Below are 72,089 nucleotides of genomic sequence, written 5' to 3' on the forward strand. Positions count from 1 at the left end.
TGGCGGCGTTGGGGAGAGGCGTAGCGGCCTGGCGACGGCAATCGGGAAGGTCCACTGCGCTCCTGCCAGATAGTCGGCGATGTCACGCGGTCGTTCACCCTGCTGTGGACGCGGCGCGTCGATGGCGAACCCGCGCAGACCCATCCGTCGATACTGGCAGCGGCGGTAGGTGTGGCCGGCTTCTCCGCAGTGGTAGCAGAGTGGACGATGGTCGGGGGCGCGCCAAACGTCGGTCTTCCTCGGCGTGTATCGCTGGCCGGTTGGCGGGCGGTATGGCGTCGGTGGTGGCGGCGGTGGTGCCTGGCGGCGGAACTGCTGGGGCGGCGCGGCGTCTTGACGCGGGCGAGGAGGGGGGGCGTTGCGTCGGGCTGCAGCAGCATAACTCATTGCTTGAAGCTGCGGCGGTGCCGGCTGAGGAACACCCAGTGACTCTTTGATTTCCTCGCGGACAATGTCGGCGATCGAATCTACTTGAGGCTGCGGCGAAAGTAACACCTTGCGCAACTCCTCCCGCACGATCGCTCGGATGGTTTCGCGCAAGTCGTCGGTGGCTAGTGAGTGCACTTCAGAATAGGTTGCAGACAGCGGCGAGCGGTTGTACTGTTTCGTCCGCATGTCCAGTGTCTTTTCAATAGTCGTAGCCTCGGTGAGGAATTCGGCGACCGTCGTGGGCGGGTTGCGGACAAGTCCCGCGAAAACTTCTTGTTTCACACCCCGCATGAGCAGGCGAACTTTTTTGTCTTCCGCCATCGCAGCGTCGGCCTGACGGAAAAGTCGAGTCATCTCTTCCGTGAAGATGGTGACGTTTTCGTTTGGCAGTTGCACCCGGGTCTCCAGCAAAGAAGCGGCTCTTTCCCTGCGGACGACGCTTGTGAACGTGTGCAGGAATGCGCTGCGGAAAAGATCCCAGGTCTGCAGTGAGGACTCCCGATTCTCGAACCAAGTTCTGGCCGTGTCTTCGAGGTAGAAGTACACGTGACGCAGCTTGTCTTCATTGGTCCAGTTGTTAAAGATGGCGACACGGTCGTATGTTTCAAGCCAGGTTTCCGGGTCTTCAAACGACGATCCGCGGAAGGTTGGCGGCTCCTTGGGATGCCGAAGAAGGATCGGCGCAGGCTGCACGGGGTCGGTCATTGTCGCTGCGGTCGATGTTGGGATCTGCGGCTGTCTGTCTTTTTCGGGAAGGAGCCCGTGCTCTGGCGGCAGTCCCTTCTGCCTGCGGCTTGTTCGACGATCCGGGTTCTCCTTGCCGTCGTCCTCGTCGCGGCTTGGGCTTGGGTCAGCACTTCGCGGGGGCGTCCGGATCATGGAAGAAGCAGCACCTCCACCAGATGTCACGTGGTCGTGACGTCGACGAAGGCAGCAGTCAGCAAGTCGAGATGAAACTCTTTATTAGGCCGAACTTGTGGCCGAGAAACTGAAAGCTACAGCAATACACTGATAGCGGCGGACAGAGCGTCGACCGTCGATCAACTGACAAGCGGTCAAGCGCGTCGGCTTTTATACAGGCGCTATGGAACTTTCCAGCAATATTGCTGGTGGCGGCGTTATCTCTCGACAAAGCTGGAACATTCGCGCGCGGCACGCAATCTTAACATAACGATCTACTAAAATCGTGAAGCTTCTCGAACACTGCTTCACGGCCAGCGTCGAGCGTTGATAACCGTCCTTGCTGGTCAAACTCGAACACATCAAAATAAAAGAAGAAGCGGGCGTGGCAATATGTATGTATGCGTAAAGCGTATAAGAAAAGCTTGGAAGCGTTTTTTTGTCTTTGAGCAGGAAAACGACAATCCGAACCTGAGGACTCGCCAGCCACCGTGTTTGAACAGCAAAGTAGCCCGCATCATTTTTTAGATGCGAAGTATCTTAAGGTCGAGCTCAATCCGACGGTGGTGGTGGTGGTAGTGTGCGGCGTGACCACCCTTACTGCGCATGCGCATACCCTCTCCCCTTCCCCTCTCCACTTTCCCTCTCCCCTTCGCCTCCCCACTTCCCCTCCCCACTTTCTCTCTCCCCTTTACCTCCCCACTTTCCCTCTCCCCTTTACCTCCCCACTTTCCCTCTCCCCTCACCCTTTCCACTCTTCATCTGAAACGCGGGCTAGACATGCCGAAATTCTCTCCTGCGCAACGCCGCGATGAGCTCGAGCGCATGCGCGTCCCCTCCCCTTCTCTCTCCTCTCCTACGCTGCCCCCCTCTCGCCCGCCTGTCGACCGCGTTCGCCGCTCGCCCTGTGAGAATTAACGGCCAGGCTAGATGGAAGATATGACGCGCGTAGCGTCCCTCTTCGCGTTCCACGACGCGAGGTCGGTAGCATGCCCAACGAACGCCAACGGAACGCGATCGTGCAAGTGCTCCGGCTTCGCATCGCCTCATGGTCCCCTTTAGCGGGAGATGGTGTAATTTTTCACTTCCATGCTGTCTTCACGAAGCTGTTTTGTCTGTCGGCTTCGTCGAAATGTGAACAAGGCTTAAGATGGCCGTCGTCTGCTTAGCTACCTATGTAGGCGTCTACGGCTAGTATTCGAACATAGCCACAGACCTTTAGTGGCACGTGACACATTTGTTTCTATTCCAAGCACTTCCGGTTCTCTGAAAACGTCTTGTAAAAATAAAACTGCTACGAAATGGATGGTCCTGGTCCAAGCTAAAAGTTATACTGGATATATACATATCATATCGGAGCACAAGTTCAGTTAAAATAAGGGCCAATTATCTGTCAGGATAAGTAATGAAGATTAACTGAATGAGTTCTTTTAAAAAGGAAACGCTTTTCTTGTGAGAAACTGGGATCGTTGCGGCAGCTGACGGAGCAGATGTCAACTGCAAGCTGCTTTCTACGTGACCCCTGAGATCCGCTTCGACAGCGCGACGAAACACGAAGTTGACCCAAGGAGTACACCACAGCATATGAACGACAACGTGCGGGCGCCCCTACCACACACCTATGTCGAAGATTAAGGTCGCCTCCAAATTTGTTTTTTGATTGTGCACGTTTCGTTTAGAGTTAAAGCTTCGTAACTATCAGCACAGCGTGTCGCATACGTTGACGCAATCCAATATGAGCATTACCATAAAGAAAGACACTGGCGCTCATAAAATTTATATAAAAATCATATACAAATAGTTAGTTATTTGAAACTTTCTTCTATTGAGAGCCTTCATTTCACGTAACTTTTATATTTCGAGTTTGGATGCTGTAATGCTTTACCCTTATTTCACTGATGTGGGCATACGTAAACAATTCAAGCCATATTTTGCGGTTTGATAGAAAAGGTGTCTCACTATTTTTATTTCTTGCCAGGAGTGACAGGAACATCTGAATTGATATAAACGCAAGCTAGAGTGAATGTTAGTTACATCTGTCGCTGTTCAGGGGAGTTCAACCTAAACCCTTCATTATTCGAATAGCTTAAGAGACTTGGGAAGGCGAGCAACGAGCCTATATCGTCCGCATTGTTTTCACTCGAATTCTTGTTTTCGAAGTTGTCTAGTTGCAAAAGGTGGGATGTGCAGAAAGTTTCTTTCGAAACCACATCGTTGCTATTATCTGCCTCATATGTAATCGCTGAGACCGATGTTTCATACACTAATATAGCGTGCAGCGCTGTGGAAGCCGCGCATCAAGTTGGTGAGCAATATGTATAACGCCGCGACTTTGGTGGTCAGTTTTCGTGGTTGCAAGTGCTCGTGCGAGCCGAGCAGGGGACCGGGCGTGAGGCGCCGTGACGGGCTGCCAATGAAACAGGCAAAGGAGGAAAACAGTGAAAGGCAAAGTGTTCAAAAACAACGCACTAACCACTGCATAACGTAGTCGCGTTCCTTTTGAGGTAGTAAACTGTCTTCACGTATCGCTCATCCTAAAGAACCATTTCCTGTATTATCTGTGGATAACACCGAAGTATTTCTTGTTGTGGAACGCATCTGCTGCAAGCAGTCTCGCCATCCTCTACATCGATGTAGGCTATGCTTGAAACAGGGTATATATGAGTCGATCGGCCCTGGTTTTTGCATAGTCCCGCGAGATTGCATCAAATATGCAGCACAATGTCGCACATGGCAGAGCTCCTGCAGCACAGAAGGCTATAGAATAAGGATAATGCACGCCAGTCAGCTTGGCACGACCACTCTCCGAACTAGCAAAGTTTCAGAAGTGAACCTGACAGCAAGAAGTTGCTTACGTGTGTGTGTGTGTGTGCGTGTGCGTGTGCGTGTGCGTGTGCGTGTGCGTGTGCGTGCGTGTGCGTGTGTGTGTGTGTGTGTGTGTGTGTGTGTGTGTGTGTGTGTGTGTGTGTGTGTGTGTGCGTGCGTGCGTGCGTTCGTGCGTGCGTGCGTTCGTGTGTGTGTGTGTGTGTGTGTGTGTGTGTGTGTGTGTGTGTGTGTGTGTGTGTGTGTGTGTGTGTGTGTGTGTGTGTGTGTGTGTGTGTGTGTGTGTGTGTGTGTGTGTGTGTGTGTGTGTGTGTGTGTGTGTGTGTGTGTGTGTGTGTGTGTGTGTGTGTGTGTGTGTGTGTGTGTGTGTGTGTGTGTGTGTGTGTGTGTGTGTGTGTGTGTGTGTGTGTGTGTGTGTGTGTGTGTGTGTGTGTGTGTGTGTGTGTGTGTGTTTGTGTGTGTGTGTGTGTGTGGGAGGAACGCTACTGCGAAACAAATTTGTGCTGATAATTGATAATAATTCATGATAATTGTGTGCTGTAGTTGATTTATGTGTGCAAGATAAGTACGGCACCTCGTCGAAAAGGCGTAGGTAAAATGACTGCGAATAAATGTAAAATGACGCTTTAGTAATATCTAAGCAGAAACAATACCCACATTACATGCGCCATTCCATGACGCAAATTTGCGTCCTATGGCAGTTGGCATCAGTCCTACTAACTAAGGTACACCTAAGTGGTGCGGTTTCGCCGTGATAACGGATGGCCGTGCCACGGGTCGCCATTGACCGGAAGAGCGAACCCCATCGACTGCTCGTGCCCGGTTTCTTTCAGCCTTCTCGACAGCGAGTGACAGGCTGTGGGTATTGATCGGAATTGCCAGCCGCACAAGCTGAGTCGAGGCATCAGTGACGTCAATGGACAGGAGGCGCGAACTTTGCTGCTCTAATAATGAACTCGAGGAGCAGCGCGCCATGGACAGGGGTCCTTTGTTCGGCGTACTGGCTTTATTCCTTCGTGATTGCATTTTAACTGAATTAAAACGGCAAGCTGGGTGAGTTGGTAATTGCATTTTGACATCTCATTTCTACTCGCCGGTCAAATTCAATTCAGCTTAATGATGTTACTTGTATACCAGAGCGTACTGACTCTTACCGTATATGCAATATTCGTATTTATGTATCAATAATGACACCGCGAATTACATAAGCAGAAATCAGAATCGAATTGTATTCCGGAAGTTAAATAAGTCTATCGATATACAATCTGAAAACAGCCCCGGTGGTCTAGTGGTTAAGGTGCTTGACTGCTGACCCGCAGGTCGCGGGATCGACTCCCGGCCGCGGCGGTCGCATTTTCGATGGAGGTGAAAATGCTAGAGGCCCGTGTACTTAGATTTAGGTGCTCGTTAAAGAACCCCAGGTGTTCCAAATTTCCGAAGCCCGCGACTACGGCGTGTTTCATAATCATATGGTTGTTTTGGGACGTTAAACCACAACAATTATTATTACAATCTGAAAACACTTGTTGCCTTTCAAGCGACTTTCTCTCGTACAACAGTAATCGTGATCCGGTTTGCTAGCGTTTCTTTTCTTGGAGTCTCGGCGCTCGTTACTTCATTTCTCATCAACAGAGTTATAATATGTTTGGCTTCTGGTCGAAAGCAACGCGTACCGGTAAACAAACGTATAACCATAGATATAACGGGATTTCCTATCAATAATGCTATGTTAGACTGACAGTGCGCACGCAGTTTCTGATCTTAAAGCACCGGGCGCACTTCGCTAAGGCAAAGAAAGGCACGCAGGCCAGATTTAAAATGCTGCGTGACATAAAGATGTGAAAGGTCCCAGATGACGCAGTTGTATTTGGAGTGTAAACGATACCTAACTACATGAGCACTATCTACTACCACAGTCCATCTAGCAAGGTTATCTACTATACGTAGATTCATATGTGCTCAGCTATTTTCATTCTTCGATTACTTTTTAGGTGCTTAGCTTAACTCTCACCCGACATCATTACCTCGGGGATGGCGTTATCGCATTAGACGGAGGCGACCGCATTTTACGCGGCAAAAGAGCAGAATGGACGAGTCCGGAGGCAATGGTTAAATTGTGAAGCTGAAGCCATCGACAGGCAGCTGGTCAGCGACAAATTGAGCCTCGTTTACTACAGCTGTTGTCAACTTAGAAAACAGCAACAGCTCCCTTCCATTCTCTCAACGAACTGCGCGACCGTTGAAGCAGTTCAATCCGCTCATCATTAAATTATCTTTATCCCGTATGTAAACACTGCAGTGACATTTGCATCCGCTTGACATCAGCTAGAAGTTTTTGCGTTACTCTGCGGCGTAACTTGCATGACATAGGAAGTGGTACGCGCGCGCTCTTGGCTATATAATTATTGAGTAGTAGCGGTGCGGAACTTTTCGATAAGAGCGAAATTCTAAAGGCTGGTGTTCTTGAAGTTAGTTGCACACAAACTAGTCAAGCTTATTTAAAATTAGCCCCAAGCCCTAACCCCCACGCCCTTCTATACGGTGGTCCTCCTGGAAGTAACCCACTCTGCACTTTCGTGCTGTTAAATCCTACAATTTAAACTAACCGACAGGATTCACCGTCCCAAAGTTTCACTCTACATCACTCTGAAAGACCTGCTAATAGAATTCTCTGCAGTTCTGTCGACCACTGCGACGGCCTTAAATCGGCATTTATTAATGAAGCTTAAGCTTTGACGAAGTCCATCTGGTCGGAATGAGACATGGTGACAGGTAGAAAAACCCGGGCACTAAGCCGATCAAAGGTATATATTTAGTAAAAAAAAAAAAAGACGTTTTGGCACCCACACGGGAGCCGAAACACCAGCGTTTATTAATCTACAATCTTTCTTCCTTCATTGTTTTTTTTCGGTGGAATCCAATCGTTATTACTAGTAATCAAGTCTGTTACCTTTTTTCCTTAGCATCAAAAGGCCATATGTGTACTAAGAGAGCGCAGCCAGTCAACAACACAGCGCGCTTGCGATAATTGATGACTATGCCGACGATCATCTCTCTCTCTGTTTTTTTTTTTTTTCCGGCCATTACTGCATTCTGTTGTCGCAGCCCGTTGCGCACTGTGCAACGACCATGATATCTTGCTCCAAAGTTCAGTCACGCGAAGTCTATTTTATCTGCACTTCTACCGATACGCCAGAATGAGTTCTTCGGCGTACACTTCCCTAATAAAAAACAAACATCCTGGAATTAGTGGATTTCATCACTATATACTCTTCTAAAGCTCATTGCAGGACGAACGCCTCCTCTGGCAACCTCCGGTTATTGTTCCCTTCAGTTACGTGCTGTACATGGGGCTGAGAATCCCGACGCCGCGTTATAGATGATTTTACGTTAGGCACATGGGCGCCGCCCCCTTGGACTTCTAAACGAATGTTTTCTTACATTTGTATATCGCGACGTAAATTGATAAGGTCACGAAACGTCGTATGTACCAACCCAACCGTTTTCATGTATATGCGTGCACCGTTGCGCAGTTCGTTCAGTTGTTCGAGATACAAAACGGCAAGGTTCAATGTAAAGTAAAATAGTCTATACTAACAAATTATCTGTATCCACTTGACTGAGGCATTTAATTTGCCACGCTAGATTGCCCTTTTTTTAAGCCACTAGCTACGTGATCAACTAATTTCAGTCCGCCCTATAAATTTCAACGATGTAAACTCTACTGTGTTTTTAAATTTATCCATACGTATACACAGAGTTAGGCTGAACTGAATCTGGCGCACCGGGTATCAATCTACATAGCAATTATCCGTAAGCGAGGGGTAAACATCGTCAAACTGCATTCCCTGATCGGCTTTCCCTGTCGCACGGTGCGACGATACTCCGTGTTTCGGGCACGTCGGTACACCCTTACTGATTAACGATTAGCTCGTGCATTTTAACATCTTTTTTACCGCGGTTGTTGCCTTGCAAACTCCCAACACACGAGAAACTCTATACGAAAATATATACCGTTAAACATTCGCCATTCTCAGAAAAGCGTTTCGTTATTGAAATATGACGCATTGCGCACTGAGGTTGCAGTAGAAGAGCGCAATGCGCTTTGCGTGTTGTCAGGTCTCCTTATCGGATATCTTATCAGATTGTCATGTGTCATAAATACCCGCCGAACCTGTAGATTAGCATACATGGTCATTCCTTCACTGATTTCTTTTTTCTTTTCTTTTTTCTTCTTTTTTCGGGGGGGGGGGGGGGGGGTCTACTGCTGAGTGCTAACTTGTTTGTACTTAGGATGCACCGTCACGAAACAGAAGAGACCTTTAGAGCTCTGGAATTGTTCAAGCTTCGTGGACAGTAGTGGCAATGAAAAGGACATTTGTCAGGTGAAATTTATACATTTTCCCTCATTGAATTTAATAACGCGCATACCTCTTAGAATGTATATTCAGTATAGATAACAGAGATAACTAAACAGATACACCATTGTTTTTTAACAGAAAATAATCTGGAAAAAAAAAGAGAGTAACGACCTCTGCCGTTCAGCTTCTGTATCCAGTGCGGATCTGTATTCCGATCAAGAAAACTTGTCTAGGGTTACTATAGCCGATGAACTGGACCTGTATACACAGAAACCCTATTGCACTAGAAACGTTCGTAAGAGAAAATACTTGCTAATTCCGGTGCTGGACGTCAAAATGCAATTCTGATGATCGCGAAGGTTACGTTTGTACACTTTTGTAGACTTTTGTAAACTGATGGCAAAGAACACTTAGCGATGAAAAGCCTTCTGAACTCGACCTCTCAACCTGTTTTATTTGTTTGTAGCCACCGCAGTGTCTTTTACCTCAGGCATGCATACGAATGCTGAAACACTGCGTCTAGTGCAGTTAGTCTCTATTACAACAAGGTCAGCCCCGCCACGGTGGTCTAGTGGTTATGGCGCTCGACTGCTGACCCGAAGGTCGCGGGATCGAATCCCGGCCGCGGCGGCTGCATTTTCGATGGAGGCGAAAATGTCTGAGGCCCGTGTACTTAAATTTAGGTGCACGTTAAAGAACCCCACGTGGTCAAAATTTCAGGAGCCCTCCACTACGGCGTCTCTCATAATCATATGGTGGTTTTGGGACGTTAAACCCCAGATATTATTATTACAACAAGGTCAGTGAGCTCTCGCTCCGCAATATTAACTACACTATCACCAAACGCATATTGATGTCTAAAGTCGACTATTTTATGCTTTCTTCTGCAGAATTCTTAGAAACCCTGATCCTCTCAGCGTCAGGGCATCAAGATGAAAAGTTGCAGTCGGAAAAGAAATGTTTTTTATTGTGAAACAACTTTGGTTCTTAAGCCCTAAAGCACACGCCGACTTCATATGAGCCGAATATGTCCCACAGCCTAATGGCAAGGCTGTGTACCGAAAAAGGAAAGCGGATTTATGGCCGAGGGAAAAGATAACAATGCCGCGGACCCTGCCACGACGGTCATCGTCAGTCACACAATCTCGGATGACTGTCGGCCGCACGTTTCGTACTGTAGCGCCTGAAACACAAACATAGCGAGAAAAAAAAACAACACCATAGCCATGCAGCCAGCCTCAATCAATGGACGGCGTCACCCCCCCACCTGCGCCAGAAAAGGCATACGGTCTTTACAGGGCTTCATCTATGAAGCTGGTATGGCTGTGCAACTCCAGAGTGTCCTAAGGTTTTCTTCCACACAATACCAATCCATATTTATGCACATAAAACAAAAGACCCCACTAGTGAAAAAAAAAGTTTAGCAGCATGCTACACACTCTATAACACTTCAATGCATTAATTTATACAATCGGGGACCAGACTTCGTGCACGACATAACGAGACGCAGTGTGAGAGGTACGCACTATGTTACCCCGACGTTCTTAGTCGATTGCACTGTTCCTACCTCCCTGATGCCTTCTGCACCACACGTGGTTTTGCAATACCTCCAGGATCGGCCCACCTTTGACCCGAGCGACAATGTCAAGTGATGACGTCATCATACGACGGCATCATACGGCGCCGTGATGACGCCACGAATTTCGACGACCTGTGACTGCATGATTATGATCCATGATGCGTCGCATGATGAGGCTACAGCATGACGTCATTGATGACGTAGGCCATGTGGGTTCTTGTACAACTTTTTTCTCCTGCCATGTTTCGCTCGGTGTCATCGTGCAACGAGCCACTTAAGGTTTTCGCCTTAATAGCGTCTACGTGTTCATCTGTTTCCTGAAGTCCTGAAGGAACGTAAAAAGCTGAGTCAAAATGTCCCCAAATTTAAAACTCTGAGAATCAAATTGTATGTCCTTTGTCTTGAGCTTATGACATACCGATCTTGAAGCCACCAGCGTACAGACAAAACCTTGTAGAAAAGAAGATAGGACAGGGTTTCACTCACAAGCTATTTTTTTTTTGTTAATCACGAAGACTATGTAACTGTTTTCGATGGAGGCGAAAATGTTTGAGGCCCGTGTACTTAGATTTAGGTGCACGTTAAAGAACCCCAGGTGGTCGAAATTTCCGGAGCCCTCCACTACGGCGTCTCTCATAATCATATAGTGGTTCTGGGACGTTAAACCCCAGATATTTATATTAAGACTATGTAACTGGTAAGACAATTTCTCAAAGCATAGGCACTGGTTAAATCAACAAAACAAGCCGTAACCGAAAGTGACTTACAAAGCAGACGAAAAAACGCACTGAAGCGCTACTTATCTATGTAAGCGGACTCAGTGTGCAAGGCGATTGTGTTTTGACTGACTTGATCACGCTTCTCCCATTTCTTCGACATGGTGAGATTTTGCGAGACTACAAATCAGTTTATCACGATGTCCGAAAATAAGCTAAACGAATGTGACAGTGTGCTATCAGATCACATCAACGTTAACTTAGCGTAACCATCAGCACTCGCCATACTGTTGCTTCTGTTGAGATCCGATAGTGCCCACCGGCGCGAAAGGCGTCTATGGTTGACTAGATTAAACCACTGCTAATACTGCTAATATTTGCCGAGCTTCCGCGCCCAAATTGGACTGCGCGAATAAAGAAAATTGGAAAGCCCAAGAGTCATGACACGCGAGAAAGAAAGGAGTGAAGAAAATGCCCATCGAAAGAAAAGGTAATGCCCATCGTACACCTACAAATACCTTTCCTACACCTGGCAGGCTACGAAAACCTACAGTACTCGGATTACACTCTCCAATAACGGTGGGTGTGGCCTCAGCCATGTTAGGTTGGCCACCAAAAGCGTTCGAGAGCTTAGGCCTATTTCGTGCTGTCTCGACGGGGAAACGCTGAACGTCGTGTAACGAAGGCAGCTGAGCTGCAGAGCACAGTTGTGCACTTAGGTGCATTAGCCACACCGATGCGGAAGAAGAAAGCGCTTATACGGGTCGCTCCCAATAACAGGAGTGACGGGAACAAAGAAAGCCAGAAACAGAGAAGATTAAGGAAGATGAACAGAGGAGCGCCGGTGTTATGCGCTTAGCGTTAGAATGTGCTAGCAGGAGAAGGACAGAAAGAGAAAAGGAAAAAGCGAACACGTTTCCGTAACTGCAACGGCTAGCAGCATGACTTACATGTAAGGACGGTCCCTCAGCACTAATGCACGGGAGCGTGGCCCACAACGCGACGCGTATATGGGGGTTACTATCTGACGGGAGGAACCGTGGCGGAAGACTTAGGATGAAACATCGACAGTTGTTCAAGGAGTTGAATGTCTTTTGGGCCCGCCTGATACGGAACATTTGACAAGAGGCGTAACATACTTTTCGTTGCACTATACTTGCGACTTAAATTTGTCTAAATATGGCAATATGAACGAGAAGAAGGTGAAACGAGGAGCTTGATTTCTTTTATTCGCAATCGTAATGAAACCAACAGACAATTAGGGCAATGGTGAGCATAATGGCAAGCTGCTCAATCTTTGTTAAATAGAGACGTGTTAAAGGCAAGGAGTGAAAGTGGCCGAAGTCTCTGTTTTGTCGCTTGCCATCAGGGGCGTAGCCAGAAATTTTTTTCGGGGGGGGGGGGGGGTTCAACCATACATTATGTGTGTTCGTGCGTGCGTTTGTATGTGTGTGTGTATATATACGCAAGCAAAACTGAAAAATTTCGGGGGGGGGGGTTTGAACCCCCAACCCCCCCCCCCCCTTGGCTACGCCCCTGCTTGCCATTATGTGTCACAGCTTTTGCTGGTTGCTGTGCGTATTGCACTGCGCCGTCTGGAATTAGCTGCCCTTGTGTGTGTAAAATCTAATCATAAATATTATAATCGCTATGGTTAGTCATCTTGTGGCTATTGTTACCTTATGCGCAACTCAAAGTTCAGCAAAGCTTTAATACGGGGTCTAGCGCCTCCAAAAATCATGTTGCGCGAAGCGAATGCGGAATTATGCATAGGAGGTTGACACTAATCTCATGAAGGTAGAGAGGTGAACGAGTTCGAAACGATGCATACTTGGAAAAATCAGCTCGAACTCGACGGAGACACAAGACGAGAAGGACGCTGTGCGAGCACTGTGTCCGTCTCGCTTTGCGTCTCCCTCGTGTTCGCGCTGATTTTTCCAAGTATAATCTCATGAAAGCCGCCGATACAAACATCTAGATCTTTTTTCTCTCGCTCTCTTTCTCCCTCTCTATCGCTCTCTTTAACCATTTAAGACAGTCTTCCTAGGCTTCCATCACCCTCAATACTTAACGGGATGCGATGTCCTTCTGGCAAAATATGCATGCTGGCCGAAAAGGCAGTGCAGCCTAACAAAGCGCCTCACTAAGTCACGTGAACTACCGACCGCGTTTACTAAGATGCTACCAGCACTTTTTATCACAGGCTAATGTTGGCTATAGTGTCGGCTAAATATGGCTAAATGACCACTTACGTTGTTCATCTGCTGTTATAAGACCAACAATTTTTCATTCAATTTCAGCCTGATCAACGAGTTTTCTAATTTTTTGTTTCCTTTTGTTTTCTTTAGCGCGAGACAGTGCGCTCCCCTTTCGGCTTGGCCTACATCGACACCAAGCGACGGCAGCGCCAACAGCGCAATCTTCTGCTCAAGACTTCGGTGGCACGCCAGGACGACGACTGGTTTTCAGTGCCACTGGTGAACGCCGTGTTTCTGCCGTACTACCACATCGTCTTCATACCGACCTCCATGATGATGCCACCTTTTCTGGTGAGCGAGTGGTCGCAACCGAATTCAGCGGTTCGGTTATAACGAGAATTATGGTAATCTTGCCAAAACGAGCGCTACAAGAATGCGACGCGGTTAGGAATCGAAATAAATTAAACGTAAACATTCGAACATGCATTGAAAGTTAAAGCAGAGGGCTCTGGACGACAGTAATTCGGAAATTAAAGAACTCGAGAGGGCATTATCAGTAATCGGAGAAGAAAATGAAAAGACAAAGAACAAAATGAACCAGGAGAATTGAAAGAAAACAGTAAACAACCTCTGTTGGTCAGTTCGCACGCCTTCTCAAGCATGCAGCTGAACTTTGAAGCCGGTCATAGTAACCACCGGGAAGCGGAAGCCACTGAAATAAAGTAATATTCCCGGATTGAAACCGGGCATGGAATACTTATGGGCACGTGCATTTGTTTCTTGTCGTGCTTGAAAAATAAGTTTGACTTTAAAATCCATCGATATCCGTTCTATATTTTGAATAGCCGCAGCATACCTGGGAAATCGCCCTATATTGGACGATGAACCATCCGGTCCCGTATTTCCAAAAACGACTAAAGCTAAAAGTGCCCGTAAGGAAAAAAAGATCATCAATTTCAGACACATAACTTCGCAGCTGCGAGGGGACTTGTGTATGATTGGCGAAAAGTTTAGAGGGTCTGATCGGTAGTGCACGCAAATATGAGGGCAGGTAATAAGCCGATACCACGCTCTAAATGGCGCCTGCTCCGTAGCCAGTTCCGATACATCTGATACCTTCTCCCGGACTGTGAATCCTCAGGCGCTGGTATGAGCCGCCTCGTTTCCGGCAATGCCCGTACGCGCGGGAGTTCATATCCATGCATATAATTTGACTGGCGAACGGGCCAGTAATATTTAGAAATACTGTACATGCATATAATTTGACTGGCGAACGGGCCAGTAATATTTAGAAATACTGTACATGCATGTCTGGGTACTGTTTTGCGTAGGTACAACTCTAATAAGTGTTGGGGTTTTACGTTCCGAAACTACGACATGATTATGATGGACGCCGTAGTGACCGGAAATGTTGACTATCTCGTGATGTTTAACGTGCATCTAAATCTGGGTACACGGGCCTCGAGCATTTCGCCTCCATCGAAATGTGGCAGCCGCGGCCGGGATTCGAACGTGCGACCATCGGGTCAGCAGTCGAGCACCATAAATACTAGACTACCATGGCGGAGAGGTACAACTTTAAACTAAGAATGCATGTAAGCGAAACTTTCTATGAAAATCAATCGTGCATAAACTATCCAAGAAGACCGGTTAGCTTGAACTAACAGCCGAATGGGTTTAGAAAAGTATTCGTCTTATTCAAAGAATGATGTGCATGCTTGAACGGTGTGCGAACATTGCAGTCAGCGTAATTAGGATGTGTTTGCTCGCTCATTGCGTTCCTATGTAGAAAACAGAGCAATTAATCAGCATACATGTAATGGTAGTAAGACGCGTCTGAGAGTGCTGAACCGTTTACATTTGGTAGCAAATGAGCCCCACAACGTCCATTGTGTCAGCTGTAAAAGCTGCAAAATCCCAACCTCAAGCAACAAACCCAACGGCCGCGGAAGCGGTCGGATGAGCCATGGAAAAGTGTTCGCTTTAAAACAGCAATCCTACAACGTACATTCGACGCACTTACTTGCTCCGTGAACCCTGTCGCAAGAATATCACCGGCGGCACGTGAAACTCCATTCTTTGGTAGCGTAGCTCTTACAAATTTTCTCATCTTGCGGGTTAAGCCGCCTGGAAACTAAACTCATATTGCGGTTCGCGTATCCGAAACGAATTCGAGAAAAGATTCTCAGAAATACCGCTTTGTTCGCAGCGAGTTTTATTTTCTTTCTTTGTTTGTTTGATCGTTTGATTGCTTTTTGGTGTTCTTTCCGTGAGCCCTATGCCGACGCAGGCAAGTATGATGAACAGTAACGGCGTCCTATCGTCATTCGAATGTCATTCGAATTCACATAGTGAGCATCGGTTTAGGACGCGCCTAACCTTTTGCCAGCAGGAAAAGCGGGCATAGTGGTGGACGTCCACTGTGTATAGACTGAGTAAACACCGGGACTGCAACATTCCTTCTAAAGTCATTCAGCACAGCAGAAGCACATCATGGTGGCTATATCATACCACGCTTACTAGCCCTTTTTGAGTTCCTTTAATGTAAATTATTTTATCTAAGATTATGTAAATTGAATATGGAACCGGGCGGGTAACCTTTTTTATCGCCAAACACGAGAAAGGAAGACGTCATCTGATTATGACTTGTAAGAAGAAAATAAAACTCATAACTCGCTATTTGCTGTCCGCACTATTTGATGACGGCTCTCTTTTAAAGAAGAGAACAGCGCCTGTCATGCCTAGCAGGCATCAATGCTTAAAAAAATAACATTCTTTATTCGTGGCTGCAATATGAAGGAATGTTTTTCTGGCTACCAAGGAAGCATTTGCGCTGGGGTAACCCGTATCCATAGAACGGTTTACTGGCATGATAGGTTCACTGGAAGATACGTAAGAAACATTCATCTTTCACCAGCAAAACAGCAGAGCAAATTTATCAAACAGGAACGAACAAGGTCACTCACAACGCAGGCACTGAACTTCAACTAAATTTTTATCATTGTGCGAGGCGTGTTCATAAGTGATGCTTATGACAAGCCATGCATGCGCGGAAAACAGGGTTAGGTAAGGAACATAAGGGGAACCGTACGAATAATCATGTAATCACATGATAAGGCCAACAAGGACAACTACACCAGGCTAAGCATAGAGAAGACATAAGCTAAAAAAGTCCATGCAAACCGTTTCACGGATGACGCATTAAGAGCCATTGACCTTCGGACTATAAGATACGTAAAAATTGTCTCTATGTCTCAAAAAGCAAGTGAAGCGCAACTCACGCACGCATTTCGTTTGCTTATTTGTTTGTTTGTTTGTTTGTTTGTTTGTTTGTTTGTTTGTTTGTTTGTTTGTTTGTTTGTTTGTTTGTTTGTTTGTTTGTTTGTTTGTTTGTTTGTTTGTGGGTAAATTGCGATCGCTTCCATTATTTATCGAGTTATTTACGTTTATCACTGCACACCACCTTGGTTTTGTGTAGTTCGGGTGAGCAGCTGCAGTTCTTGCAGTGGAGCGCCAGATGACCAGAATCTATTTTTTTTAACGCGAGAGTGCTTTATGCCGGTGTCCACCACAGCTCCGTTGACGTATTTCCGTCACGGATATGACGTTGTAAAATATAAAGACCAACAATTGGCAAAGAAAAAAAACTAGAAGAAAAAGTTCCGTCACCGGGAGTCGAACTTACGACCCTTCGCTCCACAGCGCGCGGCGCGAAACGATTAGGCCACAGACGGCACGTTCTTCGCTATGCTAACGGCGAGTTATTTATATACACCATTTGCCTGCGGCGGTACTCAAAGATCGGTGGTACATCTGCGTGTTTTCGTTATCACTAGCGAGATGGCGCGAAGGGCTCGAAGAACGCGCTTTAAAGATCGACGCCTAACGCGTCGCGATGAGCGCGTGCCTCTACAGGGCGTGGTCGCTCGAGTAGATGCCGTCAAAATATATGACGTGACGGTGACTGGTGCGGGAAATCCAAGGTGACGTCACCATCCGCATTTCCTTTTATTGCGATAGCAATTATATGGACAGTCTCGGCTGAATTTTGCCGTCGCCGTCATGCACCGTATATGTATAAGTATTTATATATATATAAAAGCCCGAAAGAAAAATAATTAAGAAAAATGCTTCCGAAGAGCGGAATCGAACCAGGGACCTCTTGCTCCGCAGCGAGTGGCGCTAACCGCTACGCCACGAAACGCAGATCCTCCGCGTAGCTAACGGCGAGCGTTATATACACACCCTTTACCGCTGGGCGGACTCAGAGACGGCCGGCGCTTATAAGCGTTTCTTCATTACCAGCGAGATGGCGCTAGGAGCACGACGGGCGCATTTAAAAGTCGTCGGCGAGCTCGCTCGCTTCTTCTTATATTTGCGCAAGGAGAACCTTGCCCTTCCGCTGTCTGCTCGCGCGGTTTTCTGGTGGTGAGAGGAAGAGGGTTGTTTCAAAGTTTCACCGTGGTGTCCGCGCTCATGTTACGGAGCGTACGAAAGTCACTCGAGCAAGGGACGCCGCTAAACGAACAAACAGACGATGAGCGCGAACTATCAAGTGTCACAGCTCGACACTTGAAGCACGCTAGTTTCGTTCGCTGCTTCGGCCGCCTTTGCAACAGGAGCGCTGTTCAAACTGAGAGTATCCATTGGCGAGCCTCACTTCGTATAGCATTAGTTTCTTGCTATCGCATTCATTGCTTCGCCCTTGCGGCGAAACTGTGACTTTTTTTTTGCACCTCTTCTCGCTTACCACGCATCTTCTCGCAGCAATCGTGGTGTTTTCGGTATCCGGGAAGAGTAATTTTCAAATACGAGAACAATCGTTTCGCTCTTTAGTGTCACTTTAGGGCAACTTTCTGTTTCTTCTACGTGTATACGTTCTGGGAGAGCAGCGGTATAGAATAGACCAACCGTTCGGCGCATTTAGTCATGACAAATTTGTATATACGTCGGTGCCATTTGTTATACGGGACGCAGACGTCGCAGTACCCTGCGGCGTCATACGGAGGCCTGGGTCACGTGCTCGCCCACGAAGAGAGCCACGCGTTCGACGTTGAAGGGGCGCCAGCGGACGCGGACGGCCTCTACCGCTCCTGGTACTCGGCTCCCACGCAGAGCCGCCTGGAGGACCGCAAGCGGTGCCTGCGCTCCGTGTACCATGTGCCGACCGGAGGCCCCTGGCCCACCGAAGGCGAGGACTACGCCGACTCACTTGGATTGATGGTGAGTGACAACTTGGTTCAGTTGACCTGACATGATCCTTACGCACACTATAGACCAGAATTTTCATCGCTGGTAAGTAGCGGCCATCATTGGCTAAAGGCTGCAGGCTAGGTAGAACAATGACCACGCACGATAGCTTCCAACCTGTCATTTAGCGTGTTTACTGCCAGGGTTCATTCGCTGTCAGCTGTGACGTAACCAAACCCGCAGCCTCTGTGTTGGCCGCGGCGATTGAGGACAATAACTGGGGTCAAGATTATCTATTCTCACTCTAAACGTGGGTGCTAGTGTACAAAAAAGTGCCATATACAAACACGCACGAGTACGCGTCTGCGTACGTACGGGAAGCGTACGTGCGAGTATATCCACACGCTTCTAGGAAAGGTGTGCCGTCCTTTTACCTACATGCTCTCATGTGTGTGCGTCGGTGCCTATATGAGTTGACACGCGTACGCGTGCATGCTGCACGTTTGGGTGTTTATTGCGATAGCAATTATATAGACATGCTTGGCGGGTTTTTGCCGTCGCCGTCATGTTCCGTATGAAGTCCAAATCGATACCATCAGCCTGCGCATGGTATGTTCTACGCGCGAGCAGAAGCATGCAAGAGCTGGGGGCAAACGTGGCTCAAGTAGAGATGAGACGAGCCGGCCATATCCGTCGCACGAAGGGTGCATGCGATGGCTCCTCAAGCAGAAAGTAAACGCCCCGGCTGTCTTTCGTAGGGCGAAGGAGTGCCGGCGGAAGGCGCGTGGGGCGGGGGTGGGGGGGGGGGGGTTGCTGCGTCGCTCGAGCAGCACCTGCGAACTTTGCTCATAAGGCGCGGCCGTGAGCGCTCGCGCGCGCCCTATCTCGACAGACATCAGGAGACGGCCCGTAAACTTGCTGTGCTCTCAACGCTTCGCGTTTAGAGGACTGACAGCACGAAAACCGCTTCGGTATCTGGAGCGGCCGTATTCCCTTAAATTGGCGTTTTGTTGAGTTACACGTGATCAGAACCATAAGAGTTAGCTGCTAGCCTTCATATAGCATTCCAATTTGTTGTTATCGCAATAATTGCTTCGCCCTTGCGGCGGAACTGAATTTTCTGAATACCCGTAAACAATACGTATTTGGACTATTCGTGTGCGCTCATTTTCTCTGTATTGATGTACGGTTTATTTATTTAATACAGCACCGCTTCCATGTATTTCCGTTTATTAGACTTCCGTGTCTTTTTCCTGTATGTAAAAAAAAAACTCCAAGAAAAATTAATAAAACAAAAAAATTTCCTTGCGGGGCTGAATTAGAGCCCGGACCCCCACGCACCAAAGGCGAATGTCCTAACCACTGGTATACAGACTCTCTTTGCTTCCTTTATTGGCGCTGCACACTCATGCTTGCAGAAAGTGAATATATTTTCTACTAGTGAATATACATATATCCTGCGTCGATTTTTGAGTGTGTTTTAGTAGCGTGCTGCAACTTTCAACTATAGTACAACCGGCTAGCCCCCACCCTGGCTCTTCGAGCAAGCTGGCTATGACAGCTTTTAAGTTAGCCACGTCCGAGAACGTGTGCACGTTTTAGTTTTCACTGAATAAGTACAAATTAGTCAATGTATAGCGGAATGTCACATCCACTTTTCCTGGACGCTTTCTTTTCCTGGAGAAAAAAGATGTTCTTAGAAGAAGTTTCTCGACCAAGGAGCTCATTTTAGCTTCGAGGCTTTTTCATCGACGAAGGCGTGGATGCCGTCATTGCCTAATAAAATCCGCAGCTCCACTCGGGGCCCCGTCAACGCAAATGCTGCCCCGTTCTCCGAGTGAATCTCGAACGGCGAATGGACGTGAACAAAGCGCTCGCACGAGCGGAATCCGTTTATCTCAAACGCACCCTAAGGGCTCACTACTTTTTTGCAGACTGGATATCTTGCAGACTATAGTCTCTCTAAGTAAATGTGAACTTAGTGTCTTGTATGCAGAGCCAGTTGCAATAGATCTAAGTTCATGAGAGCTGCCGTCGCTGGAAAGAACGCTTCACTCTTCCCTCTACTTTCTGTCAGTGTATGAAGCCGGTAGTAAACACTCAAGCCGGCTGTTTTATTGACCTTCATACCAACTGACCTCACGTGCGTTGAAAAGAAAAAATAATATACGTATATAGCGTCCACTTCTCCTCAAATAGTTCTGAAAAGAAAAATATTCGGCAGATGCCACGCATTGTGGGAATCGGTTTCATGCGAAGCAGTCAGCGAGTACTTCTATGCTATATTTTATGGCTTTGAGCCAAGTGTTACGAGGTGGATCGACTTGTTTTTGTAAGTGTAGCAGCTATGTGCACATCGTGGGCTTACCAGGCACGTCGATAACACTGACGTTTAAAGGGTAACTTATGGTGCGACGTAATGTCAGCCGTCATTTAGAGCACATACGTCAGTATTCGTGGTGCAATCATGTGAATATCATTGTAACTTTGTTAATGTATTTCTCCGGGGTCGAGCAATGCTTCAATATGGCTTGCGGAATCATAGGAATACAAATGTAATGTTTATTAGACTGCTATAAAAGCGGAGTCAACACTGGAAGCACAGACGTTAATCTGATATGATGTCTGTATCGTAGAAACATATGTTGTGTTTATTGCTTTCTTGTAAAATTGGATAGCCAGCACCAGAACACAATTCACATTGCACCGACGTTACGTCTGCATAGGCTGTTTTTTCTAACCAGTTTATAGACCTGGCGTGGCTCTGTGGTAGAATCCCTGATTTCCACGCAGAATACTTAAGTTCGATTCCTGCTGGGATCCTGATTGTTATCATTTCCAATCGTCCGGTCGACGCTGCCGATGTCGGTTTTTCTTAACGCTCTCGCATTTAAATTACCAATGCCTGTTCTCGCCGCTCCTGGGTAGATATAAACTGTAAATCATCTGTGGCGCACACCGCGGCCCGTTGTAAATGGTTATGTGCCACATGTGTCTGGAGGAAAGGATTTGACGACGTACGCGACAGGATTTTCACGTTATTCATGTCATGACCCGACAGTCCTATTCGTCAAATCCTCATACCCTCCGATGCCAATTTTGGTCTAGACCAAATTAAGCAGGCGATCATGATAGCACCCAGACGTAGGCGGCTAGATAGATACGTAGATAGAAACGCTCAAAGTGCCAAAGGTTCGCGAAGAAATGCTTCGCATTAAAAAAAAAACAGGCCACACTATTATGCGAAACTTAATATTGGCGCTTCCAGTGTCACTCTATTCATCTTTGTTCATAAATATGAGAATATTGGGCAACCTTCACGTCATGCTAAAGCACCGGCCTGAGGAAATCGATGCCTTCGATTTTTATTATTCTCAAAATCGTCTACATGAAAAGCGTTCTCTTCATGCCTTCAAGTTATTGCTATAAGCTTGGTTTCTACGCCTATGGACTTCTTGCTTTTATTCTTGTTTACGTTGAAACGTTCTGGCTTCTCGAAAATGTTCATGAACAAATTCTCGCAAGCAGGCAAAACTGACGAGGCCCTGGAAGCTAAGGGACACACGTGGTGTTTTTTTTTTAAAGATATAATACTACTTTTTATAAAAATGCTATGACAGTCATGGACCTGTCGTCTTCATACACAAAATCTACGTCGAGGCGGAAATACTTTTTGTCATATTGTCTAAACAAACACTCTGTATAGTAAACTTACATTTACGCCAGACTCAAGGAAAAGCTTAACGCGCCTAATAAAAAGCTTTAATCTGGACGAAACGTGATCAAACGGCTTTTTTAGCGCAAAAAACGACACCACAAGAAAGAAGACGGAACACAGCGCTACTCTCAACTGACATGATTTATTGCGTCACTCCACTCTTTATAGCAGCCAGATACCGGTAGGACATGCGCCGTGCACCCTATGCGCACAACCACTACACCTTGGACACCTGAGCGCAATCATGAAAGCGCATCCAAAAAGCAAAATTCAGCAGGAAACAAGGTAATGGAAGGCACACTAATGCACTGCGACCCCAATGATTGAATGAAAAAAGCTTCCGATAATTCTCGGGCGGTGGTGTCACGACTCTTCTTTAAGATAGTGGTTAGTCTAAACAAGGCTTGACAATTGCATTTTTTGCAGTGTTGAGCTAAATGTGAGCCTGTACCAGTCGGCAGGGATCGCTCATGTTCTTTAAGGCGCTCATTCACACAGCGGCCTGACTGACCTACATACACTTTTCCACAAGAGAGTGGAATCTTGTAGATCACCCCCACGCTGCACTCGACAAACTTCTGGTGTCTCTTTTCACATTGCGGCTTTTTGTTTTCTTTACAAACACGCCTGCACAACATAGACAGTTTCCGGGGGGCAGAAAATACAACCAGGATTTGGTAGCTAGTGGCCACATTCTTAAGATTGTGAGCCACTTTATGGCAATACGGCACTACTACTGGCTTCTTCTCTGTGTCGTTTCTACACTTCTGGCGCTTGCCTTTCAGCTTCTGAAGCAAAACTTCAGAGACCGACGTCACAACCGCACTTGGTTAACGCGCATCCTGCAACCTTTTTAACTGCGCGTTAAAGCTCTCGTTAGCTGTGTGATGGCACGATTTCATTAAAGATGATTCAAGGCACATCATGGCAGCACGTTTCACAACCTTAGAGTGCGCCGACTCGTATGGCAGAAGACCCTTACGTGCACGCGGCGAGTACATCCAGCAGGCATGGCCTGCTTGTAAGGAAAGTTGTAGATCCAGAAACTGCAGTTTACCATCCTTTGTGAGTTCGTGTGTGAAGGTTAAACCCTTGCCGTTGTCCTTGTACAGAGATAAAATATCAGCTACTGCGCCAGAGCCTTCGTGGTTAGTTTGTTTTATCACAACAAGGAAATCGTCAATATATTTAAAAATCTGGACCAGGTCATTGTCTAAGACACTCTTAAGAGCACGGTCGACAAAGGATAAAAAAATATTACAAAGAGCAGGCGCCACACACGAACCAATACACACACCCTTTTTTTTAAAATAAATAGCTGGTTTTTGAACGAGATAAAAGTTGCGCTTAGATAAAACTCAAGAACGGACAAGAATTTTTCTGAGGACATTCCAGTAGCATTGCGAAAGTCTAACTCTCCATTTTCTTCGATGCAGGCCATCACACAGCAAAAAAGCTCATTGTGCGGTATCGAGTAATATAAATCTTCGACGTCCACAGAAAAAGAGTTGACAACTGAGTGGTTGTCTCTAAGAAGGAAACAACATCGGAGGAGTTTTTTATGCCGAAAGGATCTTCAATGGTCAGCAGATTCAACTGCTTTTGCAAAAAACGGCTAACTAAAATCTGCCAACAATTGTTTTCACTGACTATTGTACGGAAAGGCACATCCAATTTGTGCGTCTTAGCAGTGAAAAAAACTTCAAGAGCAAGCACTTTGCATTGTTTGACACCTTTAGCAAGTATTCCAGTATTCCAGCACATGAGCTGCTGGCATTGAATAGGCGCATCTCAAGGAAAGCTGAACTGGAAGACCAGGAACGGTGCCTCCTTGATGGAGAGGATACCTTGCGTAGGACTGTCAACAACGACTCCCCACATTCGTGGGGAGTCGCCAACGCATTGTGTTGAGTGATCAAACGGCTATTTCCAACGGTCCCGGCAGGGCATATGCACTTTATAGAGCAGCAATGGTTTGGAACAGTTCAGATGCTTCCTCAGCGCCTCGGAAGCAAAGCCTCTTTGAGCAAACGCATCATGTTACGTCAGAGGTCACTTGCCATTTCTGCAACGTGCTGGACTACGGCGGCCGATGAACACAGCATCGTCGTGTGAACGCGCCTGTAGAATAGCCGCTTCGATCGGCATGTGGTATCGTGTTGGAGATCTTGAGAATGCATGCTATTCGGTCTGCCAAATAGCTTTAAATCTCAATTTTTTACCGTAGCAGTGTACTTTTTATAATAAATCTTATTCACATGTCGAATTTTGACAGCATATCAGACAGCATTCGTTTTTGTAAGCTTTAGCAAGGCTATCACTTAATTTTTTGAGAATAAAAGAAACAAGAATTTTAATTATAATTTAAAAGCCTTCATTTGTGATATTAATACCAAAATGACTGATATTACTTACGTTGCAGCAACAAAACTTAAGTCACAAACAGGAAGCTACAACGCACACAGATATCTTTAGCTATATGGGGCATCCAACCACTGTAGGAAGCCACCTTGCACTTGAATACAACATATAAATGTATCGCTCTTGTGTCTCTCACTTAATGTAGTTGTCGTGCGCTTGCTGTCATCGCACGCAGCGCTTGAAGCAGGCTGGCAAAACAGTGAGAATACAAAATGGAATATAAATGAGGAACAACATAATTACGGATGAAGACATCCGCACTTGCAAAGAGCAACCGTATAAATGACTAAAAAAAAAAGGTGCAAAAGTAACCTTACTGTCCCGCCGTGGATCGAAGCCGCCTACGTCAACCTAATGGTTGATCTTCAGGACCTGCATAAAGTTCATGATACCATACCATACAAAAAAAAATCACGCCATATCCACGAAGTGAATGATGAATGAGGAGCTGGCTCGGAGATAATCGGGTAAACCGTGAATGCTCTGCACAATTCCTATACTGTCATATAAAGACGTCACACGTTGTTATAGTAGCGATTGTGGTCAGGTTGCTGTCGAACCACAAGCGGTCGCAGACCTTGCAGCTGTGGCCGAACCTGAGGTCGAAGAAATGGAGGAAATGTGGTTTTGCCTGCGTTAATGTCATCATCAAGGTGCTCGAAGAACAAGATGAAGAAGACTCCTCTTTCGCGCGAGCGTGGGCATGCTAGTTGGCTATACTATATGTGGTTTTGCCTGCGTTAATATCATCAAGGCACTCGAAGAACAAGAGGAAGAAGACTTCTCTTTCGCGCGAGCTGCGCTTGTAGCGGTCGCCTCCGGAACTAAGGTTACGCTTACGGCGCGGGACATTGCCCCCTCTTAAGAACCTGGCGAGCCAGCTCCTAAAATACTGGCCATAAAAAATACGTCAGAATACAAAAACAGCGCTAGCATCACATTGTATACAAAAAGGATTCGGTTTACGATATTTTTGCGAATGGCACCCCACTTTATTTATTTTTCTGAGTCCTGTTTTATGCCATCGGTTGAAACGTTTGAGAATTCGTGAACTTTGTCTGCCACCTTTTTGGAGGCCCTCAATGTGATTAAGTGGAAAGAAGAGGCGCATCGCCAAAAGTGGTAACTAATAAACAAAAAAAAGAGAGAGAGATAAAACTGACAGGGAGAGAGAAGGCGGAAAGGCACAAACACGACAATACCGTCTTCAACCCATCGCCCTCCCCTGCCGCGTTCACGAGTATTAGACCATCCCACTTCACCATTTCCTCCTCCTTCCCTTCGCTTCAACTCCCTCCATTTTCCTTTTCCAATTATATGAAAGGACGTAGTTTCCCGTTTCCATGGCCAGCTTCGTTACACAGAAATGGGGCCAAATCACCGGACTCTATACAACTTTACTGGAAGGATATTTTTAGCCCTCTCTACGCCACGCCGACACAACACCATTGGAGCCAATTCCGCACACTACTTTTAATTGGTAGCCAAAAATGAACGTCTCTGCGTGGGAGGCGCTGCACAGAATGTCCAACAAAGACTATAGCTGTCCAAGCTGTAATTTCGTCTGTGCAGTGTATAATTTTCTTTTCCGAATCAGCTTGTGCCTATTAGTGTATCGATGTGTACTTGTTGGTGCTTCTTGACAGGCGGTAGCTCAGTGCAGGTGTATCAGCGCCCAGTGTGTATTCCTTTCGTTATCCTCGTCTTTACGAGGGTTCACCTACCGCCCGTCACCTTGTGTCACACCTTCAACAAACACAACAACAACAATGAAGAAGCCTAAAAAGCCCTACAAGTTTTGTTCATTGCATTAAAAGGGCACCGAAACAAGATTCGTCGCACGGCAACACTGCATTACTTTAAACAAGTACACCGCACTTCTTTGCAATGCACGTTACAGTACGTAAACTCTGTTAGGAAAGCTTCACTTTTAGGTAACGCCGGATGTGTATGCAGATAATGCGGTTCGGTTACAAGAACGAACACTCCGATGGAAGGACACCTTAGTATGCTACGTCCAGGGCCGGCTCTCGAGAAGCGTACTTTCTGTCTGTTTAAAATTCACAACTCACTGCATTTTGTTTTAGGATCCATTACAAGGCCGCGTTGGCTACTGCGAGCGCCCATTGCCATATTCCTGGGGCATTTTATTCATATACAGCGTTTTCTGGAAGAAATGCGAAAAAAAATGTATACGAACCGGTGCGTGAGACCTGCAAGCAGTACGTGACCGGCATTTTTCGGTCGAGTGACCCTGCAACCATTTATTGCATTATTGTGCATTCTATCCGTGATGTTTATACCAAGTGACCTCCTGTCTTGTCGGCGACAAAGGAAACAAATGCGCTGTAAGTCCGTGGATAAGCCCGACGTCCAAGTTTCTAAGCGATGATATCAACACGAAAGAACAAAACGTACGTTCCAACTACATTGTGTGTATGTGTGATTGGGAAGCATGAGCGAAGCATCACTGCATGAACGCCTTTGCTGACTTGTGGGTTTCAGCGATCTTCAAGAGGTAAGACGTGCGCTGGCCAGCGAACAACATATGGCCAGGGAGGCCTAGCAAAGATGTCAAGCTACAGTTCTTTTTCTTTTTTTGCAGATGGCTTTGTGTGCGACATAGCTGTTTTCAGAAAGACAGGAAGTACGACGAGACAATATTTTCTATTGGTTGACAGTTCTACGGTTTTAATGTGTCCCTCTCTTCGGAAGCTATCATAGAAGGAATAACAAGGTAGCTTCCTATAGGAGAGAACCGAGCAAAGGTTCGACAAGACGCGCGTCCCGTTTGCTGCCCTGCAGAGGGGCAAGGGCGTTGAGGTACCAAATTAGGACCAACATATGTGAAAGAACTTTGGTGGTCTCTTTTTAAGTACATGTGACTCGCAGAAGTGGTCTTGGTATACAAGCGCTCAAGTAACCTGAATGAAATCTCAATATTCGATGGAAGGTCACGTCGCTGTTGTTGTTGGTGGTGGTGGTGGTGTCGTCGTCGTCGTCGTCCCGCCCGTTGCTCTGCAGAACCACGAGCGCACGAATTAATGAATGGTTAAGAAATGCCCTTATAAAAACAAAGCTCTCAAAGCTGTCGCCAAAGCTAGCTGTGCTTTGACGTTCACTCTCGTTAATATTAATTTTACTATTATAATTGGTTGCACTCCTTCATTCGAACTGCTCCAACACAACCCTTATATGTGAATACCGCCTACGGGTTCCAACTCATAGAGCTTCTCGTTCGTAAAAGCTTTCCTATTGGCCGGCCGTTTTCGCTACTACATCAGGCCTGGCATGTGCCCTTAGAAACAGCTTCTGCGTAAGCCTCTCTGTTTCTTTTTGAGTTCTGATACAGGAGCTGAATTCCCAAAAATGTTTTCTTAAGCTTTTGCCGTCTGTCAGCCTACTCGTTATGTGTGCGTCAGCTATTCGGTAAAACCGCAGCAGTTGGTCGGCAAAATCCGCGACAGTTATCCTAAAAAAAAAAAAAAAGAAGCCTTCGTTTAAAAGCGTTGTTCTCTTTCAAGGGTTTTCTGAATTGTCGGTACCCGGAAAACGACTGCCACAAATGGTGGCATGATAAGAATAAGCTGTCAGTTAGCGTTAACCACCCACAGAATGCACTTATGCAGGAGGAGATTTGAAGTACGCGTTCCTTGGGAATGTATTAACAAATCATGTTCACAGAGATTAATAAGAACAAGAACAGTCAAATCTGAATAGAAAGCGTGTTACCAAAAGAGGCCAGTGAGTGCGGAACATTGGTATATACGAAAGAACTATGAAAATTCGACCATTCCTACGCAGTGCATATAAATGTGGGATTCTATTAGCCTCTCGACATTAGAAATGCGTCTCATGTTGAATATTTCCATTTTATAGTGTTCCTCCCTTCGTTGTTAATGGCTCGCACACATAGGCTTATCTACCGAGGTGGGGGGGGGGGGGGGGGGTAAGGGGTGCTCATGCCCCCCCACTGAGAACTGTTAGGGGGCAGAGCCCCCCCACTTTCGACAGTGGTTATTGTCGGCTGCAGACTAGGAAACTAACAAGTCAGGCAAAGTTTTACTTGAACGCAGCAATAACGTAATTGTGTAATAAAATTTGTCCTACGATTCTGCTGTGACGACTGTCCTCCGTGTGTCACGACCACACACTGTAGGCTGTCTGCGGTGCGGGCTGCCTATTCCACTCTTGCGCGCCTTACGCTCGAGCATTGCAGAGGAGGCTGTCGCTCAGCAGCAACATCACAGCAATCTGCTATGATTTTGTTTTGTTCTGCCTGGCCTGAAATTTAAGTAATCGGCGACGCAGATATAGGCGGGAACCAGTAAACGTTTTATTATAGTCCGATCAAACGCTCCCCTTTTTCAGGAAATTCAGTTCCTTTCTTTGAAACCAAATAGCATTGCCACTGCTCCATATCCAAGCTGCTGTGAGTTGAGTGTGCAGAAGTGTCCAGTATTTTAGTTGTGCCTAGCCAGGACACGTAAAATAGATTCCCACTTTAGTCTCCGATTAGCCTGCTTCACTTGGCTTATCATATGATATCTTGCAGCGATCGTGGCGGCTTGTAACAAGGCAGTGGACTCGAGCACATTGAGAAGCCCAGCTTTCAATTTTGCCCCTTTACTTGATCTCCCTCACCAGGGAGATGATCAGCGTCCACGGCTTTCTGGACTAAGAAGGCTGCCCACCTGCAAAGGATTGTGTCTGCTCCTAATATTGTTTGTTCCTTTCTCTCTCTACCTCTTTGTCAGCAACGATGAGGTCACAGAGTTGTACACGCGCAAGAACAGCTCGACATCGTTATACTACAAGTGAAAGTATCTGTCATGCACATGTGAATCCATCTCGCCCGCTGCTATAAGCAGCCGCTGCCAATGTGATTGGCGGGCAGCCTTCTTAAATTACGTTCAGAAAGAGACACTGTCTGGCTATTCCGAAAAAAATGAGTTATTGTTCAGCGCAGTAATGTGCTGCTTATTGTGCACACTTTATTTTAACGCCGCGAGTTTTCGCAGACTTGTGACGTCGCGTAACAAGGAGGCGATTTTATGGCACATTGAAAATTTTTGACGAATAGCGAAGAACCAATGACAAACAATACGCCGTATTGAAAATAGGCCAATATTATTTATTTTTTACGCAGTCGTGCGTAAGTAGTAATTACGCGGTGGATCACTTACGCGTCATGTTGTTGCGTCATTTTACGAGCAGTTGCTGTGAGCATGACCCTGAAAATTTCGACCAATCATTAACAGCTAACGACCTATACGGAAGGAAACAGTGCGGGGTAGTTTAACGTTATAATCGCCCACATTTTTTCAAGGAAAATGTCAGCTTACACAGTTTACGTAGGGTGTTTACTTCGAGGAACTGGAGGGGAGGAGTAAAAAGCCACTTCACCGCTTTACCGTCCACCCCCCACCCAAGCTGGGAAAAGTAGGAGGGCAAGGAACGACACCTAGTATATAAACTCGGAGTCATTTACAATCTTATAACTATACACAACCAGCTCAAAGTGGTTTTCTTAAGTATTAATCAACTGAACTTGAGCTTCTCCTTTAGAAAGACTTTGTATTAGAGGGCTCCAACACTAAAGAAATTGTCACTCGGCTTATCCTGAAGACTTCTGCGAAGTACCTTGCTTTGTCAGCTACACGTTTTTTTTAATAAGTGAGAATTTAAGGTACTAGAGTCATAGCAGGTTCTTCATACTCATCGTACTGACAACGCCAAACTGAGACTGTGAAGTTTGCAGATGTAATGCTCAGATGAAGAACAGGTTAACTGTGGCTGCACTGCTTAAACTTCACGGTAATATTTCCAAAATGTTCTGAAACACTGCTGTGTTGTCGCGGTATAGGACGGCCCAGCCTGCGCAATCTGTTTGTGCAAATTCTTCCTTGATATATATATATATATATATATATATATATATATATATATATATATATATATACGGCGGACAGAGTGAGCGATGCCAGCCCCCCACTCGCGAACGAGTTCGTACCCCTAAATAATAATAACTGGGGTTTAGCGTCCCAAAACCACGATATGATTATGAGAGACGCCGTAGTGGAGGGTTCCGGGAATTTCGACCACCTGGGATTATTTAACGTGCACCTAAATCTAAGTACACGGGCCTCAAACATTTTCGCCTCCATCGAAAATGCAGCCGCCGCGGCCGGGATTCGATCCCGCGACCTTCGGGTCAGCAGCCGAGCGCCATAACCACTAGACCACCGTGGCGGGGCAGAGTTCGTACCCCACTGCTCGCACATGTGTTAGATAAGAACCGTGAATAAGAATCAGGCGGTATAGTTTTTGCTGAGTACTGAGCCCATCTAGCAAGCCCATTAAAAAATTGAAAAGGCAAGAAGTGGTCTGAAATGTAAAGGAAGATCTCGTTACACAACGCAGACCATTGTCTGGTTTTGTTTTATGTTGCTTTATTTCCAACAAACTCATTTCAGTGAAGTCTGCGTATACGGACATCTCGCAATCACTAAGGGAGGTTGTTTACTAGTTGTTATGTATTTTAAAGAAGAAGCCACACCTACAACTCTTGCCAGCAGCCCTGTTTATTGCTTAAGAGAGCGTTTTTCGCTGTTTCGCAGCACCATTTGTCATGAATTGAAAAAAAAAAGAATAAATTGAAAGCAAGTAATGCTCGGACGCCTCTTCAGCCCCTATCTAAAAAAAGAAGCTTAAAACCAAAGATGTTTCCCAGTTTCGCAGTATCACAGAAGAGGGCGTATAGTCGACACATGCTTTCTTGCACTTCACTTTGGGTATCCAGTCTTCCTCGTCGCATCCCAATAACTAAAAAAAAAATTTATGACGTCGTAAATACAGAACTTTATGGAAGTGTGCGCCCGCGTATATAGGCACTCGAGCACTCACGCGTTGCACTTCTAAGTTTTAAAGCAAAAAAGTCTGACCCAATGTTGCGCTTGCTTGCCACACATCCCATTTTTCGCGGTCCCCCGGTATTGGCTGTTCGCAGTAGCGTTTATTGTCCAGCCTCATTGCTTTCTTTCTTCGTGCCCGAGCTAGCCATACTGGGCTTTCTATGAAAGTTTCTTCGTGTTCTCAGAATACGAGCAATTGCTTATCGCGGTGCTTGCTTCAAGGTCTCGCCGGACACTAAATTCACGCTACTCTCGAAGTTGCCAGTCACTTCACAGGAAGTGAACACAAAACGCGTAATACTTGGCGTAGTAAGAAATATGTTAGGCACAACCTTAATTCGACCAAGCCACGCATTTCTTTTGCCGAGTGGACGCAAAATAGACGTCAGCTTCGAGGTAAAACACATTCATTTGGTGGTCCGAAAAGCGGCAGGAAGTGGAAGATGGAAGCTTGCGATGAAAAAATCCGTAAACAGGGGGTGGGTGCTCGAGCCGACGTTTCGACAAGTGGACTTGTCTTCTTCAAGGCTGGAATTGGTTCTGACATCCGAGTGCTTGTCTTGTCTTGTCTGTTGGTTCCAGCCTTGTCTTCTTCAAGGCTGGAACCAACAAGGCTGGAACTGGTTCCAGCCTTGTCTTCTTCAAGGCTGGAACTGGTTCCAGCCTTGAAGACAAGTCCACTTGTCGAAACGTCGGCTCGAGCACCCACCCCCTGTTTACGGATTTTTTCATCATTCATTTGGCGGGAAAGTTAAGAAAATCTTGTCTGAACTATAAGTTCTCGAAATGCGAATAGTTCTTTCATGATTTCCTCAATTGGTGGGACGACTTACCCGGTCAACATGTATAGTTCGCAGATAGGACTAATTGGTCATTGCTTATTAATCACACATTGTAATGTTCTCATTATGAGTATTGCAATAAAGTAAAGTGGGCTAATATTTTCTCCAAACAGGCACACAAAGCGCCATGTGTCTGTGTGTTTCTCTCGTGTGTGTATTTTTAACGCCCTAAAAACATTTCTTCCAGGTCATAGCAAAGCGTGTGCTGTATCGCAGCTGGTGCACATATTCGGAACACGTTGCCTTTCTAGATCGTTTTTTCGGCAATAACGTTCCCCGAGTGGAAAATAACGTGTCCATAATTGCGGACAGACGAAGCGTCGCAAGATGTCGCTGCGAGCATCCGGCAACTAAAGGGCTTTACCGGTAACCCATGTGGGGATCCCGGATAACAACCCTTGCCCTCGTCCACAGCGGCGGTGATGACAAGCAGCGACGAGCACCGCTGCGCATGTGCCTTCATGTGCAAATGCTTCATAAGCCAGCACAAGGAGCGGCCCGAGGGGAAGTGGTCGGCGAATATTTGCCAGGAGTGCTCGTGTGCGCGGCGTGCGGTCCGCCGGGGCCAGGGATAGCGGCACCGGTGCGGAAGTGGTTCGTGGAAGTTGTTTTAGAGTTCTCTTGCCGCCGTAACGTCGTTAAAGTTTTGACTAAGAAATGTTATTACGTTTCCCCGCCGTCTACGAGCGCCCCCCTCCCCCCTTTTTTTTTTTTGGTGTAGACAAATCCCAAACCCACTATGTCGCTAACGCCATTGCGCATATGGGGATACGCGGCACTCAATCGATTCATCTAGACGCACAGCAAAAAAGGAGAGAGAGGAATAAGTTACCGGAAGACGTAGTTACCGCTAATACAACAGAATCGTTCGTTCAGCCTTCAAATAACATGTCTTTCGATCTGTAAAAATGTTTTTTATATAGTATGTCGCTATGGAAGGCAGTTCTTGCGTGCGCTTTTGAGTTCATGCATATTACGTAATATACTATATGTATTGCTTTGTTGTACGTACATGTTTTAGCACTGTTATAATGACTGTTTTTGTCCAAAATTGTGAAGTACGTTTATTAGCTTGTTAATAATAATGAACACGTGTGTGTGTGTGTGTGTGTGCGTGTGTGCGTGTGCGTGCGTGTGCGTGTGCGTGTGCGTGTGCGTGTGTGTGTGTGTGTGTGTGTGTGTGTGTGTGTGTGTGTGTGTGCGCGCGCGCGCGCGCGCGCGCGTGTTCCCACTCCTGCGGGGGCCCGAGTAGGGCCTGCAGTACTTGTAAATGAATGAATGAATGAATGTGACCTTTATTGAAATAAAAGGACGACTCTTGGTCGCTGTTGGGGATAAGGTGGGAAAGGGGTAAGGGGATTAAAGGGTGATGAACATCTTCACGTCACGTCCTCGCACGAATCAGTCGACCTCTCCTACACCACTCGAAACAGGCCACTTTGACTACCGTATCTTGCGAGAGCTTTTTGGGCTTCATGGTCTGACTGTATTAAGTTACGTAGAGCTGTCATGTCGGCGTGCAGCAGGTGTTCAATGTGGCGTCTGCCTTTTGAGAAAGCTGCGCATGTCCAAATGAGATGTTCTAAATCTGCTCGGCACAGCCTCTGACAGTGTGTGCATCGCGTAGAAATATTTTCACTCGAAGGTCGGGTAGCTTGCTGCCATTTGTCTAGTATGTGTGGTGTGTATGCAGAGTTAGCCATAACTTTGTTTAAGAAGATTTCTTGTTGACGAGTATACCCACCCTTGTCATTTAGTATGCGCGTCGGTGTAGCTTCTAATAGTCGGTTTTTGCTGTCTGCTTTCATTTTAGTGCGAATGTAATGCATCAGTGCTCTGCTAGGAGAGCCTTCTGCCCAGATCTTAATATAGGGATTTTGGTCTTCCGGGTTTGGCGAGGAACTGGGGTGTGGGGAATTGTATATGTGATCAAGCCCACCCGCTTGAGCGGCGACCGCATGAGCGGCTGCGTTTCCCCCGTCCGTGCCAGTGTGCCCCGGTATCCAGAGAATTTCAACATTTGTCCCGATGTCTTGAATTCTTTTTAGCTTTCTTCTGGTGTCGTTGGCTACAGCATCTTCAGTCGTTGGCGCCGTTAGTTCAGTTACCGCTTCGTACGAATCTGTGAGGATGCGATAGTGAATTTTTTTACTATTGATGCCTCCCAAATCGAGGGGAATAGTATTGACGGCCCCCCATATTGCCAATAACTCGGCGTGCAGAGTTGCGGCCCCGGGAAGCTGACAACTGTGAAAGCCATTGTGTTGTGGTGCAGACGTGCAAACCCAGGCCATGCTGGCTCTTTCATTGCTGATTGTGGCGTCGGTGTAGATGTCAATGGTGTTCGGAGGTCTGCTCTGTTCCAGTTTCTTCTCAAGTAGTTTTCTGGCTTTGACATCACGTCTGGCGATAGGACGTTGTTTCCTCCGAGTACCTAGCGGCACTTCCCATGGTGGCATTGTGAGTAGTTCCTCAGCCACTGGCATCGCGTGGGCTCGGTTATCCCATGCCATGACTTGTTTTCCCTGTGGTGTGTTTTCCAATCGACATCGCATTCGGAATTGTGCTTCGCTTATGATGTCCCGTATTGGTGGTATAGGAGCTAACTTGAGCAGGTCCTCGTTCCTCGTGTGCTTTGGCAGTCCAGTGATCGTTCGAAGGGTTGCCCTGTGTAGCTTTTCAATGTCGGTGAGATCTCGATTGGAGAAATCGTACACGGGTGCCCCGTACAGGATCCTCCCGACTGCGACTGCTTTTGCAAGTGTTTGGCATGCGTTCTGCCGTGCTCCACCATACTTATTTGATATGCGTCGGATCATGTGCAACATCGGATTCCATTTCCGCTTTAAAGTGCAGATCCACTGTTGGGGGCTATTGCAGCTAGCTATTTGTGCCCCGAGAATTCTGATTTGTCCGTTTGAAGATGTAATATCTGCACCACCGATGTGGAGTGTAATCTGCTTGCATGGATTCGTTGATCTTTTACCATCTACGCTGAGCAGTTCCGTCTTCTCTGGCGACAATTGTAGTCCGAGGTTGTCTAAAGTATCGGAGAGGCTGAGAATCGCTGCTTGAAGTTCTGTCTGCATACTCCGCTCGTCGGGATAATCCGCCGCTTCCGTCCATATTGTAATGTCGTCAGCGTAAATAGTGAAACGCGCCGTAGTGTCTTTCTCAAGTCTTTCTGCCACTCGTGTCATGGCGAGATTAAAGAGCATAGGTCCGAGGATGGATCCCTGGGGTACACCCCTATCCAAGTAATAGGTTCTTGGGCTCCATCCCGGTGCCTTGCCATGGAGCTTGATAGGCCTGCTTTGGAGGAAGCTGCGGATCCAATTGTATGCCATTTGGCTAGGGTATCTTGCTGCCAGTTCCTCCAATATGACCTCATGTTTCACATTGTCGAATGCCTTACGCATATCAACTGCGAGGATGTAGTCTGGCATCTGTTTGCGAGACCTGCGGTTTATTACTCTGCGGAGCAACCATAGACAGTCATGTGTGCCCATGTTTGGACGAAAACCTGCTTGTGCTGGGTGTAGTCCCGGTTGTTCGTATTCAATGTAGTGTTGCATTCTCGTGTGTAGCATTCGTTCAATCAGTTTACAGACTGTTGAAGTTAGAGCTATGGGCCGTAGATTTGCTGGCACTGTGTGGTCTTTGCCAGACTTAGGTATGGGGTAGATGAGCGATAGTTTAAGTGAATCTGGCACCACTCCGGATTCCCAGGACTCGTTGATAATTGCTAAAAGTTTGTCTTGGGCTTCATCGCTGAGGTTTCGAAGCTCTTGCCAAGTGACTCCGTCGTGTCCGGGAGCTGATCTCGTTTTGCCCTGCGCCATTGCTGCTACGAATTCCCCCAATGTAAAGGGCCTGTCAAGTTCTGTTTTCGGGCCTTCGATTGCGGTAGTAGGCAGTGGCTCCGGTGGAGTTTCCGTGGCGTGAGGGAAGAAAGTTCGAATTACTCGATCCTCCAGTGTTGCAGCTTCCTCTCGCAGGAAGAGTTCGGCGAGGGGAGGCGCGCCTTTCTTTCTACCGAGCAGGCTCCTCAAGATCCCCCATAGCCTTTTGAGGCCGGGTTCGCGTCCAAGCTTCGCGCATGTATTGTGCCATTCGTCGGCTTCTAGAAGTTCTTGGTATTCCTTGATCAATTGGTACTGACGTTTCAGAGACATTAGATCGCGATGGCGTTTCCCTTTGTGCCGGTATTGTTTTGTGAGACGATTGGCCTTTCGCCAAAGGTTTGCAAGATGGGCGTCCATGCGAGTCGTAGTGTCGTCACATGGTATAGTCTCTCTTGCTTCTGGTCGTGCCTCCGCGATCATAGCGCTCAATCCCTCAAAATCCGTAAAACCATCCCCGGTAGCTACTCGAAATTTTTTCCAGTCAAATGCAACCACTTCCTTTTTCTCCCTGATCTTTTTGCGATTTAGCGTAATGATTATAGGCAAATGATCGCTTCCCCATGTGGTCGAATCGACATCCCATCCCCTTATCAACCCAGGAGTTGCCAGCGTCAAATCAGGTGTCGTGTCCTGTTGCCTCGTGTGTAGCCCTATGCGGGTTGGTGTGTCTGGTATGTTACACACGTTGAGAGTCGACATTTCTATTGCATCGTGCAGAGCACGTCCTCTTGAGTCAGTCTTGACGTAGCCCCAAGATGGATGCTTGGCATTAAAATCTCCGCCCACCACGATCGGAAGGCTTCCGGCTTGCGCCTGCACCTTACCGAGCCACGTGAAGGAGTCGTTTTGATTCTTGCTGGTTAAGGGTCTGTAGTAAACGGAGACCACAACCATTGGCCGTTGTCCTCGCGGGCATAGCTTTACTGCCACAATTTCTCTAAATTCGTTACTTAGCTCCGGAATTTGGAGTTCAGTTGCGGTACAGTCATTTCTGACTAAGAGAGCGGCTTGTCCTTGCGACTGTTCATTCAATTTACCTTGGTGTATTATAGTCGCCTGCTGAAAGGTACGGTATCCTCTAATGGTGCACGGTCCTCGTGCCTCCTGCAATAATATGACAAGCGGTTTGAGTCTTCTTATTTGATGCCTTAGTGTGGGCCCATTCTGCTTGAAACTGCGACAGTTCCATTGAATAAGTGTAGGTCTTGTAGCCAGCTCTAATCTGCCCTCTTGCGTCGCTTGGGCTCCTCCTGTTTCTGAAAAACTTTCTGAATTTCGTTGAACATTGTTTGCATTTGGGTTCGTATCGTATTGGTTATGGTCTGAAATTCCTCCCGTAGGTTTTTTCCAGGCGTTGAGTCTCCGTGTATCTTTCTTGTCGCAGGATATTCAACATCTGCGCATATGCCGAGTCTTGCGCAGTAAGTGGCGTTGATGCTGACAGCATCCTGCTCTGCTGGGGCTGCATAGTTCCTGATTGTTGCTGCTTCCTTGAATTTGCCGTTATTTTCCGACTCAATGATCGCCCAACCCGACTTACTGAACGCGTGCGTGCTGTGGCATTTGCCGGCGGAGTCGGTTCGTGTTGCCGCACCGGTGTACCTGGTTGTGTAGATCGTTGATCGGGTGGTAGTCTTGCCAGTATTTCTTGTAGCATAGCCCTCAATTGCTGGTTTTCTTTGCGTAAATCTTCGATTTGTTGTTCATAGTCACTGGACAGCACAGGTTGTTTAGGTGTGCCTGCCCGAACTCTTTCAGACCAGCTCACTGTCCTTTCGGGGCCCTGCGCGTTCTGGCTCATTTTCTTTATGTCTTTGGGCACGCGACTGGGGCAGGCCGAGTTCAGTGATATGTGACCCTCTTTCTGGCAGGCGACACAGAAGAGGTCATCGTCACATTCACTACCTTCAGAGTGCTTTCGTCCGCATTGCTTGCAGACTTCCTCTGACGGGCAGTACTTGGCAATGTGTCCCAATCCGTGACAGTTATAACAGGCTATGACCTTCGGTCGGTATTCATGCACCTTAGTTATTTCGTAGTCGAATACAAGCCTGCTAGGGGGCGATTCTGTGTCAAACGTAAGGAGCAGCATGTTCGTCTTCCCGAGCAGGCGCGCATCTATGATTTTTGCCGTTTCGCACCTCAAGTGATCGATTATATATTCGATGGTCTGGCCAGGCCGCACTTTGATGACGCCTCGACTACTCCCGACTTTTTGAGCCGGTGTCCTTTCAATGCTTACTTCGTACGAGCGGACTCGACCACACGTTTTCTCAGCTAATCGGGTAAGCGCCGCAAGTCTTTCTGCGTGTTCATCGTCCCTTACTGTAACTTTTATGCTGTTCGCAGCAGAGTCGTAGCGGAAAATCGCCAATTCTGCAAGTTCCCAGCTTTGCGCCGTCATTTCTATTGCAGCTGTTATAGCCTGCTTAGGTATGTCATGCACATGTACCTTATTAAGTGGCCTGATTGAGAGTGCAAAATGAGGTCGACTCACCCGTTCAAGGCGAAGCTGTTCCGGCTTGACTTTCCTGTGCGGCTTCCGCTTGGCGAATATGGACCACTGTGCGCTTCCGTTTCCAGCGTCGTCGTAGTTGTCGTTGTCAGCCTCGGTTTCGTCGTCGTCGGTCTCCCGGATATCCATATCATCGCCCACTTGCGGTCCTTCATTCTGTCTAAACTCCGGCACCGAGCGACGCACTTCAGCGTTTCCTACAGCTGTTCGGCGCTCGTTCAGCGTTCCGTCCTTGGAGTTCTTCGGTGGCCGTGTTGTCGGCGTTCCGGAGGGGCTGCTGTCCAACTTTTCGCTGTCTCCACTTTTCGGCGGACACTCTACTCCCACCATGACTCCCCACGCCGGTGTCACTAAGACGCGGCTGGTGCTGTAGTGGTAGCGGCATAATGTCGATAGCTCACCGGGCCGGCCTCGTTGAGGCCGCACTCAGCTTGGCCAAGGCGTGGTTGGGCTTAAGTCCGCGGGCCGCCGTTGAAAAAAAAGCCTTCGCAGTCGGAAGAAAGACAACTGGAGCTGGCAAAAAAGCACAGTACACTCACCAGGAGTGTTCACGGTGTCGATTTTCACAGCTTTGCTGCCTTGGAACGATATTTGCACATTATTTCAGAACAAAACATCAAGGAGCCGAGGTGAGACACGTCTACACACTCTGGCGATAGGAGCGCCCTCCCACTTGTAAATGAAGTAATGAAGATGGAGAGAGACCACGCATGCGTGTGGTGGTACACTCAGCCAGGACATACTTGCTTCTAAGCAGCGCTTGGGCGTGGTGTAACTGCAATCGCTATGCGGCGCCGCAGTCGACAACAGCGACAGAAAAACGACTGCCTAAACATGTGCCGACAGAGAGCGCTCAAAACGCGTGCAGTAGTAATTGACTCAATTCTTCGTCCCGTTACCCGGATAGTGGGCGGTTAAGCGCGAAGGGGAGGTCACGGCTTGCTTTTTAGTCTCCTTCCAACGCTCCACGCCGACGTCTCGATGCGCAAGCGGTGGTGCAATTAGTGAGGCGGGCTTTGAAATCGCCGTTTCTTTCCGGGAAACGGATAGCACTCGGATGTCAGAACTGTGCTTTCGCTATAGCGTTTAATATTCTGCGCCACCGCTTTCAAGCGTAGCGCTGCTCCTGCGCGGAGGTACTATGCGGTATACAGAATTGAGCTCCGAATGCGTGGCTTTTAGAAATGCATATTGCATTTACAATCAAGCCCACTCTATATATAGTTAAAGCGGGCTACGCCTTCGGACATTAGGTTCCAGTGGAAAAATAGAAACCAACAAGAAGTTCTATTTATGATATCTAAGAAACGAAAATGTGTTTTCCGTATCACTCTTCGGAACGATAGCATGGAGTGATTTGTTGGTTTCCTATTATTGTTAAAGTTTTCTTATCATATCAAATAGATCTAGGCTCTTAGTTTTGAGTAGTTGTTCAATATTTTTTCGGCCAATTTTCAGTATTATGTGAGCTCGGGCGTATATGTTCTTTCCAATAATTTCGATCATTTCTTCATTTAGTGAGGTGTAATATTAACATAATATCTGGAGTATAACGTCCCAAAACCACAATATGACTATGAGAGACGCCGTAGTGGAGGGCTCCGGAAATTTTGGCCACCTGGGGTTCTTTAACGTGTACCTAAATCTAAGTACACCGGCCTCAAACATTTTCACCTCCATCAAAAATGCAGCCACCGCGGCCGGGATTCGATCCCGCGACCTTCGGGTCAGCAGTCGAGCGCCATAACCACTATACCACCGTGGCGGGGCATTTAGTGAGGTGTATTACTATAGTACACTTCTAAACAAACTGGTGCGCACATTTGAATGCACCTGAAGAACGAAAATCCGCCTTGAAGTGGTCCTTCTTTTATTTAACTGAATTAACGTTAATCGGGCTTCATTAGCGCGTACCCGCTGCGCATTATACATATTCGATGCAGGGTAACGTTTTATGAGGCGCACGTGTTAACTCTGAAAGATAACGAGCTCTTTATATTCTTTTTTGGTAAGAGAAACGGCATCTCCGAGTTCAATGTTGTTGTTTTAACGCTTGGAAACAACACCTCTCTTAAATTTGGTAAGGCTGAAGTACACAATTACTCTACCTACACAAAGACGTCGATCCACCTTGTAGCGCTTGGCTCAAACCAAAAATCCGGCATATGCTGATACTCGTCGACTGCATCGCACGAAAGTGATTCCCGCAGTGCGTGGGATCTGCCGGATTTCTTGTTATTTTAGGTAACTTCTGTGACTGGCCTCATGTTGTATACTCGCTATACAAAAAAAAGCTGAAGAACGATACCTACAAGGTGCGGATTCGCAGTGAGTCATTAAGTGAGAGAGTGGGCGTGCAAACACGCACGCATGGAGAAGAACGAGACAACACAAGCGTTATCGTATACATGCATATGACACATGTGTTGTCTCGTTCTTCTCCGGTGTCCGTGTCTGCACGCCCACTCACTCTCTATCGTGACGAATGTTGACCGTCTAGCACAACTTTCTGTCGTGCGCAATAACTGCTACCAATATTTGGTGTCGCGTTTTGTTTTTTGCTTTTTTTTTAATTATGAAAGCCAGGGTATTCATAAATTCCCTAAATATAGTGGAGTGTTCTTCCTGCAGTGATCAGAAGGAACCCTTTCAACTATCTCGCGATGCCCGTTCACCCACCGTAGTAGCTTAGCCGACGCCTCCTTCATAAAACAAGCGTTGGCTAAGCACGTAAGACGTCGTGCTGCTAAGCTCCAGGGCGCGGGTTCGATTCCCTGCCACGGTTGCCGCGTTTCGATGGGGACGAAACGCAAGGAACACCCGTGTGCTTAGATTTAAGTGCATGCTAAAGAAACCAAGGTGGTAAAAATTAATCCACACTCACTCACTAAGACGTAACTCACAATCAAACCGCTGCACGTATAAGCGCAGGAAATACTATAATATATAGTCACTCATTTTAGGTAGAAATTTCATCTTATGTTAGAGCCACCGTGGCGAAACAGAGATGGGTGAGCGCTTAGAGTAAACTTGTAAACGAGACTGCGACCAAACGGAGCTCACGAACGCTAAATCCTCCGCGCTTGGACAAACTGCATACGCTTTCTCGCAGGTGGCTGCGACGGCCTTCAAGCGGCGCGTCTCGCCTCACGCTCCGTCGGGGATCGCGCCTTTCACGAACGAGCAGCTGTTCTACGTGAGCTCGTGCTTCAAGTGGTGCAACAGCCAGGACCCACCTGGCGAGGGCGACCAGCGTCAGCAAGCCGTGCACTCAGACATGTACAAACGCTGCAACGCGCCGCTGCTCATCCAGGAGAACTTTCTCGCCGCCTTCAACTGCACGCCCAGCGCCGCAATGCGCCGGCGCGACAATTGCGTGTTCTCGTGACGCGGCCGACTGCATCGCAGTTCCTCCGCCGGCCAAGCTTTCTTTTTTTTTTCTCTACTGAAATGCCGGTCTCCCATTTATATAACTGTAATTATCACTGCCCATTATAACTGCAAGTAATGTGAAAGGTCGTCTCGTTCAGTTAATTAAAATCTACTTTACTGCAATGTAGCAGGAACTGTTCATAGACAAATATGAAGTGAGGCTACCAGTAGCCACGTGTGATTTTTTTTTACCGATACATCAGACTCCCACTTATGAACCTGCAATTATCGCTGCCCATTGTGAGTGCAAGTAATGTGAAAGGTCGTCTCAAATAATCAGTTAGTCAAAGGCAACTTTATTACAATGTAGTAGAAAAAGTTCGTAGACAATTATTAGGACCAATAGTCTAAATGGTAAGCGACCAGTCCAATACAGCGACGACCGGCAACTTTGTACAGTAGTATACTATATAGTAATAACTAATAAATTTTTATGTATGAGAGTAAGTTAGAAAACGGATAACTTGCACAAGAACAACAAAAGAGCACTTGAATTAATGGTACTACCCGAACTGCGTAATAGTGAATGTAACAGAAAAACTCGAGCCTAAACTATTGGTTGAAAAAGCGGACTGCAAGATTTATTTGAAGAGGTGATTCATTCATTACGCACCTCAGCAGTGAAAATTTTGATCAACATCTCAACGTATATGTACTTTATAGTGACACCAAAAAGGTTATATCGCCGCAGCTTGCATATGTTGGGTGTGCACAGCGATGGAAAAACGAAGAAACTACGAGGCAAAAGTATGTTATCGTTTTCTTTCTTATAGGCTACGGAAGCTTGTAGTTCTACAAATGTTTAAATGAGCATTATTAGTATATAACCTCAGTATGGAAAGCAATATCAGCATTGCGCCTTGCACCGCAGGTGATGAACTTAGGGGCATTCAGGGAGCGTCGACCAGTTGGTTGTTGGAAGCGCACAGCAAAGCCGTCACTAAAAGGGGCTGTCAAACACAGCGCTCAGTTTGACAGAGAGCACTTGCTCTTACGCTTCCACAGTTTGTCCCGTATCATGCGCTGTTCACTATATGTCTGCTTCCTGTTCACCTGAAGGGGACACGACAAAATGATGATGATGACGGTTATCTTGACTTCTTTAAGACAAGGAAGTAGTAGCGACCAAGTCGCAGCGACCAAGCCTTTCTCTTTAGAATAACGTTTTCTTTCATCTAGACCTCTCGGCCTTCTAATAAATTCGCTCTCTCTCTCTCTTCTTTCATCTATTCCACTCCAGCATCTATATACCTTGAGTAAAGTTTTTTTTCCATTCCATTCCATCCTACCTTTTCTTCACTTTTTTTCTCCACAACACTCCTCTATTTCTAACATGTAGTGTTATCTAACGACTTCAGTTCTAGCAACCGTTGTTCCTTTTTTTTTTCACCAATATTACACACGTCCCTTACTTGACTCTAACACATTTTGAAACCAAGACCCTCTGAAATTGGCGGTATTGAGAGTGCCGGCATGCAGCGCCACAGTCGGCAGCTCGGGCTTTATCCGTTTTGCAGCCTTCTACAGCGCTCCGCGTACATGGGCCGTATTCTGAGACAGTCATTTCTGGGGACATCACTTTCAATACGCGCTGACTGGCTTGCCCTCTCGGCGCGCACCGCGAGTGATGTATCCATGGCCCCGCCCTCTGCTTTTGAGGGGCATGACCGTGGTCCAAGCACGTCGCCCAGAGTTAAAGGTTTTGACGGAACAACAATTCAATCACAACGAGTGAGCGCACGCACCTTCATTTATAGCTGAAGGCGAAGATGGACGCGAGCGGACGAGTGTGCCGATGAAATTCGCTGCGCGTCTCTGATGGAACTGTGACGATGTGGTGAACGTAGTCTTACCTATCTTGTCACTCGGCATATTTCAATGTTTGATCCGCTTTTTCTCCACCGTCAACCATGCTGACAGAGGGGTGTGCTGATAACGGATTATTTACTTTATTATTTAGACATGAACACATAATTCAAGAGAGAGGGTCAGAGCCGGCTATCCGGAAATCATGAATTCCTTAGACGAAGGAAGATATGCAGAAGCACCGTGCACAAATACAACGCAAGCGTACCAACATACGTCTCTGTTGGCATCTGTATCGAAAGCACAGGGCAGGACATATAAAGAAAGGTCACTCATGGAATATTTACAGCACGTCTTTTGTCAAATGCGCCCACACTGTCACTTACAAAACTATCGACAATGTTGTTGTGGTTGTTGTTTAGAATATATTCTAAGCATTATACGTAGTTTTTGCTCTTGCTGAATCGCCCACTCGTAGAGTACTTACAACACGTCTTTTGTCATAGTACTGCTTTGCTTTTTGCTTTGCTTTGATTTGCTTTGCTTTGCTGCTGTTGTTGTGCCTTATACGTAGTTTCACTCTCGCTGAATCGCCCTACCTCTCGGAGATGACAGCGCCAGAGCTCAATTGAGTAATGGTTGCAAGAAACGCTGTGAATTTTAATAATATTTCATAGCCTCCAATTCAACGGGTGTAAAACAGGAAAAAGGAAGTCCGTTTCAAATACGCCCCGGCATGAACGCACGCCACTGAGCATCGTTCATTTACTTATATGTAGGCTGTTTTGATAAAGAGTATCCTTCATATACTATGTCACTGAAAGTCCGCACCGACAGTGTGATCACTATAAAACCGCACCGACAGTGTGATAGCATATAAAATCTACCGACTTTTTTCTGCGTGACGTCTCTTATTTAAATGACAAGCAGCTGTTGCACACAGGGCAAAGTTCTCAGATCGCCGTATATAGGGTGTCTCAGCTAACGTTAGCCCTTTGATTTTTTGTGTATTTTCTTTTGTTTTTTTGACTGAGACACAAGCATACTATTTTTGGCGAAATTGAACAGATGACGACTGAACACCGAATAGGTATTTGGGCCCGACTAAACTTAGCTTTGACATCCATACCAATGTTTAAATCTGTATATGCCGACATTCCTATTGGTAGGCGCGACTGCGAGAGTGTGGCTATATGGAACTGGTTGGCAAGCCTTTCATCGCGGGAAAGGCGCTCTGTCTTGTCACGTTTTTTTTTGGTTTTTTTCTTGGTGGTGAACCGTGCACGAAATAACTTTGTTTCTTCATGAGAAGTGCAAGGTACCTTCCAAAGGGTTTGAGGAATTCGCATAGTTGCAATGATATCCTGCTGTGATACAAAGGCGCCTCGGTATTAAGAGTCTCAGAAGTTGTCGCTAGTAGTTGATATGTTCGAACGTAAAGTTGTAATGATCATTCACTTAGCACATAGTGCGATCAAAGGCAACCTTTTATTACGCCGAATCAGCAAGTTCAATGACATTTTCATCAATGTCAATAAATAAATAAATAAATAAATAAATAAATAAATAAATAAATAAATAAATAAAACGTGCGACGGATAGCGTCGGTAGTTTCTTCAAAACGCCGCGTCATCTCGTCAAGCAGCCTGGAATGGAATGAAAATAGAACTTCTAAATGCAAATCATGACACCGGGAATGGACAGTCAAAAGGCATGTGCGACAGAGTATATTTGAAGGTAAATAAAGCCGGTGCAATTTTGAAATTATCAGTGCGCAAATCAGCTATTCTCAGTCCAACTGTAAGTTTACATTTAGGCTTAGCGGCTAAGCTCAGAGCACTTAGATTTAGGTGCACGTTAAAGAACCCCAGGTGGTCAAAATTATCACGGGGTATCTAACTATACCACGTGCCTCAAAGTCATATTGTGATCTTGGCATGCAATATCCGATGAATTATTACAGCTCACTTATCTGAGGCGCGTGTGTGCCCCAACGGACTGCACAGACCCTTTCCGCGGGAACTCCACTGAGCTTGCGCACACTGCTAAAAAAAAACCCACAGGAGCCCCTTATCCATTCGCCTAACACGACTCGAAGTCTAAAGCCACCTACTTTTTCTTCTCAGCCGATATATATTGATCCTCCCTCGCCCTCCTCCAAAACCTGTCTGCACCTAACGTTGTCTTGCGCTGCCTCCGTGATCGGCCCACCTTTGACCAAGCGACGATTTCATGTTATGACGTTGTCAGGTGAAGTCATATTGATCTCACAATGACGTCACAAACGTTGACTTGGGACGCCGTGACGACGTCATATGGTGACGTTATCACGTGATGATTCTTTAGATCACTCGAGTTGACGCCGACGGTCAATTTTCGCATTTGATAAGGTATCTAAAGCTTTCGTCTTAATATGGCAGCGGAGAGCAAAACGCTGTAAACGCTATGTTGGCGAGGCGCCTCTGACAGAGCGGTGCGTGTTGCTTTAGGTCCTGGTTTCTTCGCAACTCTTACCTGCCACGCACGCGGCGGGAACCGACGCACCTAAGCTGGAAAAGAAGGCGTGTCCCACGACGCTGGCGAAAAGCTCGCTCTTTCGCGGGCACAGCACGCTCAGCAAGCCCATCATGGTGCCAACCACGCCCACGTTGGAGGAGTCGCACAACGCGAATGTTGCCAGCATGCGAGAGCGTTCCTGCGCCACCATGTTCCCCAGATGCTGACGTCAGCGCACACGTTAAGACTAATAGGGCTATCTCATTACACCTACACCACACTGAAGGCGCCACAGTAAACCGCTGTATATAAACACCAATATCTTCATCGCACGTAGGGAGCTGCTCATAACGGGATTGAATGAGACATAAAGGATAACTGCCTCAACCATCATCATTAATTTATTTATTTTTATTTATTTATTTAAAAATACTGCCATCTTGCACAGCAAGATATTGCAGGAGTGAGTACGAACACAAGATAAAATACAACACATTAAGTCACACTAAATCACATTAAATACAACACAGATAAAGTATACACATTGAGTATACACACTGAAGTATACACATTGAATGGGGCAGAACATCAGGAAAGTATACACAGCTGATCAGTGAAAAAAGTTTGGCAATTGCTCAACGAATTCATCGTTTGACAGCTCGCGCAGGGAGCCCGGAAGACCATTCCAAGTATCAATGGTGTGAGGAAAAAAGGAAAACTTGAAGCAATCAATGGATGACTTCAAAGGAGCTATGTTAAGGTGGTGACTTCTCCTTGTGATTCGAGAAGAAGGGTTAGTAAAGGCAATGGGTGCATCGATAAATGTTTCCCCATGAGCGATCTTATGCAACAGGACAAGACGGTCACAAGTGCGTCGGAGAGCCAAACTTTTTAGCTGTAATTCATTAGCATATAATGTAGGTGAAAAATGGCGATCATAACGCTTATATATAAATCTTATGGCTTTTTTCTGAATAGAATCAAGCATATTTATGTCATTGCATGATGCATCGCAGACGCCCGGGCCCACCGTACGGAATGTTTGCTGAATGAGCAATTCGATTTTGCCACTTTCTTTCCTTTCACTTTTATATGACTGAACGAACGAACAAATATAGCCAAGTTCATCCTGAAAAATATTTTACAGCCTTTCAAGAACAAGAGCACACCCTGTATGCTTGAAACACTCTTACAAGAACCAAGAAAATGGTGAGTGTAAACGCAATTTCTTCCTCGCATAGCAGCGACTATGAAACATCGGTGCACTATTTCCTTTAGCATAGCCACGTGCGCCACATTATCCTCGCTGGCTGTCACAACAGGTCCCTGCCTGCTGCAGTAAACGGCTATAAGCAAATGCGCGACGCAGTCAAAGACGCCGGCCTCATTAAGCACTGCCGCAAAGCTGAGTCATTTATACTCATTATGTTAGGACGTTGCTATACGAGAGTATACACACGAGCACCGCTGCAGCCTTTGATGTCACGGCGGAGTGTTTTATCGTCTGGGTACACGCATAGCAAATCGTGAACAAATACGTTGTCACCACCACAGGGTAGCCGCGTGTTCGTGCAGTATACATTAAGTCAAAAATCATCAATGTCGCAGTTCTGCGCAGTCTTCCGTGATAGTGTTTCTGCAAGCATTAAAAATGTGCGTAGGCCGCTCGAAGGAAGACATCATAAATGATATGTTATCACGTGGTTGTGATGGTGAAGAAGGCTGCAGCAAGACTGAGAAATACGGAACTCTTTATTTGGATGAACTTATGCCTGGAAAATGAAAGCACAAAATACAAGCGACAGACGCTGAGCACTGATAGCGGCGTGAACAGTCGTCGGCCGTCGAATAATCTGCCAAGCGGTAAAGCGCGTCGGCATTTATACATGGGCCATCGAAGATTCCAGCGTTATCGCTAGCGGCCGCGTAAGTTCCATAATAAACTCTAATGCACGTGTTGTACGCATAATCTCATCAGAGGGTTCTAAAATAATCTGGATGGTTCCCAGTCATTCGGGCACGGTTTGTGCAAGGCAGTAATTGCATGTGTAATGGGGCGGTAACCTAAAAAATAGAAAACGTAGGAGCGCATGTGGCAATATCATTTCAACGGCAGCCGTCCATAGAACCCTCTGCCCCTGCGCCTTAAAGGGGTACTACACGAAAATTTTCAGTTCTTTTTTTTTTTTGCGTCAAATGAAAAGCCAAGCCCTCAAGAGCCTAGAACATTTACTGCTGTAAGTGTGAGTGCACCTTGAAAAAGTAATCACAGTGTGTTTTTTAAAAGCCAGTTTCGGTTCCTACTGTACCCTGACGTCACAACACGGTTGAAGCCTCTCGTCCCGTACGGGACGAGAGGCTTAAACGGACAACGGTGTTGTCCGCTTTTCCTTTTCTTGTCCTCGTGTGTGTTGCGCTGTAACCGAGTGAAAAAATGAATCTCAACCAACTGGCCCAACTTGCCGTTTTGCTGCAATATATTTGCGAGTAAACTCACCTTCGAAAAATGGTGCCAGTACCCCTTTAACAGGTGCGCAAACATAGGCGGGCGCACGTGGAATGGGGGGTTCAGGGGGAGCAAGGGGGGGGGGGGTAGTTATCTAAAGGGGCGTGTCAATTCAGCCGCATACACTTAATCAGTCGGATCTTTTACGTCATTTTTTTTCATGCGCAGGGTCATGGCTGCGCAGATCTTTTTGCCTCATGGCGAGCGAGGTCCACTCATGTTGCACTAAAAAAGTCTGTTTGCTTCCAACTTTTACCCCGGAAAGCCGCGGAACAATGGCAGGCCCTTGTGAGAAGCACGTCACGTCATCGCTTCATGTTCTTCGTTTTTGCATCCATTGCAAAGCTCGTTTTCTTTCGAACTCGTCCAACAGAAGGTGGGGGAGGGGGGGGGGGGGGCTGCGGTGATACTCGGCTCCCTTTAATGGAGAACCCTGCGTACGCCTGTGTGTGTAAACACCTAATGTTTGCAAGTGTGTCTGAGGCCGATGTGTGTCTGAACCTTTGGCTAGACAAGTTACGAATTATAGCTGCGTGCAATTGTTTGCAGTCGCTATGTCGGGAATTCATGTTTTGGAGCACATTACGAGATCCTCATTCGTAGCAGTAAGGTTGCACCTGTTCAGTGACCCGTACCACTGGCATTATTAACCTGTAATTTTTCGTACCTCCCTCGTAGGCACTCTGGCAGCGGACATGTAAATCTATAATGCTGTCATTCCTGCGAAACACTTTCGGGGAAGAGGAAAACCAAGACTGCTGAACGGATCGCGTGACATGCCCATGGGCATGTTAAGTACCCCGTATTTAACATTGGGATGGACAGTTTTCTCAGTAAATGCAGTGTAACGACCACTCAAGAGTGTAGCTGCAGCAAGAATATCGAATGCTATATAAAAGCGGCTCCTAAGTGCTTGCGCGGTTTCAACCAGCTCATGAAAGCTGGTGTATGTCAACAGCACCAAATGCACTTTCCTCGATCGAAGTTGTCGCTCAGTATAGAAATGCACCGCATAATTAGGGGTAGCACAAGGGGACAAAACATGATTTTATCAGTACTTCTCTTAAACGTTCGGATTTCATAGGGAACTAACCGCGACATCTTGAGACTGTGTGATACCGAAACGTGGTGCAGAAGATGAACAATAGGGGACACCTGGATATACATGGCCTTGGAGGAGGAGGAATAAACATTTTATTCAAATGGCCAAGTAAGGTTCCCGTGGTTGGAGCCCCTATTCCAGGGCCCCACTGGCCCGAGCGGCTCGCTTGGCCTGGTCCAAGGTTGCCTGCTGGCTTCCCAAGTCCTGCCGGGTGAGTCGCACCTCCCACGACCTATCGAATTCGTTGCGTGTGATGAGTGGCGAGTTGCCCTCTCCTGGTCTTTGTCGGCAATTCCAAGTGATGTGAATGAGTGTTGGTGTGTCGCCACACCAAGGGCAGCGGTCAGCGTATTGGGACGGCCGCATTTTACTGTGTGTGTATGTTCGGATATGTGTTTGTCTGTAGGCGTCTCCAGTCCCTGGATTGCCAGCTTGTGAGTTTAGGGTGGGGTGGCGCCATTGTCTGCCGCGCCCGTCTTTGGCTCTCGAGGATATCTCGCGGCTGCGTAGGTATGAAGTAATCCGCCCGGGTCGGCATGTCCGCGGCTCGGAAAGTTAATGCCCGAGCCAAGCGGTCCGCCCGTTCGTTTCCACCTACACCTTCGTGAGCGGGGCACCATGGGATGCCGTGGTCTTCTTGGAGGTTGGATCCTAGTATGCGTAGGACGCTGTAATCGTGCTGTAACGTACTTGTGGTGTGTCCAGTCCGTCTATGTACGTTACAGCACGATTACCCAAGACCAATACATAACGGCATCGCGAAAGCTTCGCTTAGGAATGATTACAGCATGTTCAATCGACAGTGGCCTACCACAACTCGTTCGCGAGTGGGGGGGCTGGCGTCGCTCAGTCTCTCCGCCGTATATATATATATATATATATATATATATATATATATATATATATATATATATATATATATATATATGATTTGAGGTGATTTTTTATATTCACAGAGCTGATCAGATGACTTTCTTTTCAAAACTGTTCTAAATCAAGGAAGAATCTGCACAAACAGATTGTGCAGGCTGGGCCGCCCTATACCGTGACAACACAGCGGTGTTTAATAACATTTTGGAAATATTACCGCGAAGTTTAAAAAGTGTACCCAAATTTAACCTGATCATCTGAGCATTGCATCAGCAAACTTCACAGTTTGGCATTGTAGATACGATGAGCATGAAGAACCTGCTATGACTCTAGTACCTTAAATTCTCACTTATTAGACAAAACATGTGGCTAACAAAGCAAGATACTTCGCAGAAGTCTTCAGGATAAGCCGAGTGCCAATTTCTTTACTGTTAGAGCCCTCTAATATATGTCTTTCTTAAGAAGAAGACCAAGTTCAGTCGATTAATACCTAAGCAAACCACATTGAGCTGATTGTGTATAGTTATACGATTATAAATGACTACGAATTTATATACTAGGTGGCGTTCCTTGCCCTCCCACTTTTCCCAGCTTGGGTGGGGGGTGGACGGAAAAGCGGTGAAGTGGCCCTTTACTCCTCCCCTCCGGTTCCTCTAAGTAAACAGCCTATGTAAACTGTATAAGCTCAAATTTTCCTTGAAAAAATGTTGGCGATTATAACGTTAAGCTACCCCACATTGTTTCCTTCCGTGCAGGTCGTTAGCTGTTAACGAGTGGTCGAAATTTTCTGGGTCATGCTCACAGCGCCTGCTCGTAAAACGACGCAACAAGTGACGCGTAAGTGATCCACCGCGTAATTACCACGTACGCATGATTGCGTAAAAAATAATATTAATGAACTATTTTCACTACGGTGCATTCTTTGTCATTGGTTCTTCGCTTTTTGAAAAAATTTTTCAATGCGCCATAAAATCGCCTTCTTGTTACGTGACGTCACAAGTATGCGAAAACTCGCGGCGTTAAAATGAAGTGTGCACAATAAGCAGCGCGTTACTGTACTGAACAGCAACTTTTTTTTTGGAATAGCTAGACAGTGTCTCATTCTGAACGTAATTCAAGAAGGTCGCCCACCAATCACAGCGCCCCCCTTGCCCCCCCGGTAGATACGCCTATGTGGTTCGATTTGATGTTAAAATACGTACCCTGAATTCACGCGTACATGATTTCCAATGCAAACTTTGAAAACTGGTGGCATAGCCCAATTCTGCGCAGCTTTTTATTTGAGTCAATCACACATCCGTCTCATGTTTATTGTCCTTCTATACATAGCTATCTGTGGTAATTGCTTAGACCGTTTTCTAGGGTAAATGGTGACGTTAACCAGTATACATTATTATTTGGAAACGCATGAAGTAAAACGTTTGGGAAAGCCCAAAGTACAATTTTGAGAGAGAAGTAACTGTATAAAGTCAAACCCGCATATATCGAACTCGCAGAAGTACAGAAATCAGTTCGATATATCGTGTAATCCGATGTAGAACTTTTAACAATGTTGCGGTATTTTCGTTGCGCAAGTTGGCTTCACGGCACTGTTTTACGATTCTGCATGGATGATGCCGGCTGGACGACTATACGCTGGGACTTTTTTTTTTTTTGTGGGTGTTGTTTAGTTGGGGGTGCGGGTTATATGCAGCGGCGTATTACACCCGGAAATAAACGGTTTCGATGTAAACATCTCCTCATCATCTTCATACGCAATTGTGCGTACTCGTCGGGCGCCGGAAGCCTCTAATGCACCTTGGTCCTAATGCCGGCCTTGTTCTTCAATATCGTACTCAGCGTGCTTCCTGGGATGCTGTACGCGGTGGCGACGACAGACTTCTCCGCGTTCTACAGTGTTGATTATCGAGACCATGCGGATAATAGTAGGTTCTTCCGTTTCACGACAGCCATAGCGTTAGCAAAGGGACCTGAGAAGCGAATGGCGACTCTGATGACCGCTCAAAATAGGCCGACGGGCGCGCCAGCGAGCAATCACAGGAGAAAGCTCGCGATGGCGAACTCGCTCCGCGCGGCGCCCTGCTAATCGCACCGCTTGGTCTCTCAAATGCATGCGGGAGAGACCCCTTCTGTGAGGAAGACTCAACTCCTTGTGAGGGAAAGCCAACTTCTTGGCGCGTTTCACGCTGCCTGTTGATTAATATATCAAGTGTTCCGGCTATTTTGTTCCGTGTAGCCGTAGACTTTTCTATGCATTAACGTTAAAGCATTATGTTCAAAAACAGTTCGATATAAATGATCATTCGATTTATACGAGTTCGAAAGGGTCTGGCTTCACTGTACAGCCCTCAGTTCAATCCATTGAATTCAAAACACTTTCCGGGGTACAGTGTCGTTATTCATTTGCACTGTGAAAAAAAAAGTTACGCTTATCTATTCTTTACTCGGTCAGCGGTCAGCGCGCATCTCAGCAAGCAAGAAAAAAAGTGTGTGTGTGTGGGGGGGGGGGGGGGGTCTTTTACACAGCAGCGGCCGTTGCGGTGGCTTGTTGGATATAGCATTTCGCTGGATAGCTTGAGGTCGCGGGTTTAATTACCAGCCGCGGCGACCATGTTTCAATGGGGGCGAGATGCAAAAACGCCAATGTAGTTTGATGTCTGCGCTTATTGAAGAACCTAACGTGATCTAATAAGTTCATCCGCAGTCCCTTGATCTAAGGCGTTCCCCCAACCAAGTCATGCACCTGGCAGGTGAAACACATAAGTTTATTTCAACTGTGCGCCGCAACAGCACCACTGCAATGGAATACGCGCGTGACCCACGCCTTTAATAAATGAAGAAATTTGTGTGTCTAAAAAATAGAACGAAACCATTAATAAAATGAGAAACAGCTCCTACTTATGAACCCGTGCTAAGAATTTTTTTTCACTCCCACATTAATTAGTGCATTGCTATCACGGACTGCACATACACAAAAACCATGTGTCATTCGTGTTTACACATCAAAAAAATTTCGGTGTGTTCATACCTCCTTTTTTTTAATTTTGCGCGTGCATATATACACGCAGGCATACAAACACACCCACGAACATGCATAAAGAGTAATTACCCCCCCCCCCCCCCCCAGTCCCCGAAAAAATATCTGGCCACGCCCCTGCTGGCCCAAAACGTCGGGACTGCCTTGAACTGTGGCTGTGGTCATTTTTGCGTCGAGAGACTTCTAACCGGCAAGACAGACGTCTGTCAAAGATGTGTACATTTTAATAAAAATAGAGCTCTTTTAGATATATTCGCCATCAAACTTGCACAATATTGCTCTGTTGTTTCAGTTACCTTTACAAGAAAACGCTGTTTCGTGCACTGAACCATTAAGGTAGCCTAACAGTAACGCCCATGTATACCTTGGCGCACTTTGGGAATGAATATCTTGAAACCGGTGCAAATGGGAACATTTGTTCGAAGTGGACGTGCCTTGCGAACTTACCGGCTTCAATTTGTCAATTCCAATATGTGTCGTGACGAAAATTTAAGAAGTTAATTATCGAATTTTACTAAATTACCTACTGATTTCAGTGATCTTAACGTTTATGGGCGTACACCGCAACTATCAGTTTACTTTTGAAGAAATTTTCCTTATTTTTTTCCCTTATAATTCTACGTTTAGGAATTCTTTTTTTTATAAGCATTACCTTAAACACTCGGTGTATACACGCATAAGAACATGGGTCTAGGTACTAAGGCGTACGGACGTAGGTGTACGTGCTGTGGCATTATGAGCCAACTAGCCCAGCCAAAAATTCTCTTATAAGAGGTGTACGTGCCTCCAGATTGTGCGCCGTTTTGACGAATGCGGTGAGAGCGACGTATTCGTTGAGGAACAACTTGATGGCCAGCAGCTGCGCCACGGCGTGGCTGTCCCTCCACGAAACTCCCATCAGTAGCACCAGGAGCCGGTACGCCATTTCCACCAGCTGCTAGCCTCCATGGAATGCGCAAGTAAAATCGAATACCGAGCCTATTTTACACAACAACAACAACAACAACGGCAATAATAATAATAATAATAATAATAATAATAATAATAATAATAATATAAACTCACAGGGTCCCTTATGCATTAGCCTAAGACGACTCGAGGGCGAAAGCCATCTTTTTCTTCTCAGTCGATGTATTGATCCTCCCCACGCCCCTCCGAAAGCTTTCTGCACCTAACGTGGTTTTGCACTGCCTCCGTGATCGCGCCACCTTTGACCAAGCGACGACATTACGTGATGATGTCATCACATGACGTCACATTGAGTTACGTCATAGTCACGTCACAAACTTGTGTGATCTGTAACGTCATGATAACGCCATCACGTAATGATCGATGCTTTTTGGCGTCACTCGTGTTGACGCCGACGCCGCGGGACGACGGTCGACGCCGACGGTCAATTTTCGCCCTTGATGAGGCATCTAAGGTTTTCGCCTTAATAATACAGCGAGCGCTTCCATGTAGGCTGCGTTTATCTACTGTGTTCTCGTATAATCAGCTGTGTTACAGCATTAAAAGACGCTGAACAAACTGCACCTCGTTATGACGCTATAGAAGTAGGTTGTTTGGACTTGGGGATAGCAATTTTCATGCATGTTTCCGAATCAAGCCTCTGAATATTAACATACCACGTAACGCACGTGTGTCGAGCCTGGCATCAGGTTTTCATGAAAATAGCGCTACAAATAATAGAAAACGCTGCTCGACATGAACACTTGATTACACGCTTCTCGCCGTTCTTTCCGGATTAATAATTCACGCATTCATACGGGTACGCTTTTGAGTTGGTGTGCTTGTTTGAGAGGCATAACAATAAACTGTTGAAATGGAAATGCCAAAGTACACAAGTGCTTTCGATATAGGCCTAATGGTCGTTGTATTAACAGCGAAGTTGTTCTTAGTCGAGACTTTCATGGTCAGGGGGTCGGCGTAGAACAGATCACGTGATCTTTGGCCTTGCAGTGTGGCGACAGTGAGGCTCGCCAGGAAGGGGAGGGCTGCGCCGTGCTGCGGGGGGCGAGGGCGTGCTGCGAGATGCGAGGGCGGAAGATGTCGAGGGGTGAACCTTCGAGAAACGCGCCAAGATGGCGTGACGGTGAGGCGCAGTGTAGTGTAAAATAGCGTGTCAGTGTCAGTGTTCAGGAGTTCGCGCTTTCAGAGTGGCGAACATTTCTCGTTCTCCCGATGAAGAAGCCGCCCGACGTGAGCGTCAGCGAGAGCTTACGCGAGAACGGGCATGTCGTCGCCGAGCCAACCGCGATGTTCGCGCAAGAGAGGCCGAAGCTAAGCGGCAGCGAAGGGAAGACTTGAAAACGGGCAAAAGCTTCTCTGTTTCGACAGTGTTCGCGAAGGGGAGCTGGCTGGATTTTTTTTATATACTGCTTGAGATGGGTGCCGCAAGCTTAAGTACATGAGGGCAGAAGCTGAAAGTCAACGGGGGAGGCATTTGCGCGCTTATGCGCTCTTCGGTGTAATAGCCCCAGGGGCTCACATCACAAAGTCAAAAACGCCTCGCATCACGCAGCACTGCAACGCGGGGAGCGTGATTCACGAACAATAACCTTAGAAATTTCCGTTACTACCTTTACTGCAAATTCGTATACAGTTGAAACCCGCAATAACGAAATCGGCGGGGAAAGCAGAAAATTTCGCTCTTGCGGGAATTTCGTTGGCGCGAGAATGCAGCAGAAACGACATGAAATTTACAAAAAACACATTTTATTTCCAAAAGTCAGTAAGTTTGCTTTGGCGGGCCTTACCATGCAGCAATTTCATGCCTTTCGATCGGGAATCTCGTTTGCCACGGCACAATGTTCTCCCCATGCACTGGTCAGTGACGGCGGCACCGCGCTGTCACCAGTACCGTCATCAAGTGCGCCTACAGGCGAACCTTCTTCCGTCTCCGCTGGATCAGCGCGGAATCGTGAACAGCGAGCTGCACGCAACGCTGAATTCTTCGGCAATGTCAATTTTTTTCCAGCCCTTTTCCACCTCACTCATTATGGCAGCCTTATCTTCCAGCGTCATGAACTTCCGCTTTTTCGTTGGAGGCGGCATCTTCGCAGGCAGCGAAATCGGACGAAGCAGTAGCAACACACAGGTTCACGCTGCACCAAGCGATCAAGCAAACGCTCCACAAAGGGCTCCACACACGCGACCATGTGCGCGCAAAGCCGACAAAGCCAAGCACAGAGCCAAGCCAACGAACGAAACTCCACGAGGAATGTGGATTTGGCTACGTAGTCCGCTATAACGAGCAGGTGTTTTGGCAAGCCATCATCATCATCATTGTCGCCAGCTTTATGTTTTTTTTTTTTTTGTAAACAATGATGGCGGCTGCTTCTCAAGTGCGCTGTAGCGATAGCTTTGCACAATTTAAGTGTAGCATGACTGCATTTCAGCAGTTTTCGAATGTAGTTGATGTTGCAAGAGTAGATTATTTGCGCACTCGTGTTTCAAAAATTTCGTTAATGAGGGACTGCGGTATGAATATCGTTCGTAGTCGCGAGTTACGAAATGCATTGACTCCTATGGGCGTTCGCCGGAGCTCCAAAAATATTTCGCTGCGGTGAGAATTGCGTTCCCTCGGGATTTCGTTATCGCGGGTTTCGACTGTAGTGTTCTTGAGACAGCAACACCAACAGGTTGTTGGTGTTACTTTTGTGGGAATCTCGCCCAAAGCCAGGCTGGCTTGACACGTGCTGCGCACCAGTGATGCGCGTGGCCCACTCTCGGGCTTTAAAAGCGGCAGCCGTGGCGCGGCCCGGACAGTCGGTGACGGAACGCTGTACGCGCGGGAGGGGTGTGCCCCGCCGGGGCCAAGGTTAGGGGCGAGTGCGTGTGCCCACGTTATTGTATCCTGTAACTTTCGAATTGTTTTGTTAGTGTTATTAAACGTTTATTTTTGAGTTCGCCCGGCCAGCATCACTTCCTTTTCAGTACGACGGCGCGGACCCTTCACTTTGTAGCGAAGTTGGCTTCCGAGCAATGTTTGCTCGCTGTGTCACGCATTCTCCGTATGTCCATAACTTATGCTTGAAGAATGCAAAAGGCAAGCCATTGGATAGTGGCGCACGTTTATTTCGACGGATGATCAAAATAATCCCAGAGACGTGTTTGCTACGGAATACAAGACGAGCCAGACAGCTCGCAGGCTTAATTTTACTTGCACTCCTAGTGCATATTTTGTCATGTTTCAGGCTGGCCTGGCCCAAATGCAGATAGAAGTTCGGTTGATAGTTTAGTTGTATGCGTGTTATATAACAAGCATATAATTAAACCTTTTAGTTATATGCGTGTGCCAGCACTGAGGCCAGGAAGCGCTTCCAGGGCACGTCGCACGATTGATTGATTGATTGATTGATTGATTGATTGATTGATTGATTGATTGATTGATTGATTGATTGATTGATTGATTGATTGATTGATTGATTGATTGATTGATTGATTGATTGATTGATTGATTGATTGATTGATTGATTGATTGATTGATTGATTGATTGATTGATTGATTGATTGATTGATTGATTGATTGATTGATTGATTGATTGATTGATTGATTGATTGATTGATTGATTGATTGATTGATTGATTGATTGATTGATTGATTGATTGATTGATTGATTGATTGATCCTTCATCTTGTCTCCTAAGTTAAATTTTTCTGCTGCACTTTTCTGCTATAATTTGCTAGTGTCCCCTTTCGTACGGTACACCTCATCCGACGTGCACTTCTAATAATCGATTGGTGTTCAGCACCATTATTCATTGTGCCCCCTAATTTATATGTTTGCACTCTGTTAGTTAATTCTGTGCCATTGCTGCATTTTCTCGATTCAAGCATTTGTTTATTCTCTGCTATTATTTCCATTACCTGTAAATCATAGTCGTAATTTCCCTGTGCGCAAGCATTCGTACTTCCGGATGTCCTTGATTAAAAGAAAGCATTATTTATTTAACTATTCATTCATTCATTACTTTAGCTGTGTGCTGAGAGGGAACGGCTGTTTTCTACCGTTTACCTTATGTGTTCTAGCGCAAAAAAGCTTGAGCACGAGAATCTCGTTAGGTTGAAATTAATGTGGGGCACACACGTTACTGGCCCATTAGGCGAACGTGGCGCGGTAACGTTAGAGGCACTGGTGTCGTTTCTCCAGGGATTGATAGCAGATTAGTAGAGGTGATAACAATTGTAATAATTACCACTATATAGCGAGAGATAGGATATAGTTGAAGCTTGTACGACCGACGGTTATACATATACACCCATGGCGCTCTTCTTGCTTCCATTCCCACAGTTGGCCTCCTTAATCATCGACTGCCCTTTTAACAGCAGAGCTGTTCCAAGCCGAGCATTGGTCCGTGACGGGTGAACAGAAATGATCATCATCATGAACCGACACGCGCTCTTCATTCTCTTCATCCTCTATCTACAACACACGGCAAACCTCGAGCATAACAGCTCTGCCGTAAAACAGGGAGACGAGAGAAAGAGAAAACAGAAGAGAAACAAAGAAGGCGGCCCAGCTCCGCACTTCCTTCAGGCTTGGCTCCACTAGCGCGAAGCTGCCTTAATTTTTTTTATGTATAAGATTTTCCAACCTTGCCTCAATACGTATCTCGTATACATCGTATGGCGACTATTCTGGCATCCTCCAAATCTTTATTTTCCTTACTTGGTTTTCTTGAGCAGCAGATGGACTTAATATGCTAATTTTGCTTCTGCCTATACTCCCCATTGAGCCCGTTTTCCTTTCTTCGAACATAGCGGCCTGCTTTTTTTTTACATTTGTGACCTAATGAGCTACGTGCGCGTAGTCATTAACATTTCCCGCAAAGAGCCCACCGTAAAAACGTTCTTCGGTACTTGTTTATTTGGCCCGACTACGAGCAGACACGTTCCCCAAACAGCGTCAACATTGACACAGCGAGGTGCCAACACTACTATATACGCACCGACGAGTTGTTCTGTCGTCGTGATGACTGGTTCCGCTTGAATGCCGCATTGTACTACATCTATTCTTATAAAGCCCCGTATGCGGCAAAATCTCTCTCTCGACAATGAGCACGATGCAGCAGGAAGAGCAAGATACAACGTTGTTTCCAAAAATAGCTGCGCGCCGCCATTAGTTGGGGCAAGCTGTTTCGAAAAAGGAAATAAACTAGCTTTAAAATTGGGACACTGGTCTTTAGATGGCAATAGGTGGTAGCTAGTAATGTGCGAGGAGCGTTCGCATGGTTCTTCATTATTTTCTCTCTTCTCAGTACTCCTTCTGGCTTCCTTGCAGAGTAATGACTGTTGCGTAAGAACACCCCTTGCGTAAGACGCGCCACTTATTAAACCTTTGTTATATTCCGATATACGCACGGCCTGTTCCCGCGCATGTTCGCCGTCTGCTCACCATTAGAACTTGCGATACGCTATAGTCACAAATCACCTGCCGACCGTAAGTTCTATGTGCATGGTTCGTTCCTATAACATGCCAAACGCATTGTGGAAGGTAACATGAGTACATCGATTAAAACTAACGAAAAGGTCGATTGCTTACGCGCAACTCATTGCGGCGAGACTGACAATTCTGTATCGAGCTTCTAACGTAATACGTACAAGGAAGGCGGGAAAAGAAAGCTTGGAAGAAGCCTTGAAGGCAAGCCCTACCCTCCAGAAATTCAAGGCGAACAAGTAAAACACCCAAAATTTTAACACGGAAGTGTTTTATGCCGCGATCTACCAAGACTTTCATGACGTATTTCCGTCACGGAAGTATGTCAGCAAAATGAACGCCATCAGATGACAAAGAAAAAAACTATAACAAAAGGTTCTGTTGACAGGAGTCGAACCCACGACCTCTCGGTCCGTGACGATGGCTGGCGGGCGTTTAGCCCAGTGAGATACCGCAAAACACATAACGGAGGCTACGTGAACCCACGTTTTGTCTTTCACACTTTCCTATCACAGTGCTCTTGGATGGATGGATGGATGGATGGATGGATGGATGGATGGATGGATGGATGGATGGATGGATGCTATGAGCATCCCCTTTATAACGGGGTGGTGACATGTGTGCCACCAGGCTCGAAAATAAATTAAAAAGATGGCTCATCCCTCCGTCATAGGAATCGGAATAACACGAAAGTAAAGCGTGCCCTTACAGAAGTACCTGAATGTTTACTGTACATTGATATAAGAGAGTTTGTATAATGTATATTGATGTCTGGCAGCTATAGACCGTTTAACGTGGATGCACCAACTTTGATGATTGGTTGTACATCTCCATCCCGACGACTGGCGTCCATGTTAAATGATTAAAGGGGTCATGAAGCACCCCTTGGGCTGATAGAAAAAACACATCCTGCGGAAAGCTGACACGGCTATGAACTGCTCTGCCAAATATTACAGTCGTGCGCGCCGCGTAATGGCCACAAGCGGAGCGCGAAGTTGCCGTTTCCCCAGGCACCCTCTTTTCAAACAGAGGCCGGTTCTCACTCTCGTCGGTGGGCGGGGCGTCTGTCCGCTGTACGTCGCAAGAGACATAGCATGCTTATTGGCCGATAGCCGACGTAAATCGAGAGCGGCGTTCGGATCAGATGCGCTTCTTGCCGCGGGGTGCCGCCACTTGCCGGCGCCGCACTCCTCAGTACACGGTAGCCGCACTCGCGCAAGCGAATCACAGCGGGAGAGCGATCGCGTTTCATGACGCGCGCTGGCGTAACTTCTTTCCCCCATGCCATCCCTCCCTGTCTAGCTTCCAGTGCGCTCGCCGGCACGAGAAAAGAGAGAAAGCGCTGGGAGCGTGCGCCAAACCCCCATAACTCCGCTGATTCTTGACGGATTCGAGAAATTTTTGCGGTAATCGATTAGGGAGGCAGTACACTCCGATACTGAGGCCATTAGATCATTACTTGGAAAAGTGGTTCATGACCCCTTTAAACAAACCTTTGTGGTAGTTGTAGTAGTTAACGGTGAAAGCGTAATCAGAGGACGAGGTGTGATAGCCAGCAGAGCGCCTCATATTGGACGCAGAACTTGGTCGCCATCCCGCGGCATGTTAAAATGTGATTGAACACCTCGCCCGGACTAGAGGGAAACGCAAAGCGCGTCGTGCCGCCCCGGTAGCCCGGCCGCGGTTTTTTTTTCGGGGTGAGCGCGTGAACGGGGAACGCGGTGTTACAGCCAGGGCCCGTATTCTCAAACGATCGCAAAAGGCGATAGTATCGCGTTTGGTGACGTAAAATTTGATGCGTTCAATAAGTAAAAAAAAAAAAAAACACTTGCCTGTGACGTCATTGTTGCGACTGGCCGTTGGTAGTACGAATGTCTCACAACACAGGAGTGAGCGCACCGTACGAGCTCAGAGCAACCCGAGTTCGACGTTTTCGAGCGTGTGCTGCTGCTTCTACGCAGTGGCCAGGCTTGGCCGGCTTGGCTGTGGCTACTTGAAATATAAGACCTGTTTAAAGTGCTTTCAACGTTTTTTTTTTTCGATTATTTAATGCACAGTATAATATTTAAAGAATGCAACTTTGCGTGAAACGTATTTTCGTTGAGAGTTTAACACGGCGTACTCGGAGAGTTCATCTGTAGCGTGCCGCCGCAGCGACATCGTCTCAAGATCTCACCATGTTGCCTGCTCGCGATAAGCCACGCGAGCAACGCACGGTTCATGTTCCTGGAACGTTCAAACCACGAAAAAACACGCGCTGGCAATGAACGAGTGCTGATAACACCCCAAGGTAATGCTCGATGAAAGCTTCAGCGTAAAAAATGCTGCGTATATCCACCGAGGATTGAATACTAGAAGCTACCGCCTACGTCACTGAAATGCTAGACTTCACCACGAACCGATGGTTAACGGATATGTCGAGAGCACCGTCGAGCACCATGACGCAAAATTGACGTCGGCGGAATTACCAGATGGCGCCCTAACTTTTCCGGTTTGCTCAATAGCCAATCAGGGCGCACCAAAGGCGATACTTTTGCTATTGTCGCCTTTTGAGAATACGGGCCCAGGTGAGGCAGGCGCGCGTCGCAGAGCTATATTTGGTTTGGATTAGCGTGATGCTATGAGCGAGGCCGACACTTCTACGACGCTTGGGCGAAGATCGCCACCTCGCGGTGTGTTATGGAATTGACAGAATTGAACTTGTATTGAAAACGCGCCGAATGGGACGGACGTGTAACGCGTTGCAGGTGCTAGTCGCGGAGGTCACAGTAATAGGAGCTTTTAACTGACCGCAGCTGACCGTATTTCGCCTCCCGCTCCGCTCAGCCAGTCGGTGGTGGCGCCACTGCGCATGCGCCAGACGGTCAGGCGCTGAGCGTGTGACCGGACCGTTGCCGTCAGCCTGGACTCTAGCCCTCTAGCGAGCGAGGGATCACGTGACACGAAGAGAAACAACCAAAATGGCAGCCTCTTGTGCCGCGAGTCCCCGCTGCTCGGAAAACGTAGCGGTTGTTCGGCCAACACGCTAGACCCGACGGCACTTCTGCATACTCAAGGATCTGTGCCTTCTCCGAAAAGTCGTCGAAGCCAATCCCTTTGAAAATTAGCGCATGTGGGATGACGTTCTACGAAACGACATAGCAGCGATACATCGAGAGCTGACACATCGGGCCACAAAGGAGCGTCTCGAGCTGTGCTTTGGTACTTCCGTCAACAGGACTCCGCAAACCTTCGAAAGTAAGCGATTTCATGTACAATAGTAACAATTTAGTTTTTAACAGCAGCCACTCTCCCACCTGTTCAGAAACGCTCTTTTGTTTGACTTGCCACGAGGCAACCCGCTGAACGCGCTGCCCCAGGGCAGCTCGTTTGAAACGTGTTTGTGCTGCCTTAAAGGCGGCGTCTAAGTTCAAGCGCTTCTGAATACGGGGGTAAGCGTCCATACTGCGTGAGCTCATCTAATGGGATCTTCGGCTGAGGCGCACCGTGGCGGTGGAAGGGAAGTTACGTCAAACACCGCCCGAGGCCCCGCTACGGACCAGACGAACGTGTGAGCCACTAAACTCGAATCTGCGACAGCAGTGCCGTCTCCGAGACGCGCACAGCAGTCAAAATTCAGCAGACGACACTTTGCAACGGTGGATTTGTACTGGGATTAAGAGCGCAAACGACGGAAAACCAGACGATTGGAGACGCGAGACGCTGTGCGTCCAGCGTGTGCTCGTCTGTTCTCCACGCGCGTTTGGTGCGTGAGTTTTGCACAAACTCGACGAAGGTTAGCAGTTTCTGCATCGTCTTCGCTCTCCGCTGAAATCCCAACAGCAGAAGTAGCCTTGCGTGAGCACGGCTGGATGATTTACAGCGCATGCATGTTTTACCAGCAGTCCGGCCGCGTTCTACTGCAGCGCCAGCTGTAAATTGCGCTTGCACTGATGGAACGCCCCCGCGTCGTCTGCGAGCGCGCGCTGAACGACGGGATTGCACCACGCTCCACCGTCGATCTCGACGGTGGCGCGGTGGCGTGCACTCGTGTCGTGGCCGGCCCAGCCGAACGTGCGGCACCACACGCGTGGTGACCAGACGAACGTACGGCACCGCACGAGTGCGCAAAAAACGCCACGAGTGCCGCCAGCCGAAGATCCCATAACTCATACTTTGCATTGCTAGGTCTGGAACAGAAGAATTTTCACTGACTATAACGCCAGCCTTTATCTGCTGCACTTGGTGATAGGACTCCGTTATTGCGCTGCATTGCCTCCGTGATTGGTGCGCTAATCACGGAGGCAGTGCAAATGGACGATGTTATTTGATGAATTCGTAATGTGACGTGATGTTATAGGACAACCTAATGATGCCAAAGAACTTGGCGATCTGTGCTGACATGTTGATGTTCTATTCTTGCGAAAAACTGCTAACGTTGTGTTGTTCTCATAAATGTTTTTCACTGTTGTAGTGCTGACTGCATGCTCATGGCTGTGCGCTGTTATGTGAGCATGTGATTACATTTTGCTTCCTATATCGTGGTGCCTGTTCGTAACTGTGTTCAAAGAGTCGAAAGCACTCTTAATCTAAATGTCTGTTTTTTGAAGGGCTGTGAGAAAGGGGGACAAGCAAGTGCGTAGACATTGTTCATTCTCACTTGCTTTTCTCATTGTTCGTCAAACTCAATACCAGCCTAATGGGTTATGCGCAACCTAAATTTTCAGAGTAGCTCCACACAGGACGACAAGTATGGTGTACAGGAAGTGATTTCCTCATTGCGAAATTTCATCGCTTATTGGCAATAGTCTTCTGCTTGGTAAGAATTCTTTTTAAATTTCACTGTATTGTCCTCTATTCTGCTGGAGAAAATCAGTCACCGGTATCACTCCTCTTGGGAATGATTGGAGATGAGGAACCTGAGCCACCAGTCCAAGGGAGTGGTTACACTGCAGTGCAGGTGGACAACAGACAAGATGAAACCACAGTCCAAGAGCCAGATGATGTCCAGGCATTTGTGCCGCACCGTCACCGTATCTGTACCCTTGTTCCCAATAAAGAAAACAACACCTTTGCATCTCCGGGTTCACTCCCATTTTCATGGTGTCATTGATCGAAGCAATTTTATTCGAACTTCTGGAGCAGATAAAACCCTGTTTGGAGCAGAAAATGAGCATTTTCCAGCATTAATAATCCAATATTTTCTAATGCAAGTATTTATTTCTGTAACATAAGCAGCTGCTCAGTATTTAACAAAATGGAATACCCTTCTACCTGGATGCATGTGCACTTCAGGCAGAAAAGGCCGGGCCTGCTGTATCTCAGCAGTTAACAAAATGGGTTAAACAGTTTATAATCGTACTGCTCAGTGTAAATGACGCAATTAGACACGCAAGGGGCTGTCGTTAAATAAGAATTGTAGTTGCACGAGGCATTATGCATAGTGCCTCTTCTCCGAACAAAGCTACTCTTTGAGCTGTGTGGATTGTATCCGGTATGAGCAATGCAGACTTCAGTCTACGAGTACTCGCTATACACAAAGAGTACAGGAGAACACAGCGGAATTTGGGCGAGCACAATGTATACCCAACAGCATGAAGACACCATGCCCATAAGATTGAATAATTGTAGCTTAGATTGTAAACCAGCGCCAAGCCAAGGTGACAAAAAAAATATAAAAGGCTCATGCGTCAAGCAACACAGTAACGCGAAAATAAATCGATTCAAACTGTTTTAAAACAGAATTTCCTTTCTTGCTGCAAGATAAGTACAATTTTTATTTTCTTTTTCAACGTACTTTTGACTTTCATGCACAGGTGGCGTCGCGCTTGCCTAGACAGAAAGACGCTTGGCTAAAACCAACAACACGCGTTGCGCTTCGGTAACGTTGAGCGTTTGAGCGGAACGGGGAACCGACCGCAGAATCGGTCAGCTAAAGGCGCCTAATGACGAAATACGTTGCTTCACCGCTCCCAGAGGGCAACACCACCCCGCCGACCGGGGAGTAATAGATATAAAAAGCGCGTTTGTAAAGCCTCTAGAGTATGTGACCGTGGCGCAGTGGATGGCGTGCCCGGCATCTGTTGTTACGGACCGAGCGGTCGTGGGTTCGATGCCCGTTGATGGAACTTTTTTTTCTTTGCCATCTGATCGTATAAATTTTTCGACGTCATTTCCGTGACGGAAATACGTCACTGAAGTCTTGGTGGACCCCTGCTGATTCTGTAATGACAGGGTGCGCATGACCGTGGGCGACCACGCCCGCCCTGTCGAAGTACGCCATCGTCACGCAGCGCCCCCCCTCCCCTCCATGCACCTTTCGCGCGACGGAGACGGCCGGCGCGTTTCCTGTTCGCTTGAGCCGCGATCGTCGGCAGCCGTCGCATGCTTTTACTCGCATGTATAGAACACACAATGTGCGGGGCGATATTATCCATTTATACTTTACACGGAACCTCACGGTTACGTCGACGGCGAAAATGCGCCTGGAGTGCCCATATAATTCCTATCGCAATAAAAGCAACTAGCCTATGTGTATTCTCAACGCGTTCATCTTCTTAATCAACTTAATGTAGCAGCTATTGCACCAGTTTGAGCTCGCTGGTTATAGGCGAACAGCAAGCAGTCGGAAACGTGCAGCGCGCTGCTGAAGCACAAATGACGCACGAAAATAACACACACAGGACGAGCGCGAACTAACAACGTTCACAGCTCGACGCTTGAAGCGCGTTGCTCAAACACAAAGAAGGACGCACGAAACACGCACAGGCACATACAGGACGAGCGCGAACTGTCACAGCTGTTACTTCCTTGTGTTCGAGCAGCGCGCTCCTTTCGCAAATGTGGCCGCTACAGCGAGTGAAGTGACATTCGTGCGCTCTGTAACATCAACGCAAACTTTCCAGTGAAATCACAAGACGAACAAACCACCCCCATCAAGAGGTAAGCGCGCGCGCACGGACGACTACGCCCCTTAGGGTAAAGTACAAATGGTACTGGAGCGCGCGCATCGCAACGAGCGGGGCGACGACCTCTAACGCGCGCCCTTCGCGCAATCTCGCTGGTAACGCAGAGAGCACGCTGAAATGGCACCGAGATCGGCGTACTGCCAGCGGTAAATGATGTATGTAAATAGCTCGCCGTTAGTGTGCTGAGTGACGTACGGTTTATGGCTGAGCCGTCTAACGCCGCGCACTGCGGTGCGAAGGGTCGCCCTTTCGAATCCGCGCTTCCAAAAGTGTTAGATGCGAAGCAGGATGAAACACAGCGCAAGTAAACAACGGGGACACAGGAAGAGAACACACACAGCACTCCCTTCATGTCTCCCCGTTGTTTACTTGCGCGGTGTGTTTCATCATGCTTAACCAACACGCCCAAGTTCGCTCCAATGCTAAGCAGCTTTTGCTCGGGGCTGTGTGCGTCCTTCCCTCGCGCGTCCGCTCCCCCACGCTCATGCGCCAACTCTCCCCCTCTCCTCGTGTGAGCGCGAGAAGGTGGGGTGGAGGGGGTGGCGTAAGCGCTGTCTCCGCTTCGTTTCTCCACTCCCGTTTCTCTCTCCGCCACAGCTGTGCGCTCGTATATGATGCGGCGCGCGCACGCTCCCGTTGCACTCTCCTTCGCAACAGCGCTATGGACGCTCGCGAAGCTGAACGTAAACGGCAACGCCAACAAGCGAATCTCGAAGCTGCGAGGCAAGGCGAAGCCGAAGCGCAACGGAAACGAGCTGGGGGGCGGGGGTAACATAAGCGGTACACGACATATACACAACTCCACACACAAATGAAACATACATGGAAACACACAAATGGAACAACAATGGAAACACAAGTGAACATCCAGCGCTGCTTCGCATCCCCACATGGTTCCCTTTAGTGGGAGATGGTGTAATTTTTTTCAGAATTATTTTTCTTTGTGGCTTCTATGTATGTATGCATATACGGGACATGACGGCGAGGGCAAAAAACAGCCGAGAGTGTCTATATAATTGTTATCGCAATAAATGTTTTACCCCTCCAGAAAGATCATTCAAACCCTAATCGACGACGGTGGTGATGCGGGCTTGTTGGTTGGTCATACTTGAATGAGTTGAGCGCATACGAGGACACGGACAGAAGGAAGAGACGTACACACACTGGCGCTACTAACAACAATCGATGCGGCGCGCGCACGCTCCCGTTGCACTCTCCTTCGCAACAGCGCTATGGACGCTCGCGAAGCTGAACGTAAACGGCAACGCCGGCAAGCGAATCTCGAAGCTGCGAGGCAAGGCGAAGCCGAAGCGCAACGGAAACGAGCTGGGGGGCGGGGGTAGCGCCAGTGTGTGTACGTCTCTTCCTTCTGTCCGTGTCCTCGTATGTGCTCAACTCATTCAAGTAAAACCCTAATCACCTGCAGAGTGAGCTCAACCACGCCCACATTGTTAGCCGCCCCGGCGACCAAGTCGTCGAGGTGTCACACCACGGAAACGTAGGTGATCATGTTTCCGGCCACCGCTAACATCAGGTACACGCCTATCATCGCACCCGTGATGATGGTGTCGATCAGGTTCTTCTCGGGGCTGCGGACACCGTGGACACAAACGGTCAATTTCTTGCTCAAAGTACCCTTCTGCAGTGCCTTAGTACTGCAGTGCCTTAGTACCAGGTTGCCGCTGAGCACAATGTCGTGGATTCGATTTCCGGCCACAGCGGCCAAATTGTGATGGCAACGGAATGATAAAAAACATCCTAGATCTGCGGGGCACTTCTATACAGTGTTGCGACCGGGTATTTGGATCCATCCCACCGCTGCAACCAGTCGTTGCGACCGGTATTTAGATCCGTCCCTTCTCGGCAACCAGGTTGTTGCTACGATAGGGCAGCGTCGTACCCGGACTCCGTTTGGTAGCGTAGTCGAGTCTCCGGGTTGAGGAACTGATGCTAGCCAGTTGGGAAAACAATAACAAGTTTACTGGCAGTTTTTGAACACTCAATTACATAGTGACAAGGTCAGAGCTCAGCGACGAGCGAATTGGATGAGCCTGTTACCGAGGGCTCAGAGCCCCATTTCTTACTTAGCACCGTCGTTTTAACCCCTCAGCTGGCTCCTCCTCCTTGATGACACCCAATCACACACACGACACCACCCACCATGGCACAGTCAATTTCACTGTCGCGGAGTGGTCGTTGCACTTTTGAAACATCAAGGGTCCGGCGGTCGACGGCACGCTTGTGGGGGAAGCAAGGCAACAGGTTCCTAAGCTTGTTCCTCGGATTCTTCCCCGAAGGCAGAAAAGGGTCTGCGGCGACTCCTGTCAAAACATACAGGTCAGGTCGTCTTGGCAGCACACCAATCCAAGTCCAGGTGGCCCATTGTGGAAACGTCTCCAACTTGGCCGTCCCTCTATAGGTCGAGATTCTTCCCATTGTCGATCGCTTGCCGTCCCGGGGATTCCGTTTCTAGGAAGGATGCAGGTGTTCTAGCAGTGTGAGAACGCATCGCCCGTCCATTCTCATGGTCAGTGCGTCGCCACCGATTGCCAGTCATAACAACAGAACATATATGCATAGCGGCCATGTTGCTGGGAGACGGTCGTCATCATCATTCTCAGCCTATTTTCTTATCTGCACTGCAGGACGAATCCCTCTCCCAGTGACCAATTTGCCCTATATTGCGCGACCTCATTCCATTTTATCCCTGCAAACTTAAATCCATCGCTCTAACAGCTTAACTCCCTGCCGTCCTCGGCTTCTCCCTTCCTTAGGTATTCACTCCGTTGCTCTAATCGACCACAGTTATCTGTCCTAAACCCAATCAAATAACTAAATACGACTGGCGTAGCGGTTAGAGGGCCTGAGAGTATGTGAAAAACAATCACTTGTTTTTCTGATGACAGATACTGCAAAAAGATACCTTTATAACTAGCGCTTTTCACAGTTGTATTTCTTCATCGCCGCTCTAACTCCTGTCTGGTTTGTATTGGCCTCTGTTTCCGTTTCTGTGCCCGTCGCAATGCCGCTACCGTTGTTTCGGTAGAATGATCACGAGTTGCTATAAATATAAAATAATTTTTAAAAGAACGCCGATGAATCGTTTAAAAAGCGGGGCCTTTATCGCATGGAAAACATCGTTCCCAAACATACTTTATTGACACCTGAATCTTTAAAGGCCTATTCGCAATTTTACGCCGTCAGTGTCCATGTGTTTGCAGAATGTCATTCACCTCCGATAATCCCCGAGCCTGGAATATTTCTTCAGACTTTAAAACTTACACAAGATAATGGTGCTGATTTGCTAGAGCCAATTTATTGGTAATAACAGTCAAACAGTTAGTCACGCCATCGTCGTAGCATCTTGCATCATGTCAAGACAGCATGAAATGATTCTTGAGATGCGAGCAGCGTTAGCCTCTCGCAGTAATTTCTATCCGAACCACCCAGCGGTATTACTCTTGTTATGGTCATTTTACAGTAAGTCATTTTCATATGTCCAATGAACTATATTAAAGCATACAAGTAACTGCCCATTCTGGAAATAACACGCCATTAATGACTGCAATAAATTTGATAACGCGCAACCAACGCAAGCTGTACCTATAAAGCACGCGCTCCATACCGCAGACACGAAAATTCAATTATATTGTTCTTCTCGATTGAGCGCTGCTTTGACGTTGCTATCGGATTTCAGAATCGCCTACTGTATACAGCAAACAACGCTAGAAAGTGTGCTGACAGGATTTCAGCCTGCGACCCTGGGACGGTAAACCCCAGATATTATTATTAGGATTTCACATATAGATGAGATGGTTATGATATGGGAACGTACCTGCGGTATTCCAATATCAACTGGCTATCCTACTCCGTCTCGGCGTACACCAGCTTTGAGTATGCCAAAGCTACCGAAACACTCAGAATGGCGGCGCTTAACAGGTACGTCGAATTTACCCGAAACAAAAGCACCGTAGGGGCTTCAACGTGGCCTGACTACACGCATAACAGAACTACTAAGATTTGAGCGGGTTGATTAAACGCCTGTTTCAAAAGCTTCATCAAAAGGAAATTGTTCACCCACACGACAGAAACTTATTCTGGTTTCTCACAAAGGAACCTTGACAGTCTAAGAAGTACGTGTCCTATTCTGACGATCCAACAATCGAATGAGGCTTGAGGCGTTTGCGCACTAGTGTGTACTAACCAGGAAGTTGCAGAACAATGCCAAGTGGAGTGACAACTGGAAGCACAGAAAACATCGAATATGGCATATAAGCTCTGTATAAGCCTACCGGGTAGATGAAGGTTCATTAACGAAGAAAATTTTTCGCGCTGCTGTCGGCATAACGATGAGGTTTGGTACACTCTTGTAGTCAAGAATGCGTCCTAATTAGTGTACGCCCTCTAAGAATTTTTTGTAGGACGTCGCGGCTCACACGGTTTAGGCCTCCTGATGTCTAGAACGTATTCTGTCATGCATTGGGAGCGCTCAAGCTTTGCCACGTTTAAGGGAGCACATCTACAAGAAGTCGCTGTTTTATGCAACAGACTTCTTCTTATGACAAAGTTACGATAGTTAGACGATGGGAAAAAGCCGCTAACTTTCCCAACTTCGTTACTTGGAGCTACAACCAGACCTTGCGATCAAGTAGCCTGCGTTGACACCCTTGTTCAGTTACTTCCTGTGACAGTTTTTCGTTGCCTTCTGAAGGGAGAGAAGAGCACGAAAGGCACTGCTGCGTGAATTCACACTAGAGCAAAAAGAGAAAGCGAAAGTCACTCGAAAAGACGGAAAGTTTTTTTAGACAAAGAAGATTACATGTGAGGGCTGAACCCAGATGAACGAGGAACTTTGCGTAATTATCTCATATACATGCGCACCGCAGCAAGGTTGCCTAATGTAAAATAACGCTAACTTAAAATATTACCGCTCTCATAGTGAG

General features: G+C 47.1%; 1 protein-coding gene across 1 annotated transcript; it reads left to right on the forward strand.

Annotated features, from left to right (window-relative positions):
- Positions 1-17,935: 17,935 nt before the first annotated feature.
- On the forward strand, positions 17,936-41,925 carry LOC125757913 (phosphate-regulating neutral endopeptidase PHEX-like). The gene is made up of 2 exons (XM_049414282.1): positions 17,936-18,229; positions 41,624-41,925. The coding sequence occupies exons 1-2, from the start codon at positions 17,936-17,938 to the stop codon at positions 41,897-41,899; spliced, it is 570 nt and encodes a 189-aa protein (XP_049270239.1). The 3' UTR covers positions 41,900-41,925.
- The last annotated feature ends 30,164 nt before the right edge of the window (positions 41,926-72,089 follow it).

Source organism: Rhipicephalus sanguineus, chromosome 3, assembly GCF_013339695.2.
Source record: "Rhipicephalus sanguineus isolate Rsan-2018 chromosome 3, BIME_Rsan_1.4, whole genome shotgun sequence".
Classification (NCBI taxonomy): Eukaryota; Metazoa; Arthropoda; class Arachnida; order Ixodida; family Ixodidae; genus Rhipicephalus; species Rhipicephalus sanguineus.

Coding starts and splice junctions, on each gene's coding strand:
- LOC125757913 (XM_049414282.1), top strand. CDS start 17,936: ATGACAAATTTGTATATACGTCGGTGCCATTTGTTATACGGGACGCAG. Junction 18,230..41,623: donor CCGACTCACTTGGATTGATG/GTGAGTGACAAC, acceptor GCTTTCTCGCAG/GTGGCTGCGACGGCCTTCAA.